Raw genomic sequence first — 72,089 nt, forward strand, 5'->3', positions numbered from 1 at the left:
TTTGTCCTAACAACTTCCAACTCTAACCTTTCAAGCTTTTTATTTAGAACCTGTTCATTTATAGCATAGTCCTCTTGTGTTTTAAATGGTTCTAAAAGAACATCTTTAGATTTGATTTCTTCCTCAATTTTGTGAAATAGTTTTTTCTTTTCACGAATAATGAGTTTCATGAGATTCAGGGAGCACTCATGTAGAGTTTTGTCCCAGTCCTTCATCCGACAGATATATAGTGTTCCAAACCTTGGACATCCCACCATATGCGTGTTTCCTTAACAAACAATTTTTCTATGTCCCAGAAAAGACTATCCAAGTCTGATCGTGATTCCAGTATATTGGCATTTTCATTGAAAATCTTTTTACACCAGTCGGATCTATTAGTTATTCTGTCTGAGTTTTTCCACATATTGTTATTGTGGAAAATACAATCTGTATGGCTGCCTGTTTATATAAAAAAACCAAGGGAATAGATGTAGATAACAAGATGTAAACACTGGCGCTCAATGCAGTATTGTATATATGAGGTAATAGAATCAAACCCACAGGTACACCTATCCAAGATGGCCGCCGCACTCGGCTTCACTAACTTTTTTCTGGACTTTTTTAACCTAAATATGGCACTGGACTTGCTCCATTAGTGTTCAGAGACTCTGTCCTGCATACCTACAGATACTATCATAGTATCATCCATCCTGTAGCACCCGCTCTGTCGCGGGTGTCCTGCGCATGCGCAGTAGCATCTGCGCACCGCGCATGCGCATTAGAGTCCGCGCACTGCGCATGCGCAAAATGGCCACCGTACATAGTATTTAAACAAGCCCTGAGTATGGGCACTCGTTTTTCCTCCTGAAGAAGTCTGTCAAGACGAAACGCGTTGAGGCCCCACTACCTAGCTATATGCTTGTGTAGGTCACATTACCATCCTGGACATCTATTGTGTATACCCTGATACTTCTGTGCGGAGATCGTTGGTAATACCTGTTAAGCTCTCCAGGGATCCATACTGGTACAAGCTGACCTACTGCCTTATTACAGATAAGCTTATTATTATCTTGCAAAATGTGAGTGTGCATTTATATGATTTGTGAATAAATTTTTTGTACATAAATTACTACACTATATGGCTCCTCTATCTCTACTATTTCGGTTGATTGGAGACTGTGAGCGGTGATTGTATGGGGACGGCTGCCCGAGGCTAAGAACTATTGTATACTGCATTTGCTGTCTTGCCTGTTCCTGACACACCAGACGGAGTCGAGATTTCCTTTCGGAGACCCTGATACAGATAAGCTGGTTTTATATTACTTTCTGGTACGCTCCCACCTATTTGATTTGTTATCTGGTGAACTGTACTACTACACACATTTTCCACTTATCCCTGTCCTTCTGTTGACATATGATTGGAGAACAATAAGCTGTGTTACTTCTGTCTAGTGAAGCTCCATATGGGCAGCAATTATATCTCAGATTACGGCATCAGAAATTGACTCTCTGCACATCAGTGTCTGTTACGTTTGAACACTCTGTCCAGCATTTGGTTTTGTGAACTGGTTTAATTGCACTATTGTTGGATACCAACCCAGAGACTTTTATCACATCCTTATGCCAATTTATCCTGCACCCACCTTGTTCAGTATAATCTGTTAACATCACCATTGCGCCCTCCTTCTGTTGTACCTACTATATCTATTTTTCGGCCTTACCAGCCAGAGTTTTGAAGGAAGGCTGCCTCCTCACATGGAAGAGGTGTACCTGTGGGTTTGATTCTATTACCTCATATATACAATACTGCATTGAGCGCCAGTGTTTACATCTTTGTTATCTACATATATATATATATATATATATATATATATATATATATTCTTTCAGTAAAGTGCTAGCCACACCCACACATTAGGTTTGTCACACCCACTTGTCAAAAGCCACTCCCACTTAGATGGGGGGCGCCGATGCCCTGTCTCGCCCGGGGCACCAAAATGTCTAGTTACGGCACTGCCGGTGACAGCCTGTGATTGAAGTGCAGAGAGCCCAGATGCGACTGTGGCTCTCTGCACATGCGCTGTACAGACACAGTCATTGGCAGATGAGTCATGTCACATGTCGCATGACTCATCTGGAAAGAAGAACCGCCCGCAGTTGGAGAGGTCTTGGCTCCTGCCGCCCAGAGGAGCTACATGAACAATACAGGAGCAGCAGAAGCCATTTCTGACAAGGTCAGTAAAATTCAGTAAAGCGTGCAGCCTGTCATTTTGGGGAAGAGGGGAGAGAAACAAAGTGGCATGAAAGATGAGGGGCAATAAGGGCATGTAAACTGCCATGGCAGCATGGCAGAGTTTGAATGGGGGGGCAGAGCAGCATGGCAGAGTGTGAATGGGTGGGGCAGAGCACAGCATGGCAGAGTGTGAATTGGGAGGGGGCAGAGCACAGCATGGCAGAGTGTGAAGGGGACAGAGCACAGCATGGCAGAGTGTGAATGGGGGGGCAGAGCAGCATGACACAGGGTGATGATGGGGGGCCAGGAAAAGGGGGGAGCAAAGGCAGCATGGAGGGCGCAGTTTGATCATAAGGAGGCACAGCATGGTGAGCATGGTGATGAAGGGGCACAGTAATGTGTGTGTGATGGCACAGTGGGCTTGTGGCAATGTAATGTGTGTGTGGTAGCTGGTGGCTAACTAATGGGTGCTATTTTGTTTGTGGAGTGATGGGGCAATTTAATTTTATAGTGGGGACTATTAATTTAAGATGCGGTGGTTTGGGGACTATTAATTGAATGTGGGGCTGAGTTTGAGGAGCATGAGGTCTATTTATTAAATGTGAATATGAATTATTTAATGGCAGTGACGGTTGAGGGAAATGGGTATATTTATTATACATAAATGCTATTAATTTATTGCTGGGGTTGTCTGAAGGGAGGAAAATAGGTTAATTTATTAAATGGGAATGCTATTACTTTAATGTTGGGGTTTTAGGAAGGCTTAAGTATTAATTGTGGGTCCTATTGATTTAAGATAGGGACTGGTTGGAATTTTCTAAATGTACCCATTTTTTCCAGATAGGACCCCCAAAATTCCAGGATCCAGACAAGCCGCAACTAAAGAAACCAGCAGCCACAGGTGGTGACAAGAACAGGTAGGGCAGTCTGTCAAATGTTCTGAGTCTAGTGGGAAAATCCTGATTTTTGTTTTTCTTTTTTTGGTGACTGTTCTGCCCAATCTATGGGACAGGTCAAGACTGTGTACTCTTTATATACACACTGCATTCTTTATATACTACACTAGGGTGCTAGCTGTCATTTGTGGGCTGATCACTCCCCCTCTAGTTTCTGGTCCCGCCTCTTTGATGGCTGGCCACACCCCTTCTGGTGGGCCCCTGGCGTTGCATCCCCCGGTGGGCACTTCATGCCCCAGTCCGACACTGGTTAGGGTTCTGTTCAAAACCAATTCCTTAGTTACAGCCATGGAGCCAGACACGTGATGTAAACGTTTTAAACTGTTTATTGCAGAAAAGTATAGTCCAAGTTAGGCAAAATAAGAAGTAAGTAGTTCAGGCTGAATGGAACAATGGATTTCCAGATCTTGGCAAACAACAGGTAAATAATAATGAAATGGAGCAAATAACTTAACTGAAACCAGGAATAGAGACACATGCAGGTAATCCAGGAACAAAGACACATGAGCAGGCTAGGAACTTCAATGACCAGCAAAGGATTCTGGAATAGGCAGGCATATATAGGCCACAGACAGGTGTGGATGATTAACTTAGCAGTGCTAGTTAACCCCTGATAGAAGGAAAGGCCGAACAGCAGCACCTCTGGAGGATCACCGGTACTGCAGGGTAATATGCACACAGGGAAACAAGTCAAATCATAACATTTTCCCCCCTTACAGGAGCGGATTCCAGACGCTCCATAAAAAGTCTCTTTCAGGTTTTTCTCTTCTTCTGCTTACTCCTCTTGCGGGATTTCCTTGAAAACATAATTGAACCCTTCCCCAATGGAGTGCAGACCAAGCCCAATTCTTCAAAAGCACAAAAAGTATTGTCAAGTTCATCAACAAAGTCTCTAGATGTATCAATCTCAGACACAGTATCTGAGTCCCATTCTAGAGTCGGAACAGGACTGTTAATTTTATAAGAAGATGGTGAAATGTCCATGAAGCCGGTAACCAAGGTTTGTTGTTTGTGATTGTTCTTTTTATTTTTTGAAGATATAGGTTGACCAACGGAAGCAACGGACATCGATGATTTGTGAATAAGCTTAGGAGCTGAAACACAGGCCGGAATGGAAACAGAAAAATTATGACAAGGAAACTCAACTGTTGATGGAGAGTACTTCTTGCACACAGCGTTAACAAAGTCCATGGTATTATGGATAATGGGGTTATCGGAATTTAGAAGGGAGAAGGCTCAGGTCTGTGGCTCCCCTCTAAAACTCATGATTATAGAACCCACTTGGTTAAATTGGCTGGCAAAGTTTTCTGGAGAGTCTTGAAATTGTTTCATGGAAAGCTGAAGAAATGAAATAAACAGTTTGATGTCTCCATCAAAGAAGACTGGAGGAGGATCTGATGACTTGAAAGAGGCATCTGGGCATTCTGGCTTACTAGGAAACTCTGAGTCCTCAACTTGAGCAGCAGTATCTGGAGAATCCCTCACTGGGATGGTAGAGCATAAGTCCCCGACTGGGACGGCAGAGCAGGAGTCCCCCACTGGGACGGCAGAGCAGGAGTCCCCCACTGGTACGGCATAGCAGGAGTCCCCCACTGGGACGGCAAGCTGGGCACAGTGGACGAATTGCCCAAACTGAGCACACCACTCGGACTGGACAGCACTATGAGGAGCCGCAGAGCAGACAGCACTGTGAGGAGCCGCAGAGCAGACAGCACTGTGAGGAGCCACAGAGCAGACAGCACCAAGTGGTAACTCGGGCTGAACCGCACAGAGTGGCAACTCGGGTTGAACCGCATGGACTGGCATCTCGGGCTGAACCGCATGGGACAGGGCCCTCTCTGGAGCAAACTGGAGGGACAGGGCCCTCTCTGGAGCAGACTGGAGGGACAGGGCCCTCTCTGGAGCAGACTGGAGGGACAGGGCCCTCTCTGGAGCAGACTGGAGGGAAAGGCCCCTTTCTGGAGCAGACTGGAGGGACAGGACCCTCCCTGGAGCAGACTGGAAGGGCAGCGCCCCCTCTGGAGTAGACTGGAAAGGCAGCGCCCCCTCTGGAGCAGACTGGAAGGGCAGCGCCCCCTCTGGAGGAGACTGGAAGGGCAGCGCCCCCTCTGGAGCAGACTGGAAGGGCAGCGCCCCCTCTGGAGCAGACTGAGCCTCAGAGCTGGTAACTGGGGTTGGCAGATTGGGTCTCATCCCAGGGAGTAGAACAGGTGAAGTGTAAACATATCTGGAATGCGGAGAGGAAACAGAAGATGGCTTGGTAGGCTGTCGTGGTCTGCAGAGAGGACAGACTTGTAAGAAGTGTATATTACTTGCACAGTGGAGACACAGTTTGTTGGTTATTCTGCACCGCCACTCCGCTTCAGTCAGGTGGGGGCGTGGACCACCTGTGAACTGGGCATTTGTTACACTGTAGTTGTTAGATAAATGCAAATTTGTTATGGTATTATTAGGAGGTGCTGGCAGCACAGATTCAGCAGCAGACAGAATTGGCTGAAGCAAATCAACGGTATTGGATTTCAGAGAAACAGATTCTGATAGTATCCTGAGTGGGTCCAAAAGTATAGCAGAAAATTGAGCCAGCTGAGAGCGTAACAGAATTATGTCCATTTGTAGACACTGTAGCAGAGGCTGTTCAGCCATTTGTTGAGCAGACATGTTTACAGGGAAAAAAACAAATGAAATCAATTGCAATGAGAGTTCCAGGAGAAATCTGAAGCAGGGTTTTTCTACATGACTCCAAGGCTTTCTTTTTGGCTCATCATTCTGTTAGGGTTCTGTTCAAAACCAATTCCTTAGTTACAGCCATGGAGCCAGACACGTGATGTAAACGTTTTAAACTGTTTATTCCAGAAAAGTATAGTCCAGGGTAGGCAAAATAAACAGTAAATAGTTCAGGCTGATTGGAACAATGGATTTCCAGATCTTGGCAAACAACAGGTAAATAATAATGAAATGGAGCAAATAACTTAACTGAAACCAGGAATAGAGACACATGCAGGTAATCCAGGAACAGAGACACATGAGCAGGCTTGGAACGTCAATGACCAGCAAAGGATTCTGGAATAGGCAGGCATATATAGGCCACAGACAGGTGTGGATGATTAACTTAGCAGTGCTAGTTAACCCCTGATAGAAGGAAAGGCCGAACAGCAGCATCTCTGGAGGATCACCGGTACTGCAGGGTAATATGCACACAGGGAAACAAGGCAAATCATAACACAGGGTAAAATGCACACAAACATACAAGGCAGATCATAACACTGACCCCTTCTCCGGGACCAGCCATCTTCCTTCACTTGACGATGGATCTTATGATCCATCCCTCCCTCTCTCCAGGTGTCACATGGGATGTACACCACATGACAGGTCCCATCCCATGTGTTCAGAACAGCAGGAGAAGCAGAGCGGGGATGGAACAATGTAAGTGAGGAGAGGGGAGGAAGGGAGGAAGGGGTCTTAATATTATGTGTGGAGGGAGGGGGGCTCTTAATATAATGTGTGAAGGGAGAAAGATTTTAATGTTATGTGTGAGAGAAGGGAGGGAGGGTCTTAATATAATGTGTGATGGACAGCCTCGGACTGGCCTGCCGGGCAGCTGGACTATCCACCGGTAGGCCAGGCGGGGTTAAAGCTCCGCCCCCTCTGCTGTTGGGGCGGAGCTTACAGGTAACACTGAAGTTCAGATTAGGGGGGGCACGTGCCCTCTGCCCCCTCTCTCCGAGGGCCGCCCGCCGCCCGCATCAGATCATCTTTTTGATCCAGTCCAGTACCCGTACACAGGAAGTGGAGAGCTATGCATTCCACTGTGGAACGCATTGTGCCTGCGGATCTCCGTCTAGACGTGCCTGAACCATCCCGCCCGTTCTGGACTTACATTTTGAAGGAGGACACCCGATCCTGGTTCGTCTCTTTTCAAGCCGCTTTCTCACGCCGATAGGATCTCATTCAGCGTGAGTTAATGTTTGGTCAATTACACCCAGGACACGTTTCTTATTCCATTGTTTGGGAATTTGTTTTTATGGTTACAATTGTTTTTATTGCTCTTTCTGGTCTGCACGGCCATTTCTCTGGACCTATTAAATATATATTGTTTGATTAATCACCCCTCTTCCATTTATTTTTGGGATAACCTGTTTAGTCCACATTATATGTCTCTGTTCTAGTTGGGTTTGTGTCACATATTCCATTATTGTGTCTTTTCCTTTAGATTTGGTTTACTGTTTACTGTTTATATATCTGCTGACTGCTATTCCCTTTCCTCCCCCTCCCCTTTTTGTCTTTCCCCTTTCTTTTTGAGGTCTATTATCCCAAGCATTTGTGGACTTATTGAGACATTTTGGATTGATCCTCATTCAACCTGCACACCATCGTTATGAATTAGAGCTCCAACAGCAATAATTGCTTTAATATTGATTATTAAAATAGAGGATCCTCTAACATAGTTGCTGCATTATTTAAGGGTATATATACATACATACATACATACATACATAGCTACACACAGTCAAAATTGGTGTTATGTTATCAATGTTTCTTTTTTATGTTAGTTTTAATGTGCGGTATCATTGCTAGTTTTAGTGTGCGGTATCATTGTTAGTTTTAGTGTGCGGTATCATTGCTAGTTTTAGTGTGCGGTATCATTGCTGGTTTTAATGTGTAGTGTCAATGCCCAATTTAATATGGGGTTTTGATGATTGTTTTAATGTAAAGTATTTTAGTTTGTGGAAGTAATGACTTTTCTTGTGCTTGCCCTCTCGGAGAGCTGTAAATGTCGTACTAGCGGTTTATAGGTGTCGTAATGAAGGATGTATCAATGCTTATAGCCTTATACCCAATGAAGACACTTTGCTCTTAATTTTAGATTTTAGGGCCCCCCCCCTGTCTTAAGTGCCCCGGGCCCCTAATCCAGCTCTGGGCGGCGTGGCCATTTCCGTCACAAACTCACTACCACGCAGGTGTAGAGAGCCGTGTCTGGGCTCTCTGCACCTGTGCGGTAGTGTGTTTTTCACTTCAGCAGGAGAGGAGAAGTGTGCTGTCTTCCTGGTATCATGGCCGCCCAGAGGAGCAGGATGCTGGAGCTTTCCACACAGGTAAGTGAGTGCCCTCCCAAGCCAGCCAGCCTGCCATTTTTTTTTCCACCAGAAAGGAGCAGAGAAGCCCGGAGGGAAATGGGGGAGTGGAATCAATACACATACTGCAGACCCCATCTAAATGGCACCTTATAATGAAACTTGTTAATGTCCTTCAAAATAATACTGCAGCATAAAAGAAAAACTCTACAAAAAATTGTAGGGAATGGAAGCTTTTTGTTTGACAGCAAGTTTTACTTGTGTAGCTTAAACACACTAAAGCCTTATAAGATGAATCACAAGTAAAAATAAAGACTTATTTACCAAATATATATATATATATATATATATATATATATATATATATATATATATATATATATATATATTTACCAGGTGTCCTTGTTCTTTACGTTGTGAGTTGCCCTCCATGGGCTGACCACACCCCCTTGACTGGTCACACCCACTCTTACAGTTTGCCACACCCCAATGTAGTGGGCCCCTATCACTGCATTCCCCCGGTGGGCCCTTCATGCCCCAGTCTGACACTGGTGATGGAAGTGAGTGGGGGTGGTCTTAATTTAATGTTGGTGGGGAGTAGGTTATTAATTTAATGATGGACTGTGGATCGGAGCTAATTATTTAATGGTGGTTGCTATTAATTTAATAGTGGGCCTATTAATTTAAGGTGAGATGACAGGACCTTTAATTTAATGCTGGGGTGGTTTGGGGCTTTTAATTGAATATGGGGCTGAGTTTGGGAAGAGAGCTATTTATTAAATGTGAATATGAATTATTTAATAACAGGGATGGTTGTAGGAAATGGTTATATTTATTAAAAGTTAATGCTATTAATTTATTGCTGGGACTGTTTGGAGGGAGGGAAATAGGTTTATTTATTAAATGTGTATGCTATTAATTTAATGTCAGGCTGCTTGGAGGGAAATAGATTTATTTATCAAATGTGAATACTATTATTTTAATGTTGGAGCTGGAGGGAGGGCTGATCATAAAATGTGGGTGCTATTGATTTAGCGCCAGGTCACACACTTTATATAGACACCCAGCTGATCTACGGGAAAGGGGGTGCTACATAAAAATTATAATAATAATAATAATAATAATAGTAATAATGTATTTTCCTGGTATCTGGAGCCATTTGAAAAAAATGGCTATTTTTTCAAATTATTTAAAAAAAATAATTCAAACGACATTTAAAACTTTACTGTTAAGTAACAGTAATAATAATAATAATAATAATAATAATAAATGCATTTATAAACTGGAATTTTTAAGTTATGGGGTATGCTTACTGGGACTTCCATGTGAACATGATCCAGGCTTACAACTCACTGAAAGTGTGATTAGGCAAATAATGGAATTCTTAAAGCCCTGCCTGGGAATCAGTCTTCACCAGAACATTGACTCTTTGGGCCTGAGTCATTAAGGCAGACAAAGGAGTAAATGTTCTCTGGGATAAACCATGTTACAATACAAGGGGTGCAAATTAGTTTATTATTTTAGACATAAGATAAATACTGGCTGTTTTTTCATCTAGCACACAAATATTTGCTAGCTATATTATTACACTGAAATTTAAAGTTGATCTAAGACATGCCCTACCCCAACTATAAATCTGCCCCACATTTTAAATTTACCTCCCCCTCCAATGCAACATGGTTTTGCCCAGGTGCAAATGTTACTCATTTTTTATGCTTTTCTCTCCTTAATGACTCAGGCCCTTTGTTTCTAGTGCTTTGGCAAATCTGTGTTCCTGCATCTCTGTGTACTGTCCTGGCTTGTTTGCGACTATGCTGAACTCAGCATGTTCACTCCTTTTTTCCATCTTTATTGGAAAATAGATCAAGCTTTGTTTGCTTTAACAAAAAATGTTTTAAGTAGTTTCACTGGTTCTCTTTATAGCCTTACTCAACTGCTTTGTGTTTTCTTTTTTAAACAAAATTATTCTCTGGTACCAATTCATCCAGAAATTTCCCTGTTTTCTTGACTGATGTGGCATTTACACACTTGCCTTGGTATTTAAAGGTTTATTGTCAGGAATTTGTTTAATAAAAGACAATATTTCATCTTTTTAAACAGTAACAACAAATCCTCAGTTCAAGACATTTTTTGACAGACTACAGGGGGAATTCAATTACTGGTGAAAGTAACACGGCCTTCGCATTATTACCGTCATTACGCCGGCTTTTTGCTCACAGCTCCCTGAGGTTGGACACATATGGTGCACAGACTATTTTCCTTTGTGATGACCTATCATTTATATCAGACAAGATTGCATTTTGATCTACCAAATTTTAAACTTTATCTTTTCTATTGAATTCAGACACACATATACACGACATGGCCAAAAGTAACACAACTCTCTACAATGTCATTGTATGCTTTAGCATTAAGATTTCTCTTTAGAGTAATCTCAGCAAATCTGAATTGATGCCCCTTTCGATCGATCATACATACATACATACATACATACATTTAAAGTGCAGAAATTACTTCACAGTTTACTGTCTCTAACCAAAATGAAATACCTGGGAATTCACATTCCACTATGATTCACAACCTGTGTAAATTTAATCATCCCCCCAATAATTTCTAAAATATGATCCCTTTTGGGACATTGGACTAACCTGCCTTTGCCTCTATTGGTTCACAATGCTGCCCTTAAAAGTTTAGGTTTTCTCAAGTTATCCTACCCACTACAGATGCTTCCACTCAGCCTCACTAAATTCGACCTCCATACTTGTACCAAATTATTCTCACGATTTTTGTGGCGTAAATGAAAACCTTTTATTGTAAGAAATAATCCCATTCTTAGCAAAACTCAGGGGGGTGCAGGCCTACCAGATATCCTATCTTTTACAAGGGCGACAATATTTAGATATGTTGCAGACTGGGTTTTCGATCAGGAACAGTTTTTTTTTAACTTGAAAATATTTTTATTAAAGTTTCCAGAGAACAAACAAACAAAATATACATCAATACATGAACAATCATAGTTCAAATGGCTGATAAACAAATCAGGTATCTTAAACAGATATACATAAAAAATAAATAAAAAAAAGACAAAGATAGGGGGGTACATTACATCCTAAATGATAGATGGGTTGGGAGGGTGGGTGGGATTTCACAGGGTGCAGCCCTGAGTAGAGTGTCAGTGGGACAGGCAGAGGGCTCTTTACATGGTCTGACAATGGTCAGGGGGAAGGTCCCTAATTGTACCTAGAGGGCGAAGTCACGGGTATATGAGTAGCATAATAATCAGACCAACTTAACCACTTCATCAGGGGGGAAAACGCAGAGGAAGAATACTTGAAACCAATAGTTTTCATCATATAACTATGTTGAGTTTTTGCTATAATTTTAGAGAAAGGCGGAGAAGTCGAGCTCTTCCAATGCTGAGAAATAGCCGCTCTAGCGGCGATTAAAATATGGCCCGTAACATACCGGTGGTGAGCCGGTAAGTCAGGTGGGTATAGTTGGAGAAGGGCCAGAGATGGTTGGGGTGTGACATTTAATGAAGTTACTTGTTGAATCAGTCCAAATACTTACATTGCCGAGTCTCAGTGTCGACATATGGTTGAGGAGGAGACGGGACTGTGTCCCAAATGTAAGATGCAGAGAGCAGATTTTATGCATAATTTGTGTAATTATCATAAAATTGCAAAATTTTGGATAAAATTGTCACTTATTTAATGTAATATTTCATGTTCAAATTACTAAGGATTTAGAGGCCCTTTTATTTCTTTTATTTGCCAATTTTGATCTTTGGAAAAACAACCTGCTGTCTGCGGACTTTCCTGTATTGATTATTCATTGTTAGTTTTGATTGTTACTTTTGAAACAATTGATTTTGTGGCAATGGACATCCTCACCACCACCTCTCCTGACTACGTTGAAAACTGATTTATTAGAGACTGTATTTGGATAGAAGGGCCACCCTTTCTGACATATAAAAAGGGGAAGAAAAGTTTCATAAGAAATGAGCTCTCTGTTTGGAATTATTAGCTGGAATGGTACAAGCTAATCCTTATCCATTTCTTGTCCTACTCCTTGGGCCACACCCTGCCTCCCCGCACCTTCCCCCTTGCAGTTAAAAAAAGAAAAAAAAATTCCCCTTACTGAAACTAAGGAGTCCAGACAAAACCATTATTCCTCCTCTAAACTTTACAGTTGGTAGTACTCATTCAGGTAGGAAACACTACCAGATAGTGAAGTGTGATTCATTACTCTAAATAACACATTTTCACTGCTCCAGAGTCCAATGGTGGTGTGATTTACACCACTCCTGTTGACATTTGGCATTGTGCATTGTGATCTGAGGTTTGTTTGCTGTTTGCTCAGCCATGGGCACCCAATCCATGAAGCTCATAATGAACAGTTATTGTGTTGATGTAGCTTCCAAAGACAGTTTGGAATTTGGCAATGAATATTAAAACCATGGGTTGACAATCTTTAGAAGCTATGCACGTCAGCACTCGTCAGTCTCATTCTGTGAGCTTTTGTGGCTATTGCATTGTTGCTAAGTTGTTATTGCCCCTAGACATTTCCACTTCACAATAACAGCACTTACAGTTGACCGGGGCAGCTCTAGCAGGGCAGAAATGATAAATTGTCTTTGTTGGAAAGGTGGTATCCTATGACTGTGCCATATTGAAAGTCACTGAGCTGAGATTACATTTCTATACTGAAAAAAACTAAATTCTGACCCAAATGCTATCTCAAATTACCGCCCCATCTCTCAGCTCCCATGCCCCTCCAACCTTTTCAAGAGAATTGCCTACACTCGCCTCACATGCTTTCAGTCTGCAAACAACCGTTTGTATCTTTTTTGGTCAGGCTTTCGCTCTTAACACTCCACAGAGTCCTAGGTCCTCTGCTGTTATCTATCTACACCACTTCTCTTATAAAACTAATATGCTTTCGATTTCAGTATCATCTCCAGACACATGACATACAAATTTATCTATCCTCTCCTGATTTCTCACCATCTGTTTTGTCTCGTGTTACTGACTGTCTTTCTGCCATGTCATCTTGGATGTCCTCTTGCCGACTTAATTTCAATATTTCAAAAACAGAATTAATAATATTCTCCCCCACCAATAAAAGCTTACTACCTGACATTTCTATTTCTGCGGACAATATGACCATAAATCCGACCCGCAACCTCTCAGCCTAGGTGTAATCCTTGACTCACAACTATCCTTTGTTCCCCACATAAACTCTATATTTACATCATGCTGCATACAACTAAAAACCATTTCCAGAATACGTACATATCTTGCACAAAACTTTAATTCATGCACTCATCATTTCCTGCATCGACTATTGCAATTCCCTCCTTACTGGTCTTCCCAAAATCAGACTCGAGCCCCTGAAATCTATTTTGGATGCAGCAGCTAGATTGATTTTCCTTGAAAATTGTTTTTTCTCTGCTGAGCCACTCCGTCAGTCTCTATATTGGTTGCCTATTTTTCAACTAATCTAATATAAAATTCTTCTACTAATGTACATCTCCTCACTTGTCTCAAAATATCTCCCAACTCTACGCCTCTGTTCTGCATAAGATCTGTGTCTCTTATTCCACTCTCATCACATCCTCCCATTCTTGGTTACAGGACTTTTCTTGCTGCACCCACTTTGTGGAATTCATTCCCTCACACAATAAAACTTTTCTCTAGTCTTCAAACCTTCAAGCATTCTCGTAAAACTCACCTCTTCAGGCAAGCTTATAATGTTTCTCAATCACCCTCTTAATCTCTCTATTACAACCCTCTACCCATTTAACACAAGACAATAACCCTCTGACCAACATAGTTGTGTCACTGAACATACAACCCACTAAATATTTTATAACCTTTGCATTCTAGCTGAACAAATATGCAATATGATGGAGCATTTACCCTTGTGTATCAAACCATTATCCCATAGATTGTAAGCTTGCGAGCAGGGCCCTCTTACCTCTCTGTCTGTATGTATTACCCAGTATTTTTTTATTACTGTTTGTACCCAATTGTAAAACGGATTCTGTTGGCGCTATATAAATAAATATTTATGATTGCATGGCTGTATGCTTGCTTTTATGCACCCATTAGCAATGGGTGTGGCTGAAATAGCCAAAACACTAATTAGAAGTGGTGTCCTCATACTCATTTCCTGTGATTAATTTCTCCTTCACTAGACTCCCCTCCTCTGCTATTCATTTCACACAACCTTTCCTGGAATTTTAATTCTTCCCATCATGTCATTTTTTCACTTCTCTCTCTATAGTTATTCCTTCTCATCTTGTTAATTCTTAATCAGCTTGTATATGAGGTAAGTAGTGGTGGAGGTAAGTTAGCAGAAGACACCAGGATATACATAGAAGGTGTAACCATTCGTAAGCAAACAATTATACCTGGATCTACACGTAACAGTACCACATCACTTGGACAATAGAGAAGTGGATGCATAACCCAAAGGCTAGACAACTCAGCGACATAAGAATCTCAAGATTGTCAGTGAAGCCTTCCAGGTGATAAGAATATACTAATAGCAATCTCTCTGCTTTCTTTAGTCCTAGGGAATTAAATCATGAAATTAGGATAATAAAATAAATATGTCCCAATGTCCAGTGCTGTCAGAGGACATAAATGAGAGAGCCATGTATCCTAGGTCCACTTAGGGCGTCCTAGCAATGTTTTCTAGGATAGGACTTAAATTAATTTTTCAGCCCTAGGTGTTCTAGAAAGAGCAGAGACATATTGTTTCAAATATGCAAATTTCATGTTTCAAACTAGTTATTGTTTGTCTAAACAATGTGAAGATCTCCTAGATTGTTAAAAGAGCTTTTAAAAAAATGCTAGTCTCAAGTTTAACTTGCCATTCATGTACCCAGTCTACTAATTTACCTAATACTACATATCTCTAATAATAACCTAAATCCTAAGTCTCCATTTAACCAATGATTTGAAGAGTAAGTAAAGTCAGTATTTGTTACTGAAAAATTGGTCAGATGATGCAAGGGTGTTAGACAAGGAGGGATCTTATAGAAAACAGAGGTCATACAAGAAAGTCAATAGCTGAAACTGGAACACTGGTTTAAGACACAAAGCTCAATAAACTGGCAACTTGTTGGTGGCTGGTCAATCCAAAGGTAAAATTATAATTAACCACAAACTATGTATCATGCAGGTTATCTTGCGAACTCAGCATGCTTAAATCATGGATACATATTTGCATAAAATATATCTAAACAAAAAACCTATATTATTATAGTTTTAATAACATTACACTACAGGTGGGTGGGCAGTACCGGTGCAAGCCCTGGGGGGCCAACTACGCAGTAGCCAAGTGCCGCACTCCCAGCATAACACTAATATGTAGGAGCTGCTGCCAGTAATAAAGACATGAATACAGATTAATAGCACATTTCTATGTGACATACTTACTTCACATTATGTTTTGTATACAAGATCTATTCTAAATTGTCCCCCCAAAATCTTAAAGAAGTGATTGCAGGACAGTTCTCCAGTAACAGCATCCATTAAAACACTCTCCTGTTTGTTACACAGTGACAATCCCTAGTCTTAGTTCCCTTCCCTCTCTAAATGTGGGCCAACTTGCCCAACAGTGATTGCCACCCCCCCCCCCCCCCCCCCCCATATGGTCAGATTGCATTCAAGCAATGCTTGATAATTAATCATCCCTGATACTCTATGAGACATCTAAGAGATATGTAATGTATTGCATTATAGGAATATGATGTATTTAGCTATTTCACACTTGATTTGTCAGTGTTGTTTGTTAGTGGGCTTTTGTTTGATATTATCTTATTAAACATTTTGGGATTAGATATGTTCTTGTCACTTTTTTTTCCCACATAAATTCAAATACCATGCTCACCTTCTCTTTCGTATGCTCGTGCATAAGTAAGCAGGCAACGTAAGTGTACTGAACACGCCACTCCCATGCATCACTCACCAGATGTCAGTGCTGGAAGCTAGTGACATCCAGTGACAAGCTGACAGAAGGCTTGGTCAGTAATAGGTTCCTCTCTGCATCTGTAAACTGAAAATTTGGAAATGATAAAGGAATGCTTTTAGTTGTGTTGCTCTTGAATGTTTGCTGGTCTTGTAGTTCATGATGCTTATTAGGCATCCACTTGTTTTGATTTGAAGTTGCCACACAGAAATAAAAATGGAGCAGTGATTCTGGGATATTTGCAGGGACGTAACTAGGGCTGTAGGGCTGTGCGACAGTGGCGGCCGCCCAGGGCGCAACACTGAATGGGGGCGCAATTTAGGAATATTTTAGGTTCATTTGATTGAAATTGAGGGCAAGGGGGCGGCATTGGTTTTTCTCGGCCCGGGCGCTAGAATTCTAAGTTACGGCTCTGGATATTTGAGTCTGTATTTGGCTTGAGTTTCAAGAAAAGGATTTGTAACATGTCTGTTTTTTTCCAGTGTAAAAGTCCAGTTGCTTTGTTATAGAGACTTTCATTATCTTGGCTTTAAAATCCTCAAACTGCAGACATACCCAATGAAAGCTGTTCTTGTTTTGTTTGTTTCCATGCAGGAGAATGGTAGGATAGTGATTTCATGAAAGTTCTTTATTTTCCTGGAGGGGAACCGACATGGTAGCAGTTTTTATTCCAGGGAACCTTTAGAATCTACGTGCATTTGTCACCTGCATGACTGGTGTTTAGATAATATGAAGTTTACAGATTTGGGAAAGGAGAACAAGTACACACATTTTAAAATATGAAAATATGCAAAATAAAACAAAAAACAAAACAAAATTATTACTAAGTAATAGATACATTATTAATGTAGTGCACCCAGTGCAGATTCTTAACCAAACAAAAATACCTCATACAAATCTATTGTAAAACTCGAAGGGCAGCACAAATATCACATTAGATTGGGAGATTGTGTATAAACAGTTTTTACTCTCAAAATCAGATAAAATGAGATCTAAAATGCTTGCATGGTGTAATAACATTTGTTACACAAAATAAAATCACACAGTGAATCAGAGCCGGCGCCACCATTAGGCAGCCTTAGGCAGCTGCCTAGGGTGCCAGGCTCTGGGAGCAACCCTGTGGTCAGGTACCTACACTAACAACGAATGAGACATTGTTAGTTCGGCGGCTAGGTCGGTAGGATCACTACGATCTCCCGCCCGCTATTTCCTCATGCTGCTGTCCTTAGGTGTAAATAAGGCAATGCTGCCACAAGGCTGCACCGCTTCTTCGCATCCCTCCAGCGCCTGGCTCCTGGCAGCGCCATGAGGTCACAATGCTGTCTGAGATGAGAGGGTCCAGGAAAGAATGAAGAAGCATGAGACTGAGATGCGGAGAAGAAGACAAAAGAAGAAAAGCTAATTACATTAATACAGAGAAAACATGAAGTGAGGGGGCTACTGAAAACATGGAGAGAGGGGGCTGGAGAAAATAGGGGGGAGAGGGGACTACAGAAAACGTAGATAGAGGGGGTTACAGAAAACGTAGAGAGAGGGGCTACTGAAAACATGGAGAGTGGGGGCTGGAGAAAATTAGAGAGGAGGAAGAGGTTACAGAAAACATAGAAAAAAGGACCCTGGAGAATGCGGGGGAGAGGGAGGGTTACGTTCTGAAATCCCCACGTGTTACATACTATTAATTTAAAGGAACTTCAGGTTGGAGCAACCATTTATTTTATACAAATTTACATACTATTTGACTATTCCCTGTTGCTATCTATTAGTATAATTCATTTTACATGTGCAGAATACATTAATACATAAACAAAGATAACCTAGATGATACATATAGCAATAAGCTGTTTATTTAATAAAATCTTGTGGACAAGTAGGGGGGCATATGCGACAAAAGCTGGTGGGCAGGAGTACATGTGTGAACAAAGCTGGCTTGGGCGCCTAGGGCAGGGGTGCATATGAAAGAAAAGCAAGTGGGCAGGGGGGAATGTGAAAAAAGTTGGTGGGCAGCAGGGGACATGTCACTATGTAAGAGCTTACATACTTAACAGTTACTGATTTTATTTTACAAATATAAAATGTGTGAGGGGCTAGTTAATGGGAATTGTGGGGAGGAGTGGTGGTAAGCTAATTCTTTGCCTAGGGCACAGAGAAACCTTGCACCGGCCCTGCAGTGCAAATAAATGCACTTGTAAATAAAAAACCTGTCCACAAGGCAGGAAAAATGATATCACAGAGTCCGCTTCCTCTTCCCAGTAATCAGAGACCAACTGGAAGTCTTATGTGACATGAGTCATGTCTCCTTCACAGCAAGTCTAGGAATTTGCATTACCTGTATTATCTACAAACTACTGATTTATGTAATATTGTGTAGTAACCATCATGGTTATTTAACCCAGCTAATACCGCCTGCTCTACAATGGCAGTATACATGCTGCATCCAAATCCAGTTTTGTAACTCCTCAAAATTTGGGAGCCTTCCAGAAATTCCAGGAAAGTAGGCAAGTATGTATAAAACCCACCATTTATCTCTTACAAGAAAGAATGCACCTTCTGTGAAATATAAGGATAATGGACGTCACATCAGGGTTTTATCAGGTGACTTACATTGACTTTGACAGCATGTGTGTTTTATCATTAAAAGGGGTTAGTATAACAAGTAATGCACAGAAATACAGTGAAATATAAGGGTATCAGAAGTCAAATTTCAGTAGCCTGCAGCCTCATGCTTTTACATTGTTGCAGAACTCCTCAATGGCTTGTAATATCATTAGATTTTAAAGTAGGGAATGTATTATGCCATATGTTTCACAACTAACATTTTCTTACTGTATGTGTGTGTATTTTGGAGGGATGGTCTAATAAATTACTGCATTGTGGAAATGGGTTTAAAACATAAATCTCCCATGTTTTCAGAGTTTCTTTTTGGACTATTGATGAGGAACTTATGCACCTCATTACCCCAGGTGGTGTTAGAAGGTGGGAAAAATTAAATGCCCCCAGCCAAGTGCTGGGGCTTTACTTACTCCCTCTAGTTCTGATTGGTGAGGCATCTACAGGATTGCCTATGCCTTGTATAAAAACATCCCCCAAAAAAACACTGATATGGAATTCAAAGTACCTACTACTTCTGTACCTTTCATTATGCTAGCTAGCCTAAAATCAATTCCCATTTGACAGAATTGCTATGAAGAACACCAATGTTTTCTGTACTGGAGCCTGTTGTTATTACAAGAAGCTTTATTAATTACCCTAGCACAACAGACAAAGTACAATTGTAGGTGTTTTGGTTAGGTTATCTTTAGTATAGGAGGGAACCATGCTTACTTTTATTTCATGCCCCTTCTCTACTGAAAGCAACCCTTCTGCATACCCCATACCATTCAACTGTCCCAACTGGTTTGAGCTTATTCTGTCCCAATTTCACATATCTAAATGTCCTGAGGTATAATACTCTGTCTAGTAAAAGCAGCTATTAACGATAACCTGCATTTGATTCCCATGATTAATGAGCATTCTTTAAGTCAGGCCTCCAGTAAATCATGCTAGCCAGACTAGATGGCTGTCTCTAGTATAAAGAATATGCTCCCTTTATAGTGATATAATGGACATGGGTCTTTCTGATTCTTTTTACCATTGCACAGAGATGTGAGGAGGATGGCGTTGATCTGTTTTCTAGTCCAGGGGATAAATTTATCAAGCTACGGGTTTGAAAAAGTGGAAATGATGCCTATAGCAACCAATCAGATTCTAGTTATAATTTATTTAGTACATTCTACAAAATAACATCTAAAATCTAATAGGCTATAGGCAACATCTCCACTTTTTCAAACCTGCAGCTTGATAAATTTACCCCCAGTTATTGATTCTTTTTACGATATGATATGTTCTTTAAATGTGAAAAGCTGGATTTGAAATACAGCTGTTGAATGTTTCCTAATCTATTAATTTGAGAATAAACCAGGAAATCAATAAAAAAACCCATTATTTTCAGTATGTGTACTATCCAAAGCTAAAATGAAATTACAGGAAATAAAACTGATGTGTACAAACTTTACTAGCTCCATCCCCAATGATTTTCAGATGATGTCACTCATAATATAACATGACTAATTACATCACTAAATAGTATCACATAGAACATTTCAAACATTATTACATCACTGTTACTGAATCATAAAAATTAAAAAAAAAAATTTTTAAGATTTGTTTGTTTTCTTTTTTACAAAAAAAATTTAGATTTTAAATCAGTTAATCTTAATTACATAAACAAAAATAAAGAAAGAAAGATTTCTGTCAAATAGGATGCACTCTTAGGTTTCCTCAGGCTTCTTTGTAATAATAAAATAAAATAAATGTATTAATGAAACATTTAAAACCATTGAGCGAAATATATTAAAATTCTAAAGAAAAAGTGAAAAAAATAGAATTGTGTATTAACACCAATGCGATTCATCATTTTATACTGATAGGAATATCTAAATGCATTCAGACAATAGCTAGCAATAATGTTTCTTCTTGAAAACAAATGTTTCAATTTCTAAAAAAGAGTGTATATATTCATATTAAGTTTAAATATTCTTGTAATATTCAGGTGGCTACTCGGGACACTTTAAGATTCTATTACCCTAATCTTAATTACATACCTCCACATCAGTTTTAGTTGTGCTTAACATGTAATTTTTTTTAATTTCATCTGGAGGAACCCTTATTTGCATTAAAATTGCTTTTAATAAACTGAACTGCTATATTTCTACCACAGCTTTTCATATGGTGATTATACATATAGGGCCTGATTCATTAAAGAAAGTAAGGCAAAAAAAGGAGTACGTTTTCTCCTGGACAAAACCATGTTAAAATTCAAGGGGTGCAAATTAGTTTATTGTTTTGCAAATAAGTTAAATTCTGGCTTTTTCATGTATCACATAAACACTTGATAATTTTTTTTTGTATACTGAAATTTAAGCTTGATCTAGGACATGCCCTACCCAAATAATAAATCTGTCATCACATTTTAAATTTACCTCCCCCTCCAATGCAACATGGTTTTGCCAAGGTGCAAAGTTATTCCTTTTTTTTGCTTTAGTTTCCTTAATGAATAAGGCCCATAAACTTTACGCTTCTGGAGATTGTGCTGTATCACATTTGTGATATTTGCACTATGTTTTTAAAATGGCTTTTGGCAATTTCTCGTTACAAAGATAATTGTTTTCAACAGAACATGTTTAAACTTATTCAAAGAGGACCAGCCACGTTCTGTTTTATTAAATAATCTGAATACTAGTTTGTTGGAGCGGACACTGTAAATTAGAATGTATACATAGTTTTATTAATTGAAGCATGATTTGTAAAAGTCCTGGAGTCTACATTCAACTTTTTTCTTTCAGGCTTTTCCACAGGTACAGAGACTTGGCACCACAACTTGTTCCAGATGACTACACAAATAAACCAGATGTGAGGATTCCTTATGAACTTATAGGCAGCATGCCAGAACTTAAGGTAAAGCATGAAAGAAGCTATAATTGCAAAGGTTGCCAGGTGTCACTCTAATCCTGTGCTTCATTCATAATTTATTATGTGCTAATTGGCAGGACTGGAAAGATAATTGATGCCTAACATAATACATAGTAAAGACCATAGTTCTTCTTTAAGCCACTGTATCTTCTCAGTTACACATTATGAACTAGTCTGCCCTCTGTCTCACCTTTTGCTCTCAGAATGAACCCATACAATAAAGTTTTTATGTTCCAAAGTTGCATAGCACAAAAATTAATACAGTATATGGAACACATTTAAGCTCTTGGATATTAATGTATTCATACAAGCTATATGTTCCAGATTCATATAGGGCATGATTCATTACGGAAAGCAAAAAAAGTGAGTAACTTTGCACCATGGCAAAACCATGTTGCATTGGAGTGGGAGGTAAATTCAAAATGTAATGGCAGACTTATAGTAGGTCTAGGGCATGTCCTAGATCAACTTTAAATTTCAGTGTACAAATGAAGCCACCAAGTATTTGTGTGCTACAAGAAAAAACAGCCAGTATTTACCTTATGTGCAAAATAATAAAATAATTTGCACACATTGCATGGTAATATTTTTGTCCAGGAGAAAACTTACTACTTTTTTTGCCTTACTTTCCTTAATGAATCAGGCCCATAACATCTCTGTACACATTGGGGCTCATGCTAACTTTGGCATATGCTAGGGCAGGCTGGGCTGGGGGCAAGGGGGGCATCTCCCCCCCATCCCATAGTGGGATACTTTGGGCTGGGTCACTGGGCCACCTGCATGTTTCTCCCTTTAAAATGTTCCTAATAGGCTGCTGAGTCGAGATTTGCCCCGTAGGCTAAAATTTTCCAGCCCTACCCTGGGCGTTGTTTAGAGTAAAATATTCAAATTTGTACTGCCCATGAAAAAGTGTACTTCTAATTCCTGCTCACGCTTATAGAGGCGGAACGAGGGAGGGACGGGGCATGCAAACGTAGACCACATAGAGTAAGAATGTGTTTAGCATAATTGCGACAGACGCATACTGGCAAGGGGAAGCAAATAAGCCTTGTGAATGGCTGTATCATTTGTTGGTGCCCGAGGTCTGGTGTAGATGCATACTGATGATGATGATCTTCACTAGCACTTACTAGCTACCTCTGACTAACTGATTGTGGATTGACCTCTGAAGCTTTCTTCATTGCTTGTGCCTATGTTATATGATTGTGTTTGCCGCTTGTATTGCAAAGTCCAGCACTTGTTGCCATGCATTCTGCTTTAGATCTCCTATGAAAAATTGCATGGCTTAATGTATTCCTCTCATTGCTGTTCTCAATAAGGGTAGTTTTTTCCTATTTTCTCCAATCTTGTACACTATGGAACAATAAGCTGACACATACGTGAATACTATGCAATTGGTATATATTGGCCTGCCTGAAATAACCAATATACTTGATTTTAGGATAACCCCTTCCGCCAGCGAATAGCTGAAGTATTCTCTGAGGATGGGGATGGAAACATGACACTTGATGATTTCCTGGACATGTTCTCTGTGCTTAGCGAAATGGCTCCCCGTGATCTTAAAGCTTACTATGCGTTCAAAATATATGGTGAGTTTAATTGTAAAATATTTGACATTGTAATCAATGTTTATTTGTTTTTAAATCATTTAACATCTTTAGGTTTATTGTTTTTTAAAATAATCTTTATTATCAATTGAATAATCATGGCAACTAAATTAAAATTAATTTAGAGTATGTTTTGTTGTCTTGTTATCATATCTTTTGTCATCGAAAACTATAGTTCCATTGTCAATAAGAACATTAATGTTTTCTTTGTTTTTCCATCCATGACCTGTTTTGTAAAAATATAAATACAATCTGAATATATTAACTGTATTTCATATAGAAGTACGTTTGGTAAAAGACCTTGCAGCTTCTCTATCTGTCACTATGGGGGGTATTCAATTGTTTGTTTTAACGCGCTAAACCCAAAAAAAACGAGCGCTCTAAAAATATTACCGTTAATACGGTAATTACTCGCTAAATTTCATCTCGCAGCTCCCTGAGCAGCGAGCTGAAATTCAGCCCACTGGCAGCGAGTAAGTACTGTATTAACTGTTTACGCACGCAAAATTACCGTATAATATGAAGTTTTTTTAGAGTGCTCGTTTTTTTTGGTTTTAGCGCGTTAAAATAAACAATTGAATACCCCCCTTAGTGGCTTTTCACATCAAGAAACTGCATAGAAACATACAATTTGATGACAGAATAAACCTCCAAATCCATTTAGTCTACTGTTTTTTGTGTGTGTCTTTCACATTTTTTTTGGGGGAGGGGTGGAGGGGCAGATGTCCTAATATTTTCTAACCCTTTACAACAGCAACATGTTTATCTCATGTATTTTTCCATTATTTACTGTACCCCCACCACTATTGCTGGGAGACTCTTCCATGGATCTATCAACCCTTCTGTCAAAATGTTCTGCTTTATATTAGCTTTCAGTCCTTCTTCCTTCCAATATGAAAGTGTGTGCCTTTGTTCTAGAAATACTCATATTTAAAAAACAAAACAAAAAAAACTGCTTTCCTGAACTGTATTAATACATATCTCTTCTCTAAGCTGTATATGTTCAACTCTAGAGGTGTTTCCTGATGAGGAAAGTTATGCATTCTCCTGTCTTGAGTAAAATTCAATTCAGTTTCTGATGGAATTTATTGTGGAATTCCATGTTAACATCTAAATAAACTATATTCACTGATTTATCGCTAGATTTGTGTGAAATGATCCTTTCTGCCTTGCCTCATTCATCCACTGCTCAAGACAAGACCACAGGGGTGGTAGAGAGGGAATCTTTTTAAAAAACACACAAAAAAACCAAACATTTAAACTTAGGGCCCACTCAGTAGGAATAACTCAATCATTTGAGTATATTTTTGCCCGGAGTTCTACAGGTTTGGGTTTTAGAGACCTTCTCATCTAACTTTCCCCTGGAGATAATAAATTACAGACACTGTTGCTGGAGCATCACATATGACTTTTTCTGGGGATCTTGATGTGTGTATAGATGATAAACCCACACCTTTGTCAAGACATTCTTTGCACAATGAATGTTCTGGACCTCAACCCTAATAATTTCCTCTGCTATGCATAGGAGTAATCCCACACTTGATCTTTCCAGATTGGGTTAGAAGAGTTACTTCACTGAGTTACCTAGTTACTTGGTCATACCATCACTTCATTTGATTGAGAGGTAACCTCTCAAAATTAAATGCACCTATAGAGATAATTCCATAGACAAAAAACCTTATGGTTTAACATGTTCCTTACACACCATCTAAAATGTAAGAAAACTATTGAAACTCTTCCAATCAAACTCCAAAAAGCAATGAAATTACGACGATTAAGGCAGAAACCATAATGGACGTGTTACTTGTGCAATACAGACATGGTGCCATCACATCCTGTGGTTAGCTGCAGATTCAGCACTATCATGGAGTGAGATTGCTGTCACTCACAAAATGGTGGAGCTGCTAATTCACAGATTTGTGTGTTCACTGGAATACACACATGCAGTACTTTTACATTTTCTTAGTTTAGCTTTATCGTAAAGCTTTATCGTAAAGCGGTGCCAGGGCTAAAAATTATACAGTGTGCCCCCCCTCAGACCCAAAACACTAACCAGCCTACCTACAGCCAGTAAATATCTCTAATTTGTCTGTAGTTTACAAATCAAAACCGGTATGCAGGGGAAAACACAGTCATATTTGTGCTCCCAAGTGAAGCCACATATACTACAGCCAGCACAAGACTCTATCTGACATGTGCAATGTTATGAACTTTTCTGAAATCCCCTATTTTTAAAATAGGGCATGTTTTACCAAATTGTAAAAAAACTAACTTTGTCAAACTTGTCAACCCTTAAAGGCACTCCTCAGTCCTAATAGCATTCTAACAAAAGTTACCGCGTGTCTTTAAACGCCCTGTACACTGAGTTACGCTCTCCCAAAAAACCCAGAAAAATGGCGACTTTTGCAAAACAGGAAGTGGAAAAAAACGGCAAGATTTTGAACTTTAGACTGTTCCTAAATTGTTATTTATCATTCTTTTTTTCTGAAATTTGACATGCAACACCTGTGAACATTTCTCCATTCGCATGCCAAATTTGAGCTTAATAGTTTTAATACGTTTTAAGATGTAGAGCTTCAAACACCATGCCCCCTCTCACAGATTTCCAATGGCAGAATGTCGTTTTTACATGTAAACTTAATATAAGGACACGACTGTGCCCTTATAATAACAAATGTTCCATTTGTACGTTTGTGTAAGATACGCCTCTTTTCCTTACAGACACCTTTGTAATAAATGCCATTCTAAAGTGTATGATGTTTGCTGATATTTTGGCCCTTTGGGTTCAATCCGGAACTGCCAGAATTAGTTCACTTAATATACAGGGTGATTCATAAGTCGCAGTACACCCTTTTATTTCAAAAACTCTACAGGAAATTGGGAAACCTGAATACTCCAGTAAGGTATGGGTGACGTGGTCTATCTTTTACGGTATGTACCAAACATGGGCGCCATATTGAAATCGGCCAATCGGCCCAATTCCTGTAGAGTTTTTGAAATAAAAGGGTGTACTGCGACTTTTGAATCACCCTATAGAGCCCTGTGCTGCTTGAGTAAAGATGCCTGTCTTTTCTAAGCCTCTAGACTGCATTTTGGTATGCTACACAGATATCTTCTCTGGAATATGGGGATCAACTTTGCTACATACTTCCATAGATATATATATTGGAGATTACTCCTATACATTACAGTTATCTGTTATAACTGACTTCATGCATGCAGGAATGGAGTGCTGAGTGCATTCTCTATCCATTCCGGATGCCGGAATGGATTTCTCAGTGCATTCCCCATCCATTTCGGCTGCCGGAATGGATGGCTGAGTGCATTCCCCATCCATTCCGGCTGCCGGAATGGTGAGTGTGGTTAGCTGCAGATTCAGCACTATCATGGAGTGAGATTGCTGTCACTCACAAAATGGTGTGCCGGAATGGTGTGCTGAGTGCATTCCCCATCAGGGCTGCAATCAGAAATCGTGGGGCCCAGTACAAATGAAACAGGCAGGGCCCCCCCGATGAACGCCCCCACCCCTCTTGGTGAATGTCCCCCCCCCCAAAAAAGAAACCCAACAAAAACTTAATTTATGACATTAAGGGAGGAAATAAATATTATCCCTCATATCCCTCAAGAAATACAGCTTAACCCATTATCATACTTGTAAGGCTAATCTCCTACAAAATGTAAAAAAAAATGTGATAATAAAATATCTTTAAAATATACTTACCCAGATGTTGCAGCTGCTGCTCCTTGCTCCTTATTCTTACAGCGGCGGCGGGAACATCAGTGTGACGTCAGGTCACACCACACCATCACTCAGGGGCGGATTGGGAACTTAAAGTGGCCCTGGAAAAAATTCTGGAAGTGGCCTCACATGGGCAGGACCAAACAGTGGGCTGGTCTAACACAAAAGTAGGCGGGATTAACTCGATTATCCATAACCACATCAGTTATCAGTGGCAGGTGAGGCTAACGGAACACGCAGTGGTAGGCGGAGTCACAGTAAGCAGACACAAAGAAAGGTTATAAAGTATTGTGCTACACCACAAGTATTTATTAATGTAGAACTGAAAACTGCCATGTAAGAGGAGTGTGACTATATTGTGGTAAACAAAAAGCCATTTGACACACCGCACAGACAGGCCATGCCAGCCTCCTATGTAGAAGAAAGTCATTCATTCAGAGGTCCCTCTCCCCTTCCTATACCATCAAGCATTGAATTCTGACTAAATTGCTCCTCACATGTGCGAGTATGTGTTAGGTAAATTATATTGTAATCTACACAGGGACTGATATGCATGAATAAAATGCTGGTGTTCCATACAGATGTATAACATGTTCATAATATTTAAACCATATATTGTAAGCTTGTGAGCAGGGCCTTCCATATATTGTAAGCTTGCGAGCAGGGCCTTTCATATATTGTAAACTTGCAAGCAGGGCCTTCTGACATCTTTGTCTGTTTTACCCAGTTTGTTTATTACTGTGTTTGCCCCCAATTGTAAAGCGCTATGGAATATGTTGGCGCTATATAAATAAATAAATGATGATGATGATAAAGAGTTAAAATAATAAGTAAATGCTCTGCAGAAAGGAACTGTGAGTTTCCAAATTTGCAGGATAATCCATTCAATTCCTAATGAATTTACTTACAGTACCTGGTTAAAAGTGACCAGGTAGAGAAATAAAAGAAAGATGCCAGTGCTGGAATATTGCAAGGACAGCAGCACTGTCAGATGTGAGAGTACCACTGTTCTGCAGTAGAATCAGATCATAAACGTGTAACATGGTCTCATAACAAGAATAAAATCCTTAAATACTACCAAATAACGAGGATGAAATACAATTTTGGATAAGACATAGAAAGATGACGCAGTAGGCTGGAAGCAGATTTACTCCACAAGGAAATTCTGTTGCCAATGATGATCTGATATTAGCTCAGTACTCTCTCAGAGTGTTCAGTTCAAGTCACTTACCCATAGCAGTGCGCAGAACACTTCATTAGGGTGTGCACCCAGGGACACCGAGCGAGGGATACTCTGTGCCACAGCTTGCTGCCGGAAGGGCGTGTACAGCAACGTCTAGGGGGAGGGTGCCTAATAGTGCCCCCAGTTCATATAACGCCAAACAATAGTGCCTTCAGTTCATATAACACCAAACAATACTGCCTTCAGTTCATATAACACCAAACAATAGTGCCTTCAGTTCATATAACACCAAACAACAGTCCCTTCAGTTCATATAACACCAAACACCAAACAATACTGCCCCCAAATCAATCACATAACACCAAACAAGTGCCCCAGGAACATATTATGGCAAACAATACTGCCCCCAGATAATAATATGCCACACAGTAGTGTCCCCAGATAATATTATGCAAAGGTGTGCACCCCAGATGATAATATGCCACACAGTAGTACCCCAGATGATAATATGCCACACAGTAGTGCCCCCAGATATTATGCCACACAGTAGTGCCCCAATTCAAATTGTGACACACACTACAAACACTAAAAACTGCTCTGTAGTCCTATATGTGAGTCAACTCACCTCTCACACTGATGTTGTCCGTTCCTCATTGGGTAATAGAAGAGCTGTGAGCAGCCTATCTGAGCCCCAGGATGTTGAGCTACATGGGATCTCTCTCCCTCCTGCTTGTGCTGACCCTGCAGCCCACCCTCAGTGAAAAGCAGCCTGGTGATTTACTTCCAGGACTGCTTCACTGTCGGCCATCGGGGCTCCCCCTTGTGGTCGGAGTAAAAACAACAAGCATAAAAAAAACAAAAAAACAAATGAATGAATGAAAATGAAAATATAAGATAGCAGGCGGCCTCAGGTAAGTGTGTGCCGCCGGGCCCCCTGGTGAGCCTGGGCCTGGTACAAGAGTACCCCGTATCCCCCTGATGGCGGCCCTGTTCCCCATCGCCGGAATGGTGTGCTGAGTGCATTCCCCATCCATTCAGGCTGCCGGAATAGATGGCTGAGTGCATTCTACTCCCTGAATGGAGTGCTGAGTGCATTCCCCATTGATTCCGGCTGTCGGAATGGAGTGCTGAGTGCATTCCCCATCCATTCCGGCTTCCGGAATGGTGTGCTGAGAGCATTCCCCATCCATTCCTCTGGCATCGCACTGAGGGATAAACTGTGAAATAAAAGCGGTGCCAGGGCTAAAAATTATACAGTGTGCCCCCCCCCCTCAGACCCAAAACACTAACCAGCTCACCTACAGCCAGTAAATATCTCTTGTTTGTCTGTAGCATACAAATCAAAATCGGTATGTGGAGGAACACACAGCCATATTTGTGCTCCCAAGTGAAGCCACATATATTACACCCAGCACAAGACTCTATCTGACATGTGCAACGTTATGAACTTTTCTGAAATCCCCTATCTTTAAAATGGGGCATGTTTTAACAAATTGTAAAAAAACTGTAACTTTGTCAAACTTGTGAACCCTCAAAGGCACTCCCCAGCCCTAAGAGCTTTCTAACAAAAGTTACTGCGTGTCTTTAAACAACCTGTACACCAAGGTACGCTCTCCCAAAAAAAACAGAAAAATGGCAACTTTTGCAAAACGGGAAGTGGAAAAAAACGGCAAGATTTTGAACTTTAGATTGTTCCTAAATTGTCATTTTTTATTCTTTGTCATGCAGCACCTGTGGACAATTCTCCATACGCATGCCAAATTTCAGCTTAATAGCTTTAATACGTTTTAAGATGTAGAGCCTCAAACACCATGCCCCCCCTCTCACAGATTTCTAAAGGCAGAATGTCATTTTTTACATGTAACCTTCATATAAGGGCACGACTGTGCCCTTATAATAAGGTATCATCCAATAAGAGGCGTTACTCCTAAGCAAACTTGGATCTCTCTGATATAATGGGTGCCTGTGAGGATCCTTGCTCTCTTGCCTGTTGCTATAATAGAAGTGATGGCTGCAATGGATACCATTGCTCTTGTTTGGATACAATTGTGCATAACTTTGCTCTATTTGTATACAATTACACATACCATTAAGAAAATTGGTTTGACAACAGTATTTGGGAGCTCAAGAGGGGCCGCAGGCTTGAAAGGTGGAAGACTCACACAGTAGAAGATTAGCTAGAATTAATCAAGCATACTGAACAATACCAGTCCACAATCACTCATGTGAGATTATGGCTATGAGTCCGCAATCTGCTTTGCAAATAAGGTATCCTTCACCTGAGCTGGAATCCCAACAATGCCATCGAAACCTGAATTACTATAGCTATACAGCTGAAACTCAACTGTAGCTCTCCTTTGCTTGTGGTACTAGGATCCAATAAAAATTTTCAATTGTAATCTAGTTGAGCTTCAGGAGTGGATAAGTGCCAAATGGCTAAGAATGAATCCTGATAAAAAAATGTTGTTCTTAAAATGAGAGCTGACTGTCAAATGAGAAGAGTGGGTCAACAAACAGGACTTAAGTTTCGGGGGTTCTAATTTCCCAAACTCTAATCATGTGCTGAATCTTGGCATCGTCTTTAATTTGATTCTCCCAGAAGATCTTTCTTGACTCATACATGTATTTGTGATTGTGTCCTCACGCTTGGACTACTGCAGTGCAGTCTACCCGGTGTCCCAGAAAATTAATTTTCTAATACAAAATGTCACAGTCTGTCTATTTTCTGCCATATAAACCTGTTCTCCATACCCTTCACTATCTGCCTGTAAGATGGTAAATCTAGATTTGCTTATTGACTTTCAAAGCTCTACCTAATCAGACATCTCACTTTGATCCACAGATGAAGAACTATGAATTTTTTGCACTTCATAAGGGACCTAAGCTTTCAACTTTGCAGTTAATCTTTGTAACTTGCTGCCTCCCAAAGTCTGAGGCGCCTCCTCTCTGGAAATCTGTAATGGTTTATCTAAACATTTGTTTAGATGTCAGGGTGGAGATGTAAAAAGCCTCAGTGTAACAGCAATTGAACAGATAAGTGCTACTGAAAGAGGCAGCAGACTATAGGCAAAAATTGGATTTTTAGCATGAGAACTCTTTCTCCAAATGGATTGAATGACATGGTAGAGTTGAATAACATCTAGTTTAATCTTTTTTTATTCACCAAGTTGTTTTTTAAGATAGATTTGATTAAGGGTTTTGCAACAATTTTGCAACATAAAGACAGTCTAATGATAAACAGTCAGCAGCAGGTAAAGGAAAAAAGCATGAAAGAGGAGAATAGTGTGAGAGAAGGAAGAAGAAAAAGGGGGGTAGAGTGGGGAGGGAGGGGGTGAGCGAAGGGGAGAGATGAAGATCTTGGTTAGGGGTATACAAGGGGGTGGTGGATAACAGGGGGGGGCTGTCTGGTCTAGTTCCATACCAAGTATCAAATACAAGGTATTCGGTCTACTTATGATATTGTATCTGCTAATAGATTGAAAGGAGAACAATTAAATGTTAGTCTTATGGTGGGAAAGTTGTGGGCTCCAAATGGCACGGAATTTTTTGGAGCGTTCATTTATAATACTTGTTATGTATTTGCAACGATACATTTGCCTAATCCAATTAATCACTGCTGGAAGGACAGGGGGGGTCCGGTTGTTTGCAGGCAGCCACAATTGCACATTTTGAACTGAAAAGGTAATTGAATGGACGATCTTTAGGGAGGGGGAAGGAATTTGGAATGCTGTCACAGACTCTTTTTGGGATTTTCTCACTTCCCCCCCAAAAAAACAATAGAACTCAAAGTAATATGGCTAAAGGAAAAGGCTTTAAGAGTGCACTTTAAGGAATGGTAAATGTGAATAATCACGGTAATGATATTAATAAATAAGACTGATATGATCTCAGAAAAAATATTATATCAAATTAAATAAGAACACTGAAATGATGTTGAAATGGTGTGAGCTCTAACACTAGTCAATATTGAAAATGCAGTTAATATATTTCCAACCTCAAAGTCTTAGATGATGGCACTCGTGGTTCAAATCCACATTGCAATAATAAGTTCAAATATCAGTAGAAATTCAACCAAACTGTATCTTAGTCCATATATGTTTGCGCCAGTACACGTAGGCAGTATATGGGAACAAAAGTGTGCATCAGTGAGTAATCAGGTTTTTCAAACAGCAAGAGTGCCTCAGCTTTGAATAGATGTCTGCACCTTATATGGTTGAGCAACTTTGCTTTTGAAGGAGAAATAGGCTGTTTCCAGGCTCGTGCAATGAGCAATTTGGCGGCCTGGCAGATATGTGCAATTAAACGGTCAGGGGGTTTGCAAAGACCGGATTTTGGTTGGTTGAGCAAAATCTTTAGAGGTGTCCTGGGGACTCGTACACCAGTTGTCTGGCGAACAATATTCAGGGAGATATCCCAATAATCACGTACAATTGGACATTCCCACCAAATATGGAGGAAAGTGCCCTGAGCTCTGCAGAGCCTCCAGCAATGGTCGTACACTGAAGGGTACATATGATGTAGTTTGTCTGGAACCATATACCAATGAGTATAAATTTTGAAGCAATTCTCTTGAATACCTGCATTATTAGAGACCTTGGCTATACAGGTGTGAATGATGGTTCATTCCTCGCTGTCCATGGTGATCTCAAGGTTACGTTCTCATGCCTCTTTGTGGGGTGGAAGGGGTTGATCAGGGCTGGTCGTGATCAGTACATGAGTGAAATATTCTCTCTGCGGCCCACTGAATAGATACATTTATGCTCAAACAGAGAGAGAGTGCGCAAAGTTTTTGGGTCCGACATTGGGATTGTATGAAGCCATGGATCTGAATATATTGGAAGTGTGTAGAAAGAAGAGGGTGGCATTTAGCACATATGTCATCGTAGGACACAGGCTGATTCACACAGAATGTGAAGGAAACTATCAACCTTATGTGACTTCCACCAACGGGAGACTGTGTCTGATTGGCTAGGGGAGAACAATAGAGGGGTCCAGCTTGGTGTCAGAGGGGATGGGTAGGGGGCTAAGTTGTGATGATGGTTTGCCAAATCCCATGTAGATAAAGTGAATGCCATAGAGGGGCATGAGTATGCCGAGGCGGGTTTACATGATTTAGGGAGCCATGGAAAACGGTGTAAGGGTAGATCTGGGGTTAATGTGTTTTCTATGTCTGCGCATTTTTTATGTCCTGGGTTAATGTGCCAGGTGATAATGTAGCTGAGTTGGATAGCGAAATAGTAGTTTTGTATTAATGGTAGGATTTTACTTAATACTACATTTTTTTAAATCATTTTATTTAAAGTTTTAACAAAATACAGAAAATACAAATTTTCTCATGGTAGCATGTATATTGCAAATTTCATGGGAGATATAGAGCATCGAGCTCTGTAGTATGACGAATGAAAGGGGCACTGGTGCAGATTAGTATATTCCTGAAGACACACTCTGTAATCTGCCAGAGAGACAGGATTTCAAACAGCTAAGGACTCCAGTACACAGAAATTCGCTCTTTTGGAATCCCATGGTCCACAGTATCAAATGCTGAGAGAGGTCCAGGAGAATTAAGATTGAAGATTGCCTCTTGCCATCAGAAGATCATTAACCACATGTACCAGGGCTGTTTTAGTACTATGTCTTCTCCTGAATCTTGACTGGAATGAATAAATATTGTGGGTTAACAGAGGGGTTTACAGTTGGGATGCAACCACTTCCTCAATAACCTTCCCTAAAAATGGAATGTTTGATACCGCTCTGTAGTTAGTCATACAGTCTTGGTCTAGGAAAGGTTTTTTAGAAGAGGCCTGACAACTGCTTCCTTTAGTGGTTCAGGAAAAGTTCCTGTCTGCAAAGAGCATTGTACTTTTTTGGCATATATTGGGCCAATTACATCAATCCATCCTATATGGTTTATTGGGGCTAGGTACAGATCACTGGTGGTAGCATGCAACCTTAGGTTGATTTTAACAATGTCTTCTACATCCAGGGAATCAAAGCTAATCTAAGGGGATAGGTAGCCCACATTCACAAGTGGCTTTATTTTACACACAGGTCACACAGGTAAAAATGAGATGCAGTAACTGGTAAGGCAGCTAACACAAGTCCATAGAAACAATTAAAACAGGATCCCAGGATTACCAGGTTTGCTGAGAAACAGGGTTTATCGTTAGGTCGCTAACTTCTAATCCACTCTGCAACAAAAAGATCAGGGGCTATATTTACTAAACTGTGAGTTTGAAAAAGTGGAGATGTTGCCGGCGGAGAGCATGTGATGTAGAATACACTACATTCCCTCCTCCACCTGCTCTGATGTGCTGCGTGACCTTCCTGCATATTGCAGAGGAAGTTATGTGATGCAAAAGCCAGAAGTTCCTGTTCAGTATTTTTATCTCCTTTATGACATAAAACAGAGGGGAAATCAGTCACAGGGGAACAAAGCTGGGGCCCACAGGTGAGAGGGGCTGCCTATTGTCCGTCACTGGTCAACATTCTTCCTATCACATTATCCACGCAATTCCTAATCCTATGTCCATCTTCTGTGCATATGTTGCCTATATACTCCAAATTCCATCCCCGACTCATTTGTCACCATTTGTCAGTTTTTGTACATATTTGCTGCTGATTCAGAGGGTGCGCATATTTAAATAAAAAAGAAAACTGTCGGAATTTGAAAGTTTCATTTAAACCCATTCTTTTTCCAGATTTCAATAATGATGATTACATATGTAAATCAGACCTGGAAAAGACACTTAACAAGCTTACCCGGAATGAGCTAACACCAGAGGAAGTGTGCCTGGTTTGTGAGAAGGTAATAGACGAGGCTGACGTAGACAATGATGGAAAGCTGTCCTTGGAAGATTTCCAACATATGATTGTTAGAGCGCCGGACTTTCTGAGGTACCTTAAACCACATTGCAAAATGATGTAATATTGATAGTTAAGCTATATGCTAATCACAACCACTGTCTGTGATACAGTAAATACTCACCTCTCCTACAAAAGCCTATATTACTCAGCCCAAATTTCCAGGCTGCCATTAGGAAGTTTCTGCCAAATCTGCTGTTATTTGTAATCTTAAATGATCCTTTACCACCTGTTACAGCTTATACTCACCCAATAGGGAAACTTACTAAACAAAGCACAATGTTGAGGAAAATAATAGTATATGCCAGTTTTAAACTATTACCATTTTGTCTTTATTTGTTTCTTCATAAGGGCCAGATCATGTTTAACTAGTACACATCAACTTCCTCATTTGAGCAACACTAAACTTAAAACATTTTATTTTCTATGTATTAACATATCTACCTTGGAATGTCCTGGCATTGTAGTGTATTGTTTGGAGTACAACATGGTGCATGGTGTCAATGTGCTTTGTTAATACATTAAAACATGTGGAGGGGTGAGCTCCAAAAATAATGCACATTTAAAGTAATTGCACCAGAAAAAACAAATTAAATTAGTACCCTTTAGCATTTTTGGATTTATACCCATTACATATTAAATAAGGTTGAATAAATAGACACATATCCATTGAGTTCAACCTTTCATAAATCAGAATTACATTGAACTACTGTAGAAGAAGGTAAAGGAAAACCCTTACAATAACAGTTGCCTCTTTAGTCTCACAGGGCGAAAAACTTATTAATGACCCAAAAATGGCAATCAGATTAAATCACCCATATAATGGCCTTTGCTAGTTATATCTACAAATACCATTTATTGTAAGAAAAGGTATCTAATCTAAGTTTAAACTCTGTTACTGAATTTGCCAACATCACCTCATTTGATATGGAATTACACAACTTAACCACTCATACAGTAAAAAAAAAAGAAAACCTTACTATGCTCTGGGGGCTTCCTCAGTGGTTATGATACAGGTAGTGGGGAGTCTGCACTTCCCTGATAATACTGGACAATTGAAATTATCTCCCAGCGCAAATAAGAGGTATATAATAGAAATATGTAGACCAGAGTGATTTTGTTGCTAATGGACATTTATGTATCTGAGGACAGAAATGGATGCCATATAACAATAACAGGAATATTACAAAAACAAAGGGTTATGGTGGATGGAAAAAACTTTGAACTCAGATAAAGAGAAAAACACATATAAAAACACATATAAACCACATAAATAAGACCATGATATGGTAGGGTTCCCAATTCCAGAGAGTCCGTCCCAGATAATCAGGGCTGTAAAAAACAAAGTAATGATATGGTCTGCTACAGTCTTTGTAGCAACTCCAAAAGAAAAAGGTAGGCTAAAATAAAAAGTCCTAAATAGAACTAGGAGGCCCGTGAAAGTGAGCGCTTCTTTCAATCAAAACGTGTCAGAGACTGAAGCGCTGACTCTGGTATTGGCGCATGCGCGAACTTTCCACACTATCCTAGCGGGCTGCAGTCTTATTATTCTGGTTGTGAGTGCTCGTTTTGAAGACTGCCCGATAACAAAGCTTCTACACCCCAGGACAATTATCCGGGACCAGACTCACCTGAAAAACTGCGGGCGCTAGTCGAGACGTGCGGGCAGACTTCATATACTGATCAAACAGGCCCAGAAGGACAGCACCCACGGAAGGAGGAATCAGACCGTGACGTCTACATGAGTCCACCTGGGGAGGAAGGTAAGTGCACTACCTACCCTTCCCAGCTGTGTGAGCAGATATCAGCCTCCTAGTTCTATTTAGGACTTTTTATTTTAGCCTACCTTTTTCTTTTGGAGTTGCTACAAAGACTGTAGCAGACCATATCATTACTTTGTTTTTTACAGCCCTGATTATCTGGGACGGACTCTCTGGAATTGGGAACCCTACCATATCATGGTCTTATTTATGTGGTTTATATGTGTTTTTATATGTGTTTTTCTCTTTATCTGAGTTCAAAGTTTTTTCCATCCACCATAACCCTTTGTTTTTGTAATATTCCTGTTATTGTTATATGGCATCCATTTCTGTCCTCAGATACATAAATGTCCATTAGCAACAAAATCACTCTGGTCTACATATTTCTATTATATACCCCTTATTTGCGCTGGGAGATCATTTCAATTCCTCAGTGGTTACCCTGCCTCCTCTGAAATGGCACGTGTGCCACTTTGAAATTACAATCTCCCCCTCAGGCATTGCACCCCCACTGCTGCTGCTTCTTACCTTAGCATCCTCTACTCCAAAGTTGACAGTATGGTGCTTGGCTGTAACATCATAGCCAAGTGCCAAACTCCCAGCCCATAACAGCTATGGAGGAGCAGCAGCTGGCATTTTCACACAGCAGAAGCTGTCAGCTTCTTCTTATCCATGTCAGAGGCTTGAGCTCTGTGTGGGTGCGCTGTGTGAACATTAAAACATTATGGAGCAGATTCAATTCCCCGCGTTGTTCCTCAGAACAAAGCTGCCCGCACATTATTAAAGTTACTACAGTAATATCTAAGCAGATTTTTGCTCATGACTCACAGAACTGTGAGCAAAAATCAGCGAAAAAGTTACCGTATTAACGGTAATAATGCACAGCTATTACCGTAGTAATGGTAATAGTGCGCGGGGCATTGAATCTGACCCCATGTCATTCATTCAGGGCTTTAGGCATCCACTTAACCATTGGCTCTCTAGGCAATCACCTAGGTTTGCCCATTGGTAATGTTGGCCCTGTGTGAAGCTTACTTTCTTCGCAATTAATGATCACTTGTATTCTATATGGACCTTGGTATGAAAAGTTTGTTAGATATTTCTTTGTAGTGACCTTGAATATGTTTACACATATCCACAAGTACACAGAGTTTTTCTAACCTTTGTTTATAATTTAATATTTCAGTTCCCTTTTTTTACTGAGGTTGAAAGCCTCTCAACCATCTTGAGTTTTCCTATGTTTGTCTTACTTTGAGATGCCCAAAATTGTGCTCCAGGTTCAATATATGGTCTAACTAGGGACTTATAAATTGGTAATACTATGTTTGCATTATGTGCATTTTCCCAGTTTTATTATGCTTAGCAGGATTTTATTTTTCTTTGCTGATTGCCACTGTGTACTGCTGCTTAGCTTTCTATCTAGTACTCCTAAATTCCCTATTGCATTCCATGTAATGAGTTAGTAGCATAGTAAATGCCACACCCTAGGTGCAATGCCTATATTATATATCATCTGCCCTGTTCTGGCCTATTTGCCATTTTGTCTACATCTTTCTGTAGAAAATTTCTTTCCCTCTCTGTGTTAACAAGTCAACATATCTTAGTGACTGCAGCAAATTTGGACTCCTTACATTCTAGGCCATCTATAACATATTTAATACAATTATTCAATGATACAGATCCCAATACTAATCCCTGTAGAGCATCACTAATTATTTTACCCCACTCTTATTATGTCCTGATTATAACTACCCTTTTAGTGTGATTCATCAAATCTTCAAAAATTAAAAGTGATGGTGTTGCCCATAGTAACCAATCAGATTTTTTATCTAGTACATTCTAGAGAATGATAGGTAGAATCATAATGATTGCTATGGGCAACACCTCCACTTTTCCTTTTTCTATGAAGTTTGACAAATCTTCCCTTGTCTTCTATTTTTCAACCAGTTCTCTGCCAATGTATATACTTACTCATGTATCAGATTTAACTGACGAGTTATGGTCACAAGTCTATAATATCCTGGTTCTAACTTTGTTTTGTTTAACTGTTATCATGAACTTTTAATTTTCCAAAAAGGCATTTTTACTTATGCAGTATGTATGGATTTTATACTAAAATATTGTTTTTTATTTTAATAAAAGTTATTGAAATAAAACAATGAAGGAAAGTGAAGGACATAGGTCGTTGATTATAATAGTGTTATAACATTACTGATGTAATCATTAGAAAAAAAAACGACATACTAGTATTCACAATATTATCCCAATTTTTATGCAAACTAAATATTAAAAATATATGTATGAAATAAAACAATTGTGAAACAAAATTGGCCCATGGAATTGGGGCAATGGTGCTGTGCCCATATACGAGGGGTGTGTGAAGCTGCAGACCAATAGGAAGCTGGTATGTGGCTTCTTATTGGTCCGCAGGGTCCCATGCACCTGTGGCACATATAGAGCTAGCAAAGATAAGATTGCAAAAGTTATTTGAGTGCACGTTTCCCATTTATCTCTTTCTCTTTCATATGAATAGATATATAGGGGTTTTACATAAGTGTTTTCATTTTTTTGGATCAGTTCCACAATAAAGTATGCCCATTGCTGCCATTCAATTCACACTGCCCAACACTCAGGGTTGTTTCACCAATGAGACTAGATGAGACCCTCTTACCTTGCCTTTGGCGCCCACCCACCCCAGCCATCTGGTCACCAGCACTCACTACAAGAGCGAGTGTTGTGACTAACAGTGTAAGAGAAGTAAGTGCAGGAGAGAAAGAGATGTATTATTTCTCTTCTGCCCCCACTCATCTAAATATCTCAGTCACCAATCACTCCTGTAATGAACAGCCACGAGGGGTGCTGTGGAGATGGCAGTTTATAAGTAAGTGTCTTCTCTTTTGAAAGAAGGGGGTGGAATTCCCCACCACAACCAGTCTATTTCTAAAGCACTTGCACCTGCTGCCATCGCTTAGTCACCACTCAATTTTTTTTTCTTTTTGAGGCTACGTACCATAACACAGCAGATACATTTTATGTGCACGTCTAAGCTAGTTATTATTATTATTATTATCGTTTATTTGTTAGGCGCCACAAGGTATCCGCAGCGCCGTACATGGTACAAACAGTAGACTATACAGGGTAGAACAATAGAGAACAATAAACACAAAATACCAGAACTTCAGAAACTCCATGCAGGCAAATACTGTAAAGACGGAGCGGAAGAACAGGTGTGGAGACATTTTCTCCAATAAGTGGTTCATTTTAACCAATAAGTGGACTTTGCGAAGTGCACAAGGCTTCACCTCCTTTTTCAGGTGCATAATGTTGGCATTTAATGCACTAAATAATTGTTAATTAGCTGTAAATTAAGTTGACTAAACAAACTATATACGTGACATAATAATCATAACAATATAATCATTCTTGCATCTGAAAAGGGGGTAGAAATCTCCCAAAACGTTGTGCAACATTGTAAAATGTGTCTGCTGTCCCTTGGTGTGTAGCCTCAAAAAGAGAAAGATTGTGACAGTGTGTAAACGCACAATAAAAAAAAGAGGTCTTAAGCCATAAACATTGTAAATATCACTTAATCACCTGACAGTTGGCATGTGGATAAATTGCTTGTACTTTGAATAATTGACCAGTGTCAGCTAGTAGTTACTATACATAGATCGAAACCCATTGTATGGAGATGTCCATCAGCCAAAGCAAAAGGTAAGCCCTATAACTTAGAAATAAGAGTCAGTATTATTAGGTCACAATAAAGGAACCAATGATTCCTTGGCAGAAATAAAACAAAAGCCATGTAGGATGGGGGGTGATTCAGGATTGGTTTCTCACTAGGTTTGGTTGTTTCCTGAAATAAAATAAAAAGGTTCTTGCTTCAGGGCTTACAGTTTCATGTAAGTTCTGTAAGCTATGGAAAGTATACCTACATCCCGGCATGTTTTATATATAATTGACTTATGTTTAGCTACAGCATAATTATCAATATAATTACCTACTATTTTAGTACAGTTGACTAGTTACAGTAAATATTTAAGTGATCTAATATTATTTGTTTTCTTTTTTTTTTAAATAGCACATTCCATATCCGGATTTAATGTTTCCACACCTGAAGAGTGATTCATCCTCCATGCTTTTCTTCATATACATACACATTTGAATGCCTAGAAATCTTAGAAAAACAGTGATGTGACTGTCCAAATGTACTTATTCTGGAGAAGTGTAATAATTACACAGACCAACCGAGCCACATCAGGTAACATCTAACTGATCTGAAACCAAAAATGGTGGAATTTTCAATTGACTGATTTAACATTTGTTCCAAAGTTTTGGACCATCCTACTCATCTGCCCAAGCCCCATTACTGAGTTGTGAAGGACCCTTCTTTTTCTGCTGCAGAAATTGTTACCTCCAAAATCTGGACTATTGAAGGGTATTCTGTAATACTCTTTTGAACCTGACACATTTTTGGAACTGATTAAAGCCCCACTGTGGACACACAACATACTATTACTACTTCATCATGTGTTACAAATATTGAAGTATGCTACATGAATACTCACATTTTATTACAGAAAACTAATTTAAAGACACCAGGGTAAAATGTGAGGATGTGTAAAATGAACGAAAACAACATCCCAAAGAAAAATATAAGGAAAACACAAGATAGTAACTTCTGATTGTCCGCAGTGGTTTAATTTATACATACTGTCCATGAAAAACACATTGGTGCAGTAAATTTAAATATTAACAAGAGAAAAGATAAAAGCTCTAGTTTTCAGGACAACCATATCCAGTTAAATACAGAACAGTATATGTTCAGAGTTTTGTAATTTTGGTATTACTGAAATATACATTTTACTGTACACTTGCAATACACAACTGTTGTACTGCACTAGGACAGTAATAAATACTGTACAAAATGGTAAATTCTAGTAAAGTTTAAACCTCTTAGAATCTAAAATGACACTGCTATCAACTTATGCAAATATTACTCTGCAAACTTGTCATGTACTGTAGTTCCTATATAGCTCATATGTTTGTACAGTTGTAGTTACTTTCCATTCTATAATACATTAGGCTGAAAATATGTTGTTTTGAGAATGTATAATAAAGTTGAATTTTTTTTTTCTTGCACAGAGATTTGTATGCTGCTTGTCACGAACACCCAGCCTGTCCCAGATACAGCAATCTGAACAGCTGGCCGTGACTGGTGTTACCTTAGTTAATTAACAATGAATACACCTTTTCTGCTGCCATAAAGGATTTATTATGGTGTCCTTACATTCACCAGAACCACTTATTAATGTTTCACACTTAAATCACATATATATGTAGCATGAGCCTCCCTAGGCTTCGTAAATTCACAAAGAATCACGGAGAGTATGCTAGATAAAATATGTTTAATCTGAAAAATGTTTCCAAGGATTATTTACAAAAAGGTAATAAAATAGGTTGCACAAATGAGTTTCAGAAAATAAATAGGAAATAAAACCAGAATTCCTACTTACAAGTTCAGGATTTGGCGTGTGAGGAGTACACATTGATAAGAATGACACATTTCAGTCGTGGTAGACTCTCCTCAAAGAAATGCACAATCTGATGTCTGAAACAAGGGATATTTAAACCATTTCTTGTTGGCCCTTCACCCCCCACCTTAGGAATTTAGTTTGTCAATAAAGACAGATTGATCTCCCAAATGTAACAGAGCTTTCCGAAGTAAATTATCTATCACTTAAATATATGTATAAGTCCAACTCCTCTGCATACCCAAACTACTCCCAGATCTGTCTCTGGGCCTCGCTACTTTCAAAAGACCATTGACACTTGCCTAGGTCAGACTCAGGTCAGTTAAAAAAATACACTTTGAAAGGTTACATAAAATATTCAGAGTGTTATACATAAATTCAACAGAAAATAACAATCAGTCATTAGATTTACTACATAACTGCCACACCTCCCGCTAACCTAGGGCACAGAGGACTGTGGCCTGTTATGGTCTCTCCTGCCCATTCACCACTTCAGTCCCTTGGCGCGAGAGTCCATAAACTCTATTCAGCCAGCTTAGAGGATTATGGTCTGTAATAATGGTGAAATCCCGTCCATACAGGTAAGGTTGTAGCTTTTGCAGTGCCCATACGATGGCTAGGCACTCTGGTTCAATGGTAGCATATGCCACCTCTCAGGGGAGTAGTTTTCTACTTAGGAAAATGATAGGGTACTCCTCCCCTTGCGCTGTCACATGGCTAAGGACAGTTCCTAGTCCATAGTTAGACACGTCGGTCTGTACTATAAATCTCCCTTTGAAATCTGGGGCCTGTAGCACAGAGTACTGAGCCAGAGCAGATTTCAGAGCTGTAAATGCATTTTCACAATCCTCTATCCAATTAAACACCAGAGGTAATTTCTTTTTTGTTTAGTCAGTCAGAGGTTTGGCTAGGGTACCATAATGAGGCACGAATTTTCTATAATACCCAGCTGTATCTAAGAAAGACATGACCTGCTTCTTCATGGTATGGGCCGGCAATGCCGTGATAGCCTCTACCTTGCCTGGCTCTGGGTGGAGGGTACATCCCCTACATGGTGCCCCAAGTACTGCGCTTCACGCATGCCAAGCTGTCACTTCTCTGGCTTGATAGTCCTAGGCATAGGTTAAGCATCAAACACATCAATCTCCTATAGTCTACACAGAACCGGGTGCCCCCACATTTCTTGGGGATCAGCACCACCAGGGCAGCCCAAGAACTGGGAGACTATGAAATACCCCTAGCTCATCTATCTCCCTTTTAATGGCTTGAAGCACTTCTAAGGTAGTACGATATGCTGGATCTCTGAGGGGGCTCTGGTTGCCTGTGTCTACATGATGTGTGACTAAGTGTGTTTTTCCAGGTTTCCCTGTGAAATGAGACTGATAAGGCCTTAGTGTGTCAGCTAGCTGTTCTAATTGGTCATCAGAGAGCTCTACACTGCAGTGAGCATCTGCTAAGGACCCCCCTCTCTAGCAACCGCTGCTAAATCCACCAAGGGTTCAGACTCCTGATCACTTTCAGGCAAGCTACACACAGCTAATACACAAGCTTCCCTGTCATTATAAGCTCTGAGCCCTCATCCTTTGCTACTACATAATTGACATCATTAATGTGCTCTACTATGGTCCCTCCCAGGCAACCTGCAACTTTTTCTGCCACACAGGGATCAGAACCAGAACCTTTTCACCCACCTCAAATATGCTTTCTCTTGTCATATCACAGTTTCTGTTTCGCCTGCGCAGCTTTCAGGTTGCCCTGTGCCATCCCCATTAAGGACTGTAATTTTTCCCTGAACTGCTCTACATAGTTTACCACTGTCGTGTATGGAGTGATCAATTTCCCTTCTCACTCTCCCCTAATAAAATTCAATGGGCCGCGCACCCGGCGCCCATACAGGAGTTCAAAGGGTTTGAATCCAGTGGATTCCTGCGGTACCTCGCGGTATGCAAAGAGGAGGTGCGGCAGGAACCTCTCTCTTCTCTGCGACTTCACAAAAGTCCTAAGCATTTGTTTTAGGGTGCCATTAAGGCGTTTGCACAGCCCACTGGCCTGGAGGTGATACAGGGAAGTAATTAAATGATTTACCTGCATCATTTTACACTGGACTCTGCATTAGGTTAGACATGAATTGGGTACCTTGATAAGTTAACATTTCTTTTGGGAACCCCTCCCTGGAGAAAATAGTTATAAGGGCATCTGCTACTTTGTCTGAGCGAATGGAGGAGAGAGCTACTTCTGGGTACCTAGTAGCAAAATCCACTACAGTCAGAATGTACTCTTTCCCTGAGATACTGGGAATGGCTAGGGGACCCACAATATCCACAGCAACCCGCTGAAAGGGTTCTGATATGACGGGCAGGGGAATGAGAGGGGCCCTCCCCACATCGCCAGACTTCCCAACAACCTGGCACATATGGCATGAGTGACAGTACTTGGCTATGTCAGTCAGCATGCCAGGCCAATAAAAATTATGTACCAAATGAGTTTTAGTTTTGGCAACACCCAATGTCCTGCTAGGGGTATCGCATGGGCTACTTTCAGCAACCCTTACCTATAAGTTCATGGTACAACGAGCTGTGTGTCAGCAACTACATCTGGATGCATACTCGTGACATTTTTCTCTCTGTACAAAAGGCCATTTTCCCCAAAAAATCTTTCTTCTTCACCTTCAGGACAGGCTTGGCTGACCCTCCTCCTCACTGCTGATAAACTAAGATCAGTGTTTTGTTCTGCCTTGAAGATATCACTTCCAAGCTTGTCAGTGTAGAACACAGCATGAGCAAGATGTAGCTTCTCTACAGAGGGACTTAAATAAACTGGAGGATTGGGCGGCTAAATGGAATATGAGGTTTAACACAGATAAATGTAAGGTTATGCATTCAGGGATCAAAAACAAGAACACAATCTATAAATTAAATGGAATTAATTTGGGAGAATCTATAATGGAAAAGGATTTGGGAGTGCTCGTAGACAGTAGACTTAGCAATAGTGCTCAATGTCAAGCAGCAGCTGCAAGGGCAAACAAAGTATTGGCATGCATAAAAAGGGGCATAGATGCAAGGGAAGATAGTGTCATTTTGCCACTGTATAAATCATTGGTAAGACCTCATCTTGAATATGCAGTACAGTTCTGGGCACCACTCTATAAAAAAGATAATTTGGAACTAGAAAGGGTTCAGAGAAGGGCGACAAAATTGATAAAGGGTATGGAGTCATTAAGTTATGAGGAAAGGTTAGCCAGTTTAGGCATGTTTACTTTAGAAAAGAGGTGCCTAAGGGGAGATATGATTACTATGTACAAATACATTAGGGGTCAATACAGAGAGCTTTCATGGGAACTTTTTACCCCAAGGACCATACACAGGACTCGTGGTCATCCCCTAAGGTTAGAGGAGAGGAAATTTCACAACCAGCAAAGGAAGGGGTTCTTTACAGTAAGGGCAGTCAAGATATGGAATTCATTGCCAGGGAAGGTTGTGATGGCAGATTCAATAGATATGTTTAAGAAAGGGTTAGACAAATTTTTAGCGAAAAGGTGTATCCAGGGATACGACCGTTAATTTAAAATAAAGGATAGTAGTGGATAGGGTAAAAATTGGATTGCAATATTGAGTCTGGGGGGATTTTCAAAATTGAAACAGATGGGCGGTTGCCTACTCTGGATTAATTTCAAATATAAGTGCAGGATCGCAGGAGATCCAAAATAGGTTGAACTTGATGGACTGGTGTCTTTTTTCAACCTCATCAAAAAAAAAAAAAAAAAAAAAAGGTCACTCATTCACATCAATACCTGAGCCTGCAATTTCTACAGTGAGGGAGGGAGGTGGAGGGGGATTAGTTTCTAGTGAACTTCCGTCAACACTTTCCAGGGTTAATGCACAGCTCTTCTGTGCTGCTCTCTGAGTCACTGCTGCTAATACATTTGATACATTTTCACACTTTGGGCCACCTTCAGAATTGGGTACATGTAAATTGACCTGCTTACCTAAAACATTAGCAGAAATGGTATCACATTTAGGCACAATCTCACACATCTTGCCCTGATCAAATTCACAACCTATGGGATGTAAAGGGTTAGTCTCTCCAACAAGAGCATTATCATCAAACACATTGACACATAAGCCCTCCATCTGCATCACAGGTACCTGCAAATCTGCCTGAGTATTCTCAGCAGCACATGAAATTTCATTACATATTTTTGCACTTATTCTCTTCGAGTCAGCAGAGTTCACCTGAGGAAGAATAGAGTTAGTTTGCACCAGTGCATCATAAATTACATCACTTTCATTTATATAATCAGCGTGCATCCTTCCCAAATCAGTCCCCAACAATACCGTGGCAGGTAGATTATCTAGTACCCCAATGTCTCGTATTCCTCTGCCAGATCCCCAATCCAGATACACTCTGGCTAGGGGTACTGCAGAATGTAGGCCCCCCCAATCCTCGGACAGCAATAGTCTTCCTGCGAATAATGTTCTCTGGGCTCACTAGAGCTGAATGTACAAGAGTCAGGTCTGCGCCAGAGTCTAACAGTTCAAGTACGACTTGGTGTCCTACCTTAACTGCTTGATGATTGTCTTTGGGGCATTCTTGGGGTCCTCCTGCACACAGGACGGTCGGCACTGGCTTTCCTGCTGGGCCCCCCACAGGCGAAGGAGTGGTTTTCTTCTTTTTGGGCATTTGACACTGATGTGCCCCACTTCATCACATGTAAACACCTGTGGCCAATTGCCAAGACAGGTTTTCCCACTGCCCCCCCAAAAGGTGCAGCAACAGCTGGTTTGGTTGACAGGGAAATCAGGGGTGATCCTCCAGGTTGCCTCTCTTTCCACATAGTTTGCCCTGGCGCTCCCAAACTCTTCTTCATTACAGGAGCCCTAGTAGCTGTGTACTTGTCGGCCAGGCAAGCAGCTTCTTGCAATGTCTTAGGGTCACAATCTGCAACCCATTCTATCACCTCAGCTGGACACAGTGTGAGGAACTTCTCATGGAGAATAAGATCCTTTAGCTTATCATAGTCCAGCACCTGCAATCCCTCAATCCATTATTAAAGTAATTGTATCGTTTTCAAATAAGCATTGCCCAAGCGATTGTATCGTGTTTCTAACGCACAAAGTGATTTATTTTAGCAGATGTAAATAGTTTAACAGTTCAATACATTATTATATTAAGATACAGTACAGTACAGCCAATACCAAAAGATACATACATACCGCTGCGCTAACCACGGGCACCAGTGAACAGTAATTCACCCTTGAATACTGTGATCAGAGTAGACTGAACACTACATGAGAGCTACTGCTTATATGCAAACAGAGATACAGTGAAACAATGCAGGTGGTATAGCTTGCTTCTATTGGTCCAGGCATCAGGAGGGTCCAGGGGGTTACACATCATAGGCTGATTCAATCTAAGGAATCCAAAGGTGGGGGTCTCTCCAGGGGATGAGCTCTGTTCTTCCCGCCAAACTGCTCTGTTCTTCCCGCCAAACTCCAAGTACAATCAGTCCATTAGCATTTGACAGTTAATATCATATTAAAGGTTTATTCCCTAGCATCAATAACTAGAGTATGCAATGTGCGATCTCTTCGCCGAATGCACCAAACAGCTGCTGATGTAAAGGGGATTAATATGATATTAGAGATGACACCTTTCCTATAAGCTGAACCTTAGATATCACTGAAGTGTACATATAATCATATTATATAAACTAATAATAAACCAAATACTATCTGCTCATAAATTACAGTGTAACGGACTAGCATGAATATGAATTATATAAATAACTAAATGTTGTAATGCGAGTGTGTACGTGCGTATTTTACCGTGCGATCGCACCACGCGCTGTGTTAGGTGGCGTACGGATCTGTGTTGTGTGGCGTACGAATCGCAATGGCACGGCAAAACAATATTAACCAATATACTTTAGTTCATCCAATTATACGACTTCGACAGTTCCACCCATTGATAGTATAATAAACTATCACCTTAAAGATGTTATATGCAGGATCTCAGTACCATGTTTCATTGTTATGTAATGCAAGTCCCCCTTGGGGTATGACCACGCTGTTTGTAGATCTAAACAAGTTATCATAAAAGATCTTCAAAATGATTTCTTCTTTTACTATAGACCGTACACTTCTGGAGCTTGGAGATAACCTTTTGTATGCCCTTCAAGGGTGCAATAAAACACTTAATACATTATTTGGAAAGGTACAAAGTACAATAGAACATGTATCAGCTATACAGAATACTCTACTACAGTTCTTCAAATTTAACAGGTTCATCTGTCCAACGCATGTCTTTAAGCTCAGAATACATTTAAACACTTCATGTTCATCAATAGCATCATCCTATGTCTATCTATCACTAATGTCATCTACAACCTCCTTCAGCTTGCGTTAATATACACACTTCTAATAATGTCATCAGTTCTTTTCATCAACACTTGTGGGCGGGCTATTGTCTGTTCGTTCTTCCCAGTCTCCCAATACTCAGATTTTAACAGTGATCAGCTTGTAAACTATTGGGAGACTCCAGACTAAGGGACGTAAGTGTTGTACTTTTCCCCTAGTGACCTCTCACCCATAATTCGGGTACCTCAAGAATATTTAGTGGAAAGAGAACTAGTCCTACTTGATATAATCACTGAGGCATGTGATGGCACGCCCAGCACTTTGATTGGTCTAAAACCTTACCCTCCCAAGAATGATAATCATTCTCAAGGATGCTTGCTCAAGTCCGAATATTACTGGACTGGCATCGCTGGGTGTACCTCCTTTTAACTATGTGGTCAATGTACTTACGGACGTAATGTTACTCAGACAATAGCCCCTCACACTTTTTCTAAGCTCCAGAGTTTCCAAATTGACCTTTACCCCTGAATTGAATAGAGTAATTGGCTGGACCGATTATGCTACTAATTTCTCCTTCATCCCCAACTCCTCAATATCATTACCTGAACCAGCCTCTGTCACCTGTCAATAATCAAAAGAATTGACCGTCCTGAATAGAAAATGTGATGAGATAAACACAGAACAGGAAAACTACAACTTCATGATGGACAGCTGTCTTAGCCTTTGGCTCAGGTGCTACTAACTGCATTTGAGGCCTTCCAGAACAGATTCATGAGTGCCCTTGGACCCTTCTCTGAGTGTTGGCTCTTCTGCATTGGGTGGAATGGGTACCAGTGTCTCTGCTACTTTTGGTGCTGGTAGCTTACACCTGGTACCTGTCTGTCAAATAACCTGAGCCTAAGAACTTTACTGTTCCACAACTTACTCTCTCGGTCCAACATCCTGACAGTTAGTGTAACCCTTCAGGAAACAGTGTTCTGAACGTTCTTGGTTGCTGTCTCACTATTTACCTTCCCTCTCAAGGTCTAAACTAGTCTCTCAGTTACAAATTCATCTCAAGAGGGGTCAAGAACATTTCAAAAATCGACAGGTTAAGAGGCAGCTCAGGAGTGGCATTGATAGTGTGGAGGACTAGTGGCTAAAGCTATCAGCCACTTTAATCAAGTTCCAACTCTCATTCTATTCAATTCGTTCTATTTAGTACCGTTACTTTATGTTCACACTGGTTTGTGGCTAATCAAAAGCATGTAATTTGTTACCACTACTCATACATTATACATTTATTATCAATAACATGAATTCCCCTATCACCTATTATAACTCTAGGGCTATTACATTGAATAACAAAAGCTTTGAGTATGACATAGTAATACATTAGACACATTTCAATACACCTTTACCCAGACATATTTCATTGGTACACCATTGTATACTTGAGAATCCTGCATGGTGGCAATTGGATGACGTGGATTTGTTTCAACTGGAGAAATTCTTCAGGTAACCCAAATCTTCATATATTAACTAATTTGTATATGTGTGCATGTTTGTGTGTGTGTGTTCACATTTTAAAACAAAAACAATACAACGAAAAACAAAACAAAACATAAATTTGTCAGCTGTCACCTAAAACCCTGCTGTCTATTTGACAGCTATGTTCGCCCTGGTGTGACAGCCGTGTATGGTCGTGTATGTGTGTGTGGACTTTACTAGCAGCTACTTCAGTTGGTAACTGTGTCATTGTGTAAAGTCCTCTATGTAGTGTCCTACTCATGTGCTGGTATTGCTATAAAATGATTTTTCAGTCAACTCAACATCGCCCCCTAGACTAGAAAAATGCTGAAGGCCAATGTATATTTTTCCCTCTGCCAACTCATATGCCCTTCTCAGTACCTTATATACAGCTACTTGACTAAGTGAGAAAGACAAAGGGGTCTATTTCTATAACACTTTCTTCAAATATAACAGTACCCAGTACATGTCTGTCTAACAGTGGAAAAAATATAAAACACGAAAATTCTACATTTTCTAGGGTTTCACATTATGTCGTATCTTGTGGTAAAAATCCTACTCCAATGTTCTATACAGAGATGCATATCTGTATGCCTATCCTCTAGCAATCTCCTCCTATCCACCCTTTGTGCATACATATAAAGGCACATTTTTGTACAGGAGGCACAAAACACAAAAAAAAAACCAAAACAGATATGCATCTATAAAAACATGACTCGTATTTCCTCACAAAAAAAACGTTCTGCTAAAAATTAGCAGCTTCTATACACATAACACCAAACCCCTGACTGTTTCTGTAACTCATGTCAATCTAATGTGTGTATCCCTGAATTTGTCTTAAAAAAAAAAATATGTTTTAGCCCCATTAATGAGACTATGTCTATGTCTTTTTGTATCTATACAAGAGCAGAGAGAGAGAGAGAGAGAGGGATACTAGCATAGATGTAAAGAATGAGAAATAAGAAAGCAATGAATAATAGGAATACAAAGCTTTGAATACAAGGGTTTGAAAACAAACATACATGCAGAAAGTGAGATTTTTCAGCAAAAATGACAGCTGGATTGGACTCTATGGGGAAATGGCTGAATTCATTCCACTAATCCCCTTAGCTACTTGCTAAACTATGACCCCTCCCCATACTTGACTAGGGGGTCTTAAATCAACCGTGCAATCCTGCAATCCAGTGTCGTCCGTCATTTGTTCATTAAGAACTCGGTATCACATTATCTACATACCTATTCAACGGACTTTTCTAACTTATGATAGAGAAATTAAAAATTTTCTCTGAAATACATAAAACGATATTTTGGAGCAAAGTATCTTTCATACTTCATTTTTGGATAATGATTGTCAGCCAAACAAATTATCATGAGTCACTGCAGCCTAAAACAAAGAGTGTTCCAATGGTCTATTGTTAATTTGTCTTTCAAGAGTGATTTTTCTATTTCTCTATCCCACCCCTGTAAACACTAAGGGGTAAATGTATCAAAGTGCAAGTTTGCCAGCGTGTTTAAATCGCGGCAAATCGCGGGTGTTTACCCGCGAGTTTTGAAAAAAAAACCTGAAATGTATCAAGCTGCGATTTTGACACTGAAGTTCAAAATTGCTGGTCATCTCTGGCGATTTTGTGCGATGTAAACACTCCCGAGTTTAGCTAACTCTCCTGTGTTTGGCAAACTCTCCTGTGTTGTAACAGTGAGTTGTAAACACATCACTGTTACACTGACCTGTCATACAGCTGCCGGAGCTCCATAAAAACTGTAAAGAATAGATCAAAGTGAAAAAAAAAAAGCGCAAGGTCCCCCCGCTATTCCAGCTTCACCCTAGTGCTGCCTGACTAATGCTGGTCCCGTGAAAATCGGGGGAAAAATTTGCGTGGGGTCCCCCCGATTTTCACTTTACCAGCACTAGGCAAACCAGCCAGGGTTGGCGGCACTATAGCAGTGGGACACATGGCAGGCGTCCCCCTGCCATAATGACTAACCAACCCTAGACTGTTCAGTGCTGGGCTGGATTCCCTAGGGAGTGGGGTCCGCCGAAAAAAATGAGCGGACCCCCCTAGAAAGAACCAGCCCAGTGCTGATAGCACTAGGGCTCTTCCTACTACCCCTGGGCTGTGGGTAGTAAGGTAATACGGCGTTAAAGAATGAAAAAAAATAAACAGACGCCATTTTGTTTTGTGGAACTACAAGTCCCAGCCAGCCAGGTTGCCAAAAACAGTGTGGCCAGGCTGCTGCTTGTATAACTACAAGCACCAGCATACCCACGGCAGGCAGGGCATGTTGGCACTTGGAGAACCACAAGTGCCAACATGCCCTGACATCCCTGGCTTGCTGGGACCTGTAGCTCCACAAAAAAAAAATGTTAAATAAACAACAGCCCCTAGTAAACACCACACATATTTATTAAAATCAAAAAACCCACAATAAATACACTAACCACCCTCATTAAAACCACATCTATTTATTAAAAATAAAAATACCCCAAATACTCACAAAAGATGTCTTCTTTCTTCTTTCAAAGTCTGCTTGCCCCCAGTCCCATAATATTTATACTTCCAAAATGGCTTGAATAATATCTTCATCACTTCGCCCAGAATGGGCCCCTTTTTGATTGAAGTCTTCGTTGCTTCGGCCAGGGGAGCCCCATATTTGTAACATCCCGACACTTTAATCTTGATTGAAGAAAAATAATAAAAGTCTGGAGCCGCCGCTAACACCTCCTACTAGGTAGGAGGTCCGCTACGCAATGAACTTACGTTCATTGCGTAAGATCTAACTACTGTATTATGTGATTTTCCCATGCTAGTGGGGGAATCACCTAATACTGTACATAGAGCTTACACAAGTAACGTAGCTCATTGCGCATGCGCTACGCTACTTGCGTAAGCTGTATTAACTGTAATAACAGTCGGGAGTTTGATCACTGACGATTTTGCAAACAGCGATTTTGACAGAAGCACAACTCTGGCGATTTTGCATGAAATCTCAGCTTCATACATCGGCGAGCTTCAACTCTCCCGAGAAAATCGCTGGAGTTGCAAAATCGCACTTTGATACATTTACTCCTAAGTCTATTTTTCTTTCGTGTACCCTTTATCTGTAAGAAGAAAAACAAGATAGTTATCTTTAAACAACTAACAAACCAAACATTTTCATTCTTTACCATCGGCCAGCAATCAGAAAAGCAAACATGACGATATAAAACAAGCAAGCAAAATCAACAAAGTATTACTTTTAAAACAGTTTCTTTCTAAACCTGCACACTAATACTTACCACAGATTACCATTTGCCTTGCCTGATCCTAATTTCCTAGCTTTCGCTCTCAGATCTTGTTTGCAATCTTTCCTCAAATGTCCCTTCTCAAGGCAGTTAAAACACTTCAAAGTTTTCTGTTTCTTTCGTCCCCTATAGTGGTTTTTATAATTCTGAGGTTCTAAATGTAATCTTTCTAAAGCCTGGATACCCACCATCCTTAGCCTATTATTCTGCGCTTTCTCCTTTTTACATATATTTTTTATCATGTTCTACGGCATGTTCTTTAATTGCATTTACCGTGAGACCCCTCTAATTAGTAAACGAGGTTTGTATCCAGGTCCTTAGATCCTCCCGGAGACCGTTCATTAGTACTGCAACAACTACCTCCCTATGATGTGGATTCTCCCTTATATCTGGTATCCCTGTGTACTTAGTCATGGCTGCTAAAGCCCTCACTAAGTCAGTTGTAATCTCACTATCTTTTTGTTTGATGGTGAAAATCTTTTTCCATTCCACTATCACTGGAAAATATATGGCCAACTGTGTGATTATACGTCTAATATTGTCCTGATTATCATCCTCAGTTAAGGATTTATCCTCCTCCAACATACAATCCTTAATGAACTTTTGTATGTCAGTATTGAGAGGAAGACAAGCTCTCAATAATACTCGCCAATCGTTATTAGTTGGCTCGTACACATTACCATAATATCTAATAAACTTCTGACATTTGGTCAAATCTTTCCTAGGATCAGGGAAATCAGACAAAATTGAAAATATTTCAGACGCCTGGTTGTAGGACTATAGGTGTGACCTGACTCCTAGCATTGACTATTGCTTTCCCGCGCAGCATTTGCTGCTATAACATGCGCGGGCAGGTGTGAGTCTTCTAATCTATGTGAATTCCTCCTTGGACCCACCCCTAGGTGTATTGTGTCATTCCTTTTTACAATCTCTCCTAATATGTCCTTCTTCACTGCAATTGTAACATCTCAATATTCTAGGTTTCCTGTTATGTGGGTCATATGCTGGTGGTCGTGTGTGCAGTCCCTCTAGTGTTGGGATACTTACCATCATTACCCTATCACTTAGTGTCTTTTTCTGTTTATTTATACTTCTATTATGTCCTATAGTTGACTCTCTGAGAACACTTACAGTGATTCCTTTCCAGTTTAGTAATGAAGTTTGCACCCTTCTTTTCAAGTTTTCCCTGAGGCCATCCATTAGAACTGTAGCAGCAACCTCTCTGTAGTGTACATTATCCTTTATGTCTGATACCCCAGTATATTTGGCCATCGCTATTAGAGCCCTGCAAAAATAGTCTGCTGCATTTTCACTGTCCTTTTGTTTGATAGTGAATATTTTGCCCCATTCCATTGTCACTGGAAAGTATATGGCCAACTCTGTGATTATACGTCCAATATTATCCTGATTGTTATCCTCAGTTAAGGGTTTATCCTTTTCCAACCTACAATCCTTAATGAACTTTTGTATATCAGTATCGAGAGGAAGACAAGCTCTAAACACCACTCGCCAATCTTTATTAGTAGGCTCATGTGCATTACCTAAATGTCTAATAAATTTCTGACACTTGGCCAAATCTTTTCTAGGATCAGGGAAATCAGACATAATTGTAAATAGTTCCTTCTTAGTCCATGGAAAATACATTGCTACATGTTTCATGGGAATTACACCATCTCTGTCCGCTTTCCCATTGGGAACTGCTGTTGTGCAGACAGGATGTAAGTCTACCAAATCACTATGTTCTGAACTAGTTTCTGGAATTGCTGCTGCAGTACAATGGATGTCTCCCCCTTTGTTAACCTTTACATTATTTTCACCACTTCCAGCCGCTGCCCCTGCTGGTGGCATCGTTCCTTTTCTTTGTCCTGAAACATTACTTTTAACATTACTTAAAACAACATACAAGTTACTAGTTACAGTTTTTACATTTTTGGTATTGGCTGTACTTTCTGCCCCGACCGAATTTGTCTGGGGCGTGCTTGCACTCAGTTCTCCACGCTTTGCAACGCACACTTCCGGAATGCTCACTTCCGCTGTGCGCGCACTTTTCGCCACACTTACTTCTGCTGTGCATTCGCTGCTCTGCCACGTGTTACTTTCCATTTGCCACAATTTTAAACAATCATCATGTTTAATTCTCGTTTTTGTTGATGTAATCAACCGCACTTTGTTTCTAACATTACTTAACATCTTTGATTCAAAACTACCTATGTTTGGAAAAGGTCTCTCACAATCCTTGGTCATCTTGACCCACTTGTCGCAATATGCCGTTGCGTATGCACCATATTTATTATGCATAACATACCTTGCGGAACTAACCGGCCATTCATTAGGCAGCACAACATGAACTATCTCTAGCGTTTGCTTCGCATCCATTGTGAAAACAACCTATTTCTCAACGCTACACAAAAAGACTTTTTACCTGTTCTCCTTTCAAACAGAACCTACTAGAGATTTTTATCCGTGGATGGTTTCACAGGCTACGCCCACACACCTCCTGACACAGAAATATCACTATGGACAACAGAAATATCAGTTCCTCGATATCCTGGCTCTCCACAAAATCTGTTTTCACTGTATACCCTATATACTACTTATTCAAATCACGTACTTCTTCAATACACCGTATGCTACTCAAAATACCACATACTACCATAAAACCCACACCGTATACAGCTTAGAATACTGTATATTATTTATAACACCGTATGCTACATAAAAATCCACATACTACCATATCACCGTATACCCTGTATGCTACCTATTCCCACACCATATACAGCTTAGAATTAGAGATGGTCACTGACCCCCGTGTTTTGGTTTTGGATTCGGTTTTGGATCTGAATTACTGTCGTGTTTTGGTTTTGGTTTTGGTTTTGCAAAACCGCCATTGCGTGTTTTGGTTTTGGTTTTGGTTTTGTTTGGTTTTGTTTTGCAATTTGTTATAAAAATTACATTTATTGGTGCTAAAATAACATAATTTAGGTATTATTTTGTAGCTACATTATTATTAACCTCAGTAACACTAATTTCCAGTCATTTTTTATTCAATTTTGAACACCTCCTATGTCACACTATGATTTTCATACACTTGAAAAGAAAAATTGCTGCAGTTCTTGCCAGTGATAACAAAAAGGCCATTGTCATGCCTGGGCATAAGACCAAAAATCCACCTCTTAAGTGTGGAATTATTTTTACACGAATCCTGGCAAGAGTTGTCTATCCATTTGTAACATTTTGAAAGCCACACTCAGTAGAGGTAGGGACCTTAACCATCTGGGATCCTCATCCATGTTTCGTCATTTTTCAGCGAGTTATTGGCAAACTGTTGGGAAAATCAGAAACTTTGGTTAAAAAAAAATTAACAACAAGCATTCCAGCATAATCTACCTCCCTTCTCTCATCTACATCCCAGCACCTGCAATCTTCCCCCCCAACAATTGGCAAGTAAACAATCCTCTGCAAGAGGAAGCAAGAATGAAACCTGTCACCCAGTCGCAAAGCGGATCACAGACGCCCTGGGTACTATGCTAGTGTTAGATCTGTGTCCAATGTCCACTATTAATACAGTTGGTTTAAGACATTTAATTGAGGTGTTATGTCCCTGTTAGCAAATGTCATCACTATACCATTTTACTAGAAAAGCTTATTCTCTCCTGTACCGGAAAGTTCCTAAAAATGTCATTATTGGGTGACAAAATGGTATTCTACCCACTGTACACTTAACCACAGATATGTGTACAAGCGGAACTGGGCAAACAAAAGATTATATGACTGTGAAAGCCCACTGGGTTGGTCTTTCGCCTTCCCCAGCATGGACAGCAGCAGCATGTACCCAGGTACATCACATTTTTGAGAAGTAGGCTACTCTGTGTATCAGCAGCTTCACTAAGAGGCATACAGCTGACAAACTGTTCCAAAAACTAAGGGATGTCATTGAAAGATGGCTAATCCTGCTTGGAGTCTCCTGAGGATATGTCATTTCTGATTACGACCCCAATATTGGTCCAGCATTACAGCGGGGCTGAATTCCATCACATTTCCTGTTTTGCACACACTATCAACTTGGTGTTACAGAACTTTTGAAAAATGACATGCAGGAGATGCTGTTTGTGTCCATAAACATTTAGGGTCAATTTGTGGTTTCTGCAACAGCATGTAGGAGAATACAGCAGCTGCAAGAAGACTAGCATTTGAGGGGAATATACTTTAGTCCAGCGAAGTAGTTACCTGTGAAGAAAGTGCAGACACGGTTAGCTTGAGTCAAGTGATTGCCTTAATAATAGATTTTGAAAAGGTGCTACATAAAATTATAGTGTGCAATAAAACAAAGTAAATGTGCTAACTATATTTTAATTGTAGATGAAATACTTAATTTTCTTTGCAAGGATCCCAGACTTATCAACATCTTGTTGGGACGTCTTCTCCTTCAGTTTCTCTGGCAACTGCTTGTAGTAAAAGAAATTGCTTTCCCAAGACACCCAGTGGTGATGCAGATGAGTCCGCTAAACATTTTGATATTTGCTGTGCTGTAAAAGAATTGCCCAAAAACCGTGACAGCTCTGCCCTAAAATCAACTAGTCATTCCCTTTGGAAGGCCATTATCAGCAATTACATCATACTACACAGGCTTCTATGATATTGGGATATTGGGATGAATTAGTATTGTTGGAGGAAGATTATAACTAAACCCTGCCACCTCTCCAGTTTCGCAATGAGCTATGGTACAATAAAATGTAACTGCAGATTTAGACCAAGACTGTCAGCCCTATTATTTCTATTTCAGCAATTACAATTAGCAATGGAGCAATGGAGCTCTTCTCTTTGGGTGTTACCTATATAACGCAGCACAATTTGCCTGCAAATTCTACAGACAAGCCTGCTTGTCTTCCTCTCCATCAATGACTCTTAGCAATTGAGCACTCGTCTTTGGGTGTATATTACACCCAAACATTATTAGTGAAAATTATGAAAAATACAGTTTAATCCCTGATAGGCCCTCCACCATCCTTTGCATGTTAATAGTAGGATTGGTTGGAATTATGGTCAAGGTCACACATTTTTTTGACAAATCCTTCAAACCAGCCCAGATGTCAAACTGTTGTGGTCTGCCCCCTGCGTCATCCCTGCTTGTGTTTGGAAAGTGCATATTGGTGCCAGAACCTCACATGCCAGAACTGCTCCCACTGGTGCCACACTGCTGCAGGACTTACACAATCAACCGCATCCTCATCGTCGGATACCCAAATCTCCCCCACATCCTCTTCTAAAGACAAAGTGTCATCCTCACTTGGTGTATCACCGGCTACACTCGGGCTGTTCAGGCACACATCAGCAGAACTGCTGAAAGGGCCCTTCTTTATGGGTAGACTAACAGAATGGTCACGATTAGACATCCCACTGTTGGATGGACTCTCCACAGGGATTGTTGTCATTTGTGAATCAGAGCAAATATTCTCCTGTAATGCCTCACTGTTATCTTGCAGCTCGGCTTTGACGCGTAACAGTAGTTGTGCACCAATTGTAGGCTGGGTAACTTTTTGGGATCTGCCACTAATAGCCAAAGGTGAAGGCCTCATTCTCTCGTTGCCACTGCGTGCGTAGAATGGCATGCTTGCAATTTTATTTTTATTGTCACTTAACTTTTGCTCAGTTACACTTCTTTTTCGCTTCAATACAGTAAATTTTTTTTTGGTTTTTGTTTTTTGCACTAATTTGAAAACACTCTGTTGTTTGACATCGCCTTGGCCAGATGACGTACTGGGAACACTAACATCAGGACTGGTGACAGAACCTGGTTGCTCATTCAGATCATATGTGGACTGCTTTGAATCCATTCTGAGCGCAAACCACTGGGGAGTGCTAAAAATTATTTAGTAGATTCTGCTGACAGTTACGACTTTTGACAGCCAGAAATATTAATGCACAATTAGGGAGGACACCCCAAAAGCACTGAGGAGTGCTAAAAATTATTTAGTAGATACTGCTGACAGATATGACTTTTGACAGCCAGAAATATTAATGCACAATTAGGGAGGACACCCCAAAAGCACTGAGGAGTGCTAAAAATTATTTAGTAGATACTGCTGACAGATATGACTTTTGACAGCCAGAAATATTAATGCACAATTAGGGAGGACACCCCAAAAGCACTGAGGAGTGCTAAAAATTATTTAGTAGATACTGCTGACAGATATGACTTTTGACAGCCAGAAATATTAATGCACAATTAGGGAGGACACCCCAAAAGCACTGAGGTGTGCTACAAATTATTTAGTAGATACTGCTGACAGATATGACTTTTGACAGCCAGAAATATTAATGCACAATTAGGGAGGACACCCCAAAAGCACTGAGGAGTGCTACAAATTATTTAGTAGATACTGCTGACAGATATGACTTTTGACAGCCAGAAATATTAATGCACAATTAGGGAGGACACCCCAAAAGCACTGAGGTGTGCTACAAATTATTTAGTAGATACTGCTGACAGATATGACTTTTGACAGCCAGAAATATTAATGCACAATTATGGGGGACACCCCAAAAGCGCTGGGGAGTGCCAAATATGAAGAAAAAATAATAAACCTCTATCCTCCTCTCTGCACTAGCGATTTTGGTTAGAGCAATTGCAAGAACAATATTGTATTCTCTGTCCCTGCTCTAATTAGCCTATGACTACACCCTGCTCTCTCCCTCTGTCAAATGGTGATGGATTGCTGTGGAGGCGTGTATTTATAAAGTTGAAGTATCGCGAGAACCGAGTCCCGAGATCCGACGACGTCACAATGACGTTCGGCCTCGATTTGGATTCGGAATGGGCGGGAGAGTACCGAGCTGCTCAGCTCGGTACTCGGATACCCAAAGTTCGGGTGGGTTCGGTTCTCGGAGAACCGGACCCGCCCATCTCTACTTAGAATACTGTATATTACCTATAACACCGTATGCTACATAAAAATCCACATACTACCATATCACCGTATACCCTGTATACTACCTATTCCCACACCATATACAGCTTAGAATACTGTATATTACCTATAACACCGTATGCTACATAAAAATCCACATACTACCATATCACCGTATACCCTGTATACTACCTATAAAACTGCACCGTATGCTACATAAAAATCCACATACTACTTATTCAAATACACCGTATGCTACATAAAAATCTACATACTACTTAGAATAGTGTTCTTATTTCAAACACAACCTTGCCCATCCAGTCCCTCTGGTCAGGCAGCAACCGATATCCCTGTCTTTTCAATAGTAAATCACCTCTTTGTCTATCTATCTCTTTTCAACAGTATGCAAACTCTTCTCTTATCTTTATGCATACCATTCGCATACAACCTTTTGTTTTCTGCATAGAAAATAGATTTCCCAATCAATGGTAGTTTTACAGAGGTTTTAACAAATGGTTATATAACAGACTAAAAACATATTAACACATATGTAGACTATGTTACATATATAACAGACTATGAACATGATTGTTTAAACACGTGGTAACAATACCGGAAGTTCATACACGTTAAACAGGAAATACACATACACTAGGCAATGCAATACCTTTTAAAACGCAAAACGACAATAAAAAGAAACATTTTTCTTTCTTGTCCCTAGATTCTAGTTAGCATTCCTTCAGATTATGCAACTGCGGACATTCGGCTTCTCAACACAGAATGGACAACAGGTTTTGAACACATTGCGTTCTTTCCCGTATGAGACGCGTCCGTCATTATCCACCCTTTGTTGAGGAACCGAATTCCGTCAGCGTTGCATACCTTCCGGCAACGTAACCTCCAAACTCAAGAGCCCCCAAATTATTAAAGTAATTGTATCGTTTTCAAATAAGCATTGCCCAAGCGAATGTATTGTGTTTCTAACGCACAAAGTGATTTATTTTAGCAGATGTAAATAGTTTAACAGTTCAATACATTATTATATTAAGATACAGTACAGTACAGCCAATACCAAAAGATACATACATACCGTTGCGCTAACCATGGGCACCAATGAACAGTAGTTCACCCTTGAATACTGTGATCAGAGTAGACTGAACACTACATGAGAGCTACTGCTTATATGCAAACAGAGATACAGTGAAACAATGCAGGTGGTATAGCTTGCTTCTATTGGTCCAGGCATCAGGAGGGTCCAGGGGGTTACACATCATAGGCTGATTCAATCTAAGGAATCCAAAGGTGGGGGTCTCTCCAGGGGATGAGCTCTGTTCTTCCCGCCAAACTGCTCTGTTCTTCCCGCCAAACTCCAAGTACAATCAGTCCATTAGCATTTGACAGTTAATATCATATTAAAGGTTTATTCCCTAACATCAATAACTAGAGTATGCAATGTGCGATCTCTTCGCCGAATGCACCAAACAGCTGCTGATGTAAAGGGGATTAATATGATATTAGAGATGACACCTTTCCTATAAGCTGAACCTTAGATATCACTGAAGTGTACATATAATCATATTATATAAACTAATAATAAACCAAATACTATCTGCTCATAAATTACAGTGTAACGGACTAGCATGAATATGAATTATATAAATAACTAAATGTTGTAATGCGAGTGTGTACGTGCGTATTTTACCGTGCGATCGCACCACGCGCTGTGTTAGGTGGCGTACGGATCTGTGTTACGTGGTGTACGAATCGCAATCACACGGCAAAACAATATTAACCAATATACTTTAGTTCATACAATTATACGACTTCGACACCATTGATGCATCACGGATGATAATTGCGCTAACAGTCCGACATAGGTATGGGGGAATGCTCCTGAGCCTCAGGAGTTATGTTGAAACGTGTCATGAAAGCCAAATAATGGGAATGGTCTTGATTTTAAAGTGACAGTTTACCCCCAGAGAGGTGCAGAGTCCAACGGAGGAGAGGTATTCACCAGGGATTCCTGCAAGGGAATATGGTCTTAGCTGCTCTCAACAGCAGGTCACGGTCCTCTAGGGGGCGCAGAGCAGATAATGCGCAGAACCACCAAGTAACTGTTAGGCACAATAGAAGTTGTAGTGAAGAGATGAGCTGCAGAAAGCTGGAGCACTGAAATCCACACAGGTGTTATAACACTGGAACAGGACCAATGATGAGCGATGCTCTGCAGTGAATACACAGGTCTTGACTGTGAGGGAAGCTGAACCAATAAGGCGGTGAAGCGATGAGCTGCAGAGAGCAATAGCACTGAGATCCACACAGGTGTTATAACACTGGAACAGGACCAATTATGAGCGATGCTCTGCAGTGAATACACAGGTCTTGACTGTGAGGGAAGCTGAGCCAATAAGGTGGTGAAGCAATGAGCTGCAGAGAGCAAAGCACTGAGATCCACACAGGTGTTATACCGCTGGAACAGGATCAATGATAAGCGATGCTCTGCAGTGATAATCCTGGGAAGCAATGAGCTGCACAGGTAATACTGGGAAGCAATGAGCTCCACAGGTAATGCTGAGGAGTGCTGAGCTGTACAGGTATTTGCTGAGTAGCGATGAGCTGCACAGGTAATTGCTGGGGAGCAGTGAGCAGCACAGGTATTGCTGAGTAGCAATGAGCTGCACAGGTAATTGCTGGGAAGCAGTGAGCAGCACAGTTAATGCTGAGTAGCGATGAGCTGCACAGGTAATGCTGAGAAGGGGTGAGCTGCACAGGTGTTGTTGAGTATTGATGAGCTGCACAGGTAATTTCTGAGAAGTGGTGAACTGCACAGGTAATTGTTGAGAAGTGATGAGCTGTACAGGTAATTACTGAGAAGCAGTGAGCAGCACAGGAAATGCTGAGTAGCGATGAGCTGCACAGTGATGCTGAGTAGCGATGAGCTGCACCATCCACGATGTCAGGAACAATAGGAGTTAGAGGGAATGCTTCCTATCAGGTAGAGAGACTTGATGATCTAACACCCATTAAATGGAGGAGGGCCCTTATAAAGGGAACTGGCTGCAGATTATCCAATCACTGCGGAGCAGAGGTTTTGAAGGTTTCCAGGGTAGCACATGCGCAGACCACTGGGCAAGATGGCGTCCGATGATAGAGGAACGCCAGGCTGAACAGCAGATAGTGGTAACCAGGGGAAACTAAAGCACACAATGAACAACATGGAGCTAAATGCGTGATAAAACAAAGTAATAAGGCTTTCTTAATTGCGACATAACCTTCGTCCAGGTCTGCAAACGCTTCCAAAGCTTCCCCTCTCAGTCCAGCGGTTAAATAGCTGGCCCACTCACTGGAGTCCAGCTCAAACTTTCGGTAAGTTCTTTCAAATCCCCTGAGGAATGAATCAAGGTCGCCGTGTTTTTCCAACACAGGGAATTGGTTGTCCCTGGGTTATTTCTTACCCGGACCTCGGTCTGTCGACTGGCTGCTGAGCCTGGCTTGCTCTAACTGGTATTCGCATTCGGCTTGACGTACAGCAGCCTTCCTGTCTGCTGTAGCACAGCGTTCGGCAGCCTCCTGGTCTGCAGCGGCACGGCGTTCAGCAGCCTCTTAGAGTTGCTGCATCAGTTGCAGGGATGTTACAGAATCAGTATCCTTCAGTTGTTTGAGGGCAGCATGCATGTAACTGTAGTATGCAGTATGTATTTTTAACATTTTGTAAGCCTTGAGCGTAATCTCCGGTCAATTAGGACGCTGACTCTCTCTAGAATCACACACCCCTAATTCACTTAATATTTTTCTTTTTATCATAAGAACTTATCAAACCCACAAAGCTGCCAAAGCAGTTTGTCACGAATGCCCAGCCTGTCCCAGATACAGCAACGTGAACAGCTGGTCGTAACTGGTGTTACCTTAGTTAATTAACAATGAATACACCTTTTCTGCCACCACAAAGGATTTATTATGGTGTCCTTACGTTCACCAGAACCACTTATTAATGTTTCACACTTAAATCACATACATATGTACAGCGCTGCGGAATTAGTGGCGCTATATAAATAAATAATGATGATGATGATATGTAGCATGAGGCTCCCTGGGCTTTGTAAGTTCACAAAGAATCACAGAGAGTACGCTGGATAAAATATGTTTAATCTAAAAAATGTTTCCAAGGCTTAAATACAAAAAGGTAATAAACATACATACAATAGTTTGCACAAATGAGTTATAGAAAAGAAATCGGAAATAAAACCAGAATCCCTACTTACAAGTTCAGGAATTGGCGTGTGAGGAGTACACATTAATAAGTATGGCACATTTCAGTCATGGTAGACCCTCCTCAAAGAAATGAACAATCTGATGTCTGAAACAAGGGATTTTTAAACCATTTCTTGTTGGCCCTTCACCCCCCACCTTAGGAATTTAGATTGTCAATAAAGACAGATTGATTTCCCAAATGTCACAGAGCTTTCCGAAGTAAATTATCTATCACTTAGTGTCAGGATTTGAACCCAGGGCTTCTGCCTTTGTGGACTGCTGCTCTGCTGACTGAGCTATTCTGGCTGCTGGACAGTTCCTTTGCGTTTATTCGGTGTTCTAGATCAATTCCAGTGATCTCCTGATCTTCCAGCATGCCTTAGCTCCACCCTTTGACTTACTATAAAAGCCTGGCCAGTTCCTGTTTCCAGTGCCTGATTATTGTGCTCTGTGCCTGTGATCTAGCTCCTGCCCCTATTGCTGTTTCTGTCTACCAGCATCTACTACACGCTTACCGACCTCGGCTTGCCCTCCACTTTGCTTCTGCCTCAACCTTTGGACCTCTACGCCTCTCTGTCTAACGAACCCAGCTTGTTTGACCTTTCTTCCATCTCATCTCCTGTTAGCCAGCCTTCCTCCCTGCCACTGGGTTCCTATCCAGTCTCCGAACCGTGACAGAATAATCAGGCCCAAGAATGGATCCCGCGGGAGTATCTGCGCTAAATACTCTGAAAAACCAAGTAAAGGAGTTGCAAGAGTTTGCCTGCATTTCTCAGAATAAGATCAGAGAACTAGAAGCCCTTGCTAAAGCTCAGCAGGAACAAATAGCTCAATTGCAGAAAGAATTAAAAGACTATGACGCCACTGCTGCACAAGTTTCGCGTCCACCATTGCCTACAAAATTCAGTGGCAATCGTCGTTTATACAGAGGCTTCTTAGACCAGTGCAACATTTATTTTCACATGCTACCTACAGAGTTCAAAGATGATAAGATGAAGATCTTCTTCATAATTAATCTCCTGATAGGGGAAGCCCTAGCCTGGGTCTCTCCTTACATTGAGCAAGACAGTGTTATTCTGACAGATCTGGAATCTTTTACGTTCGCTATGGGGGCAAGTCTTTGATGATCCTAACCGATGTGCCACCGCTGAAGCTAAACTCCATAGACTGCGACAAGGAAGATGCTCTGTGGCTGAGTATACTGCTGAATTCCGATGCTTGGTTGCAGACACCACGTGGAATGATTCTGCAAAAAAGTCAGTTCCGGCCTTTCTGAGCAAGTAAAGGATGAACTGGCCAGAGTAGACACACCTGATGATCTGGATGATTTTATCCAGCTGTGCATTCGTATTGATCAAAGGCTTAGTGAGAGGAAAAATGAAAGATTAAGAGCCTTCGGTATGAGCAGTAATGTGCATCAGTTTAATAGACCTACAGTGTTCAAAGCTGCACCATCAGACAATCCAAGTGTCTCTCCCGAACCATTGCAAATTGATGTAATTAGGAAACCACTCAGTTTTAATGAGAAACAGAGACGTCGGGAGGAGAATCTTTGTCTATATTGTCGTGATCAAGGACATTATGCTTTCACTTGCCCAATTAAGATTCACCAGACCATCGCTATGACTGACTTTAAGCAAATGGACTCCAAAGAGTCTAGTCAATCCAGTTCCATCTCGCAATCACTTAATCCCTTGACTCATGAAAACAGAGATCCTCTGCCACAACAGTCATTTTGTTCTCCCAATAACGCTTTCATCCGGGTCTCTTTTAATTTGCAGTCTGGCTATGCTTGACTCGGGTGCTGGTGGCAATTTCATGGATATCACCTTTGCACAGGAAAACTGCATTGAATCAAAGAGTAAACAAGCTCCTGTAAATCTGGAGACTAGATGGATCCCCTTTGGCTTCTGGGCCAGTGACTCACGAAACAATCCAACTACAAATGACTATTGAACCAGGGCATCAGAAGGCTATAAGCTTTCATTTGATTGCTTCACCTAAATTTCCCATAATATTGGGAATCCCCTGGCTGTCTACCCATAATCCTTCTGTCAACTGGGATACTCGCACATTATCCTTTCCTTCTGAGCACTGCAAACTAAACTGCCTATCTAGACCTGTGGTATCTGTAGACCAGCAGGTCACCAAACTTCCTTCTAAAGATTTGAAATTACCTCCACAATATAGTAAATTCTCAGATGTCTGTGATAAAAAGAATGCGGATATATTACCTCCTCATCGCCCTTATGACTGTCCCATTGAGCTGTTACCCGTAACATCCATACCTTTTGGGTGACTTTATTCTCTATCCGAACCGGAGTTAAAATTCCTTTGGGAATTTCTGGATGAAAACTTAAACAAAGGCTTCATTCGCCATTCTACTTCTCCTGCTGGTGCCGCCTTATTCTTTGTTGAAAAGAAAGATTCTACCTTACGCCCCTGTATTGATTATAGGGAGCTCAAAAAGATTACAATCAAGAATCGTTATCCATTCCCCTTAATTCCAGAATTGTTGGAGAGGCTGCAGAAGGCAAAGATCTTTACAAAGCTTGATTTTCATGGGGCATACAATCTTGTTCGTATTCGACCCGGGGTTGAGTGGAAAACCGCCTTCCGGACAAGATATGGACATTTTGAGTTTTTGGTCATGCCATTTGGCCTATGTAATGCCCCTGCAACTTTTCAGCATTTCATTAATGATGTCTTAAGTGTCTTATTAGATCAATTTGTTATTGCCTATCTGGGTGACATTCTTATATTCTCCAATAATCTAGAGGAACATCGCAAACATGTCTGTACTGTATTCGAAAGACTTCGGAGGAACCAATTGTATATCAAATTGGAAAAGTGTGAATTTGAACAAGGCAAGATTCAATGCTTAGGATACATAATTTCCCCTGATGGTCTGAGCATGGATCCCAGTAAGATCGATGCAGTCATTGACTGGCCTGTACCTAAGAACGAAAAACAAGTACAACGGTTTATTGGTTTTCACAATTTTTACCGAAAATTCATAAGAAACTTTTCTGGAATCGTTTCTCCCATTAGGCAACTTACAAAGAAGGGCGTTCCTTTTGAATGGTCACCTGAAGCTCAAGAAGCCTTTACCCAACTTAAGACTCTTTTCACATCAGCACCAATCCTGATACATTCAAATCCTGAATTACCCTTTATTGTCGAAGTTGATGCCTCTGATTCTGCAGTGGGAGCAATTTTTTCTCAACGAGTTGGCGAGAAGATGTTGTTGCATCCTTGTTCTTATTTTTCTCGCCAGATGACATCAGCTGAGAAAAACTATGATATTGGGAACAAGGAATTACTGGCCATTAAGTGTGCTTTCTCATAATGGAGACACCTTCTTGAGGGTTCTATCCACCCCGTGACAGTCCTTACTGATCATAGAAATCTTGAATTTTTACGCACTGCTAAACAATTGTCTCCTAGACAGACCAGATGGACTGTATTCTTCTCTCGCTTTAACTTCATAATTTCTTACCGACCCGGATCCAGAAATGGCAAAGCAGATGCACTCTCAAGAATGTTCTCTGAGCCGTATCTAGAAGAAAATTATGGAAAGACTATTCTACCTACGCACAACTTCTTAGGGGCAACTGTTTCTACAGATTTACTCTTTCTTTTGATGAAAGGTTATGACACTGATCCTTTCCTCAGAAGTCCTTCTTCAGATGTTAATTTAACTTTTAATAATTGCTACTGGACTCAAGTTCATCGCCTTTATGTACCCGAGTCAGTAAGAATTGAAGTATTGAAATTAGTCCATGATTCCAAACCCGCTGGACATTTAGGAGTATACAGGACTCAAGAATTGTTGACACGTTCCTTTTGGTGGCCAAAGTGTAAAAGCGATGTTAAAAAATATGTATCGTCGTTTCTGACATGTGCCCGAAACAAGACTCCTCACTCCTCACCACTAGGTTTGCTACAACCTCTTTCCAGTCCATCTTGTCCCTGAAGCTCTATCTCTATAGATTTCATAGTTGATCTACCTCCTTCGAAAGGGATGACAACAATTATGGTGGTAGTAGACCGTCTAACTAAAATGGCTCATTTTATTCCTGCTAGAGGAGTACCCACTGCCAAACAGACTACAGAACTTCTCATTCAGGAAATATTTAGGCTTCATGGCATCCCTCATGACACAGTCTCTGATCGAGGTGTTCAGTTCACTTCTAAGCTCTGGAAGAGTTTTTGCACCACTTTGGGAATAAAAATGAATCTGTCCTCAGCTTTCCACCCACAGTCTAATGGACAGACTGAAAGGACTAATCAGACACTTGAACAATATTTAAGATGCTTTATTAGTTACCTTCAAGATGATTGGATGAATTTTCTACCCACTGCTGAATTTTCTTACAATAACTCTGAACACAGTTCAATTTCCCAGACACCTTTCTTTGCCAACTTTGGAATCCATCCAACGTTTATTCCAAATCTCTCGGTTTCCACATCAATTCCAACGGTGACTGACTGTCGAAGTCAGCAAATTGGATAAAGTCATTTCAATTAAAGTCTAGCAAACTTGGTTGTCTTTGTCTGAAAAGATGTGTACGGTACGCTACGACGTACAAGGGCACGCTACGGCGTGAAAGGGCGTACGCATCCACTACACATGGCAGCAACAGTAATTGGTCTTTTACCATACATTCGCACAAACACGCATACTTATAAAATAGTACACATTAATGGTAGTTGCAACACATAGTCAGTTATGTCGAAATATAGTAGTATTTATATGTTATATCAGAGTTACATGCATATTAGTAAAAATGCACGGAACAGGTTGAAGGAATTACATCGTAAGTGGTATCATAATGATCCTCGTTACATATCCTACTGTTTGGTTCACTCTGCGAGGGAATCGCAGAGTGCATACACAAGTTATGAATAATAGGGAATTATGAACTACTTAAGACTAGGGAATCTTGGCGGGAAGAGCCGAGCATACCCCCTGGAGAGGTGACCCCCTCCTTTGGATTCCTTAGGATGAACCAGCCAATGATTGACAACCCCTTGGACCTTCCTGAGACCTGGACCAATAGATGCAAGCTATACCATCTTCATTGTATTACTGTATTTGATTGTGTATATAAGCAGCAGCTTGTGATCCAGTGTGCAGACATCTTGTCCCCAGACTACAGGATTGAATGACTGCACTGGATCCAGAGCGCCTGCGATAAGTAACGGCTGTATTTATTATTACTTCGCTTGAGCATATTATTCTACTATTTGCGAATAAATCTTTGTGCGTTGGAAACACAACTCGAGGTTCGACAATCGTTATTGGTTAGCGACAATACGCACATAACAGACAGAATCCTAACATTACAAGAAGTTCAAAAGAGGCTTATTAAAAATTTGAGAGAAGCCCAGGAACATTACAGACAAGCTGCTAACAGACACCGTAGAGCTGTACCCAATTTTCATGTGGGAGATAAGGTCTGGTTATCCACCAAAAACCTTAAACAGCGGATACCCTCACCAAAATTGGGTCAAAAGTTTATTGGGCCATTCAAAATTCTATCCCAAATTGGTCAAGTTGCCTTCCGCTTAGATCTTACTGCATCTATGAAAATACATCCGGTATTCCATACTTCCCTGCTCAAACCATTTCGAGACAACCCCTTCCCTGGCCGGATTTCAGCCCCACCACCACCAGTCATTGTGGAAGGAGAAGAAGAATTTATTGCTGAAGAGATCATCCAGGACTCCAGAATACACAGAAATAAATTACAATATTTGGTAAAATGGAAGGGATATGGTCCAGAAGAAAATTCGTGGAAGCCTGCAGAAAATGTCCATGCCTCCAGATTGACCAGACTATTTCACCAGAGACATCCTGGTAAGCCAGCTCCTGAGACGTCCAGAGGACGTGTCACGTAACTCAGGGGTATTCCGCTTACTGGTTTCAGCACTACTCACCAAAGAGGTGCAGAGTCTAACGTGTCCCAGGTCTTCGCCAGGGACCCCTGCAAGGAAGTGTGGACTTTGCTGTGGGAGACACACAGGTCGCGGTCCTCAGAGGGAGCAACCAGTGAAGCGATAGGATGGAAGAGGTGTCAGGCGGACCGGGTCAAGCCGAGAAATCAGGAGATGCCAGTAGGAGAATCCGTAATCGTGGTCAGGAACTTTAGCCGGGTCAGGTATCAGGAGCGCTGGAGGTAAGGAATGGTCAAATGTAGCCTGGGTCAATTCACGAGGAGCACTGGAAACAGGGTAGTCAGGATCAAGCCGGGTCATACACAGGAAGCACAAATATAAGCAACTGAAAACGCTGGAGATTAGGACCTAATTGTCACGCGCCGTCCCTGTGTCTCATCCTCCGCACAGGGACGGGCGCTTTCTTCCGATATTAGACGGCCGGTTGCTAGGCAACCGGTCGTCACTTCCGGGTCCCGGCAGCCACGCATTGCTTAGCAACGGAAAGCGATCCACTGTATCTGGCGGTGGTGTTCAGCTTCACCACCGCCGTAGGCAGTCCTGCCCCCTGTCTCCCCCTATAAAAAGCTGACTCTGGCACATGATGAGTGCCAGAGTATTAGGTCCCATTCTTGCTCCAGCGTTCCTGTTGCATCCTATCTGTGACTCCAGTGTATTACCCGGCTTATTCCAGACCATTCCTATTCTGTGCTCCCTGTGAATTGACCTCAGCTTGTTATTGACCATTCTTCTGCGCTTCTGATACCTGACCCGGCTAGCTCCTGAATACGGACATTGGATTCTCCCTGTGGAATCTACTGATATCTCGGATCTGACCCGGCCTGCCTGACACCGCTTCCATCCTTGCTTCACTGGTTGCTCCCTCTGAGCACCGCGACCTGCGTGTTCCCGCAGCTAAGACCATACTTCCTTGCGGGAGTTCCTGGTGAAGACCTGGAACACGTTAGACTCCGCGCCTCTTTGGTGAGTAGTGCCAAAACCAGTAAGAAATACTCCTGAATAGTGACAGTATACTCTGGCCATGACGTCAGATTGAACAGATGAGCCCTCAGCTCGGGATCTCCTTATCCATCTGGGCCGCCGAGTGGAACAGCAGTGTCACGGGCACTAGGAGTCTTTGCCCAGGATATCACCAGATGATGTTCTTACCAGAGTAATATAGCTGGTACTATGGTCCTCTGGTAGCAGGGTGACAACGGAACAGGAGAATCAGCAGATGGTGAGAGAATGCTCAAGGAAAGTCTATGACTAGCAGCAACTGGTAATGACTTAGATGTATGAACACGAGGAACCAGATGGACAAGTAAACGTGAGGAGAGTCAGTGGTCTGCGTACAGCAAGTTGTACCACTGCTATAGTGAGGAGGAATGTCCAGGAGTAGAGAGGAGGTAGTGAAAGTCAGTGGT

The 72,089-nt window shown here is 40.8% G+C and overlaps 1 protein-coding gene across 1 annotated transcript; it reads left to right on the top strand.

Moving 5' to 3' along the window:
* The first annotated feature begins 21,668 nt into the window (after nt 1-21,668).
* On the top strand, nt 21,669-41,238 carry CIB3 (calcium and integrin binding family member 3). The gene is made up of 4 exons (XM_075190391.1): nt 21,669-21,713; nt 23,170-23,317; nt 34,956-35,151; nt 40,960-41,238. Exons 1-4 carry the CDS (start codon nt 21,699-21,701, stop codon nt 40,979-40,981), a joined length of 381 nt encoding a protein of 126 aa, XP_075046492.1. The 5' UTR covers nt 21,669-21,698; the 3' UTR covers nt 40,982-41,238.
* The last annotated feature ends 30,851 nt before the right edge of the window (nt 41,239-72,089 follow it).

This window comes from Mixophyes fleayi, chromosome 1 (assembly GCF_038048845.1).
Source record: "Mixophyes fleayi isolate aMixFle1 chromosome 1, aMixFle1.hap1, whole genome shotgun sequence".
In the NCBI taxonomy this organism is placed as follows: Eukaryota; Metazoa; Chordata; class Amphibia; order Anura; family Limnodynastidae; genus Mixophyes; species Mixophyes fleayi.

Excerpts from the sequence above, each read along its gene's own strand:
- CIB3 (XM_075190391.1), top strand. Across the intron at positions 23,318-34,955 it reads CTATGCGTTCAAAATATATG|ATTTCAATAATGATGATTAC; the intron begins GTGAGTTTAATT and ends TTCTTTTTCCAG. Across the intron at positions 35,152-40,959 it reads AGAGCGCCGGACTTTCTGAG|CACATTCCATATCCGGATTT; the intron begins GTACCTTAAACC and ends TTTTTTAAATAG.